Source organism: Schistocerca gregaria, chromosome 1 (assembly GCF_023897955.1).
Source record: "Schistocerca gregaria isolate iqSchGreg1 chromosome 1, iqSchGreg1.2, whole genome shotgun sequence".
Lineage (NCBI taxonomy): Eukaryota > Metazoa > Arthropoda > Insecta > Orthoptera > Acrididae > Schistocerca > Schistocerca gregaria.
In genome coordinates, this window is record NC_064920.1 from 932,533,298 (window position 1) to 932,605,386 (window position 72,089).

At 40.0% G+C, this 72,089-nt stretch overlaps 1 pseudogene; it reads left to right on the plus strand.

Moving 5' to 3' along the window:
- Nucleotides 1-13,137: 13,137 nt before the first annotated feature.
- On the plus strand, nt 13,138-13,255 carry LOC126288855 (5S ribosomal RNA; annotated as a pseudogene).
- Nucleotides 13,256-72,089: the final 58,834 nt, after the last annotated feature.

Consider the following 72,089-nt stretch of genomic DNA (forward strand, 5'->3'; position numbering starts at 1 on the left):
GTAACTCAGCAGACGGAAGCTCACAATTAACTTCCGTTATCTCACATCAGGTACTTCTCGGAGAAGTACTTTCGTGGCAGGTTCGGAACCTGAATCCGTCACATAGAAGTGTTCCAGACCAGCAATGTAAAAGCAACGCAAATACCGAAGAATCTATATGTAACTATCAAGTGCACAACCAGCTCCAAACTGAAAAACCTGCTGGCTTCCCAAGTTGGCAGCCGTCATTGCAAGTGGAATACTCTGACGTGGTTGTCACTGTTGGGAGACTCCGGTACTAGTGTCTCCCCAAATCCCCTCAATCCCCTCAGCTTTAGCGCGCTTGGGCATCGTAATAAAACCTGTGCATACTAAACTCGTATCTTCTCGCGAAGCGCCAAGGAAACTCCGGACACTGCAAGTCAAGGCACCGGCGCCGGCTTGTACTATACCAATAAGAACATAGCACATGTGACGATTTGATTCCTGATTGAAGACCCTCTGTTAATAGCAGCGGATGAATTGTATCCACAACTGGTCACAATATTGAGGGACATACGCAATGGAAAACAAATAAATACAGAAGCAATTAACGAGAAAAATGTTCTGAATCTATTAATACGTTTCCAGTGGGTTTTAGGTTCTCTGTGGTTGATAACAATGTGGCAGATGTAGTGATCATTGATCAGCTTACTCATTTAGATCTTAGTTAAATTTATGTAGTGTCACTTTTTTTCGTTCAGATGTTTCCATTGCGTTAAACTATATTCTTGATTAAGTTCACAGTAATCATTAATTCATTACATTCTGAAAATGTTTTATTGAATAATTCTGATATTTTGATTTAAAGTTTCCGTACCTTGAAGTCGTAATCTCATCATTATCTTGTTTATTACTTAAACGACAACAGCTTCTTTAATTTACGAAACCAATATTGCCGACAGAATGAGCTACGCTCCGCACTTTGCATTTGACGACAGCGGTATCAGTGTGTGACGAGCCGTGTCACGCACTCACAGGATCAGTGCTTTTCCGAGCAAAAACGAAATATTGCTGCTCTAGAGAACACTAGCGTAAACACACCTGCTATAAATCGACGAGTGGCATTCAATACATAATGCGAGACATTTTCTTCTCGGCCAGTTTCGGTTGAAAAATTGCGGAATTAGTGGTTTTACATCGTGGAATATTCACGCTACTACAGTTACTGTTTCATGGAGTTGCACTAGGTGGCGGTGGTGTTCCTATTTGCAGAATGGCGTCTGTAACAGAAACGCGTTGCAAGAACCGAGTTGTCAGTGAGTTCATTTTGGTGGAGATATTCATTGTCGCTTGAAAAGTGTCTCCGAAGATATGGCGGTGAACAAACGATAGGTGAGATGTTGAAGAGGTATCTGTCATCATAGTAACTAGATTGCTCAAAATTCTGACTAATCCAGCCTACAGCCCACATCTCGCAACTTCCGACATCCATGTGTTTCACCCAATTAAGGACGCACTCCGCGGAAAGCAGTATATGAATGATGGGAAAAATTGTTCAGCGAGCGTTACGGTCGTAGTTTCTAATCCTGCCTCGGGTATGGCTATGTGTGATGTCCTTAGGTTGGTTAGTTTTAATTAGTTCTACGTTCTAGTCGACTGATGACCGCAGAAGTTAAGTCGCATAGTGCTCAGAGCCATTTGAACCATTTTTGAAAATTATTCATCCAACAAGACGTTGGCTCTAACATGTGGGCATACAGGCCCTTACAGTAAGGTGTTTTTGACACGAGGTTTTATTGGCCAAATAGGCGGGGAATACCATGGTGTATTGGAATCCTACATAAAAACAACTTGCTAGCGCAAAAGGATATGTTACATTAATTATTGAAGACCGCTCGTAAAGTTGTCACAGGCATTTTGCATCCATCCTGAAAAAGAGAAACGTCTGACACCCGTTGCTGTTTTTATTACTGTATTTCTTGGAGAAACATTACCTTAACTCCAAGACTTCATGACATAATCTCGAGTTGTCAGATAATAAAGTCCAAGTTTTACGGCAGCACATTCTGCTGAACACAAGATCCCCGCTTTGATTAGCGGCCCTTCACATTTTTAATCTGCCAAAATATTTCAAAATAATTAACACTCCAGTGTTTACTATGAAATCAAAGAAAATGTTTACTGATGAACATTACTGGTTTTCCAAATGAATCTGAATGCCGTAATGCTGTGGACCTACAGCTCAATCTGTAATTTCAGGAACACATAAATAAACATATTCTTCTCGGAAAAAAGATTTAGTTATTTGGAAGTCAGTAGATTTCGAGAACTTATCACAAAGAACCAGAAATTCCAATAACTGCCTCGAATATTCTGGCCAGCTGATCCTCAAAGTGGCTCGGAGTCGTAAGTAAATGGAGGTAAATAGCGAAAATGTTGTTAGGTGACTGAAGCATTTTCAGCTAATGCAGGATCGTGTATGTTCCCCCATTTGATCTGAGGCTTAGGGAGACAAGACGATTCATTATACTCATGGTTTGGTTATTGTAGTTCTTGCATTACATCAACAGTCGCTTAGATATGTAAAAAATATTAACTTTATGGTTTCATGAAATGGTTGCCATCTGCAGACGTTCTCAGTCTACAAAAAGGTGTGTATAGACAAGCAAATATTATTAGGCTCTGTGAACATCATAAAGTCATTTCAATGAATATACATCAGTTGACGCTGTATTTTATCGACTAGTAAAGTCATCAGAAGAGCGAAACAGACTGCGAAGCGATTTAGAAAAGATATCTGAAAGGTGCGAAATGTGACATTTGACCCTAAATAAGGAAAATTGTGAGGTCATCCACATGAGTGCTAAAAGGAACTCGTTAAACTTCGGTAACACGATAAATCAGTCTAATCTAAAAGCCGTAAATTCAACTAAATAACTAGGTATTATAATTACGAACAACTTAAAGTGGAAGGAACACATAGAAAATGTTGTGGGGAACGCTAAACAAAGAGTACGTTTTATTGGTAGGACACTTATATAATGTAAAAGACCTACTAAAGAGACTGCCTACACTACGCTTGTCGGTCCTCTTTTAGAATGCTGCTGCGCGGTGTGGGATTCTTACCAGACAGGAGTGACGGAGTACATCGAAAAAGTTCAAAGAAAGGCAGCATGTTTTGTAATATCACGAAATATGGGAGAGAGTGTCACAGAAACGATACAGGATTTGGGCTGGAAATCATTAAAAGAAATGCGTTTTTAGTTGCGAAGGAATTTTCTCACGAAATCCCAATTATCAACTTTCTCCTCCGAATGCCGACGCCGACCTACATAGAGAGGGACGATCACCACGATAAAATAAGGGAAATCAGAGCTCGTACGAAAATATATATGTGTTCATTCTTTCCGCGCGCTATACGTGATTGGGACAATAGACGATTTTGAAAGTGATTCGATGAACCCTCTGCCAGGCACTTGAATGTGACTTCCAGGGTATCCATGTAGATGTTGATGTAGATATCGTAACATGATAAAAGATCTCCCATCATGTGACAATATGATGTACGTTCATTGAAATGTTAAATGACTCTTATTTCAAAGTGCCTAACAACATCCGTTTGACTGTACGAAAGATTTTGTGGATTAAGTATATCTGAAGATGGCAAGTATTTGCCGAAACCGGTAATGTGAATATATTTTCTATAACTAAACTACCGTTGGTGTAATAAGTTATATATACAAACATTAAAAAAGTCGCATACTTCCAACTGGCAATGTGTCAGTATTCTTTTAACTGTAGCTGTGCTCCCCTCTAACGATTCATAGTTTTGTATGAAGCAGGCTATTCATCGTAAGAATCTGGAGTCAGATCAGATAAGCCAAATTGTTATACTTTTTCGTTATTGCGTTTCCTTACGAATCACTGTGTAAACTGGTACTGCGGATCAGGACACTTTCTCTGCGATTACGGATACCACTTGAACCACAAATGCATTAACACAATGTGGCTATCAGACGCTGCTGGTAAAAATGTAAAATAATTTCTAACGCAACCTATTGTATTCCGTTTTCGAGCAGTGAAAGAAAGTAGGATTCTGTTTTTAGAACCGCCTCTCAATGGCAAACGATGTGGCCTATATGATGTCCATGATTTCTTGTCATAGAAGTTTCGAACGATACAGAAATCGGATGTGAATACTAAATAAGCAGGAAACGGAAGCATTTCACAAGTTCGGTACAAGCACGAGTGGTCGTACGCTCAGGTGTCATAAGGCACTGTTTCAAATGTAACTAACTAACTATAAAAATATTTGACATTTGCAAGGCGATAAAATGTAGTACCACATTTTACACAAAAAATAAAGCATTTATGTATGAAACTGTCCATCAAAATAAAGCTACTGTTACATGTGTTCTTACTAAACCTCCAACTGACCATGGTGTTCGAGGCTATGACTTACATCTTCGATATGTGCATTACCACTAAAATTTAGAAGGTGGACCCCTTTCTGAATCATTCTTGGTGAAAGTTAGCCTCTCCTTCTTTCTCAAATCTGCAACTAATTGGAAGGAAAGGCACCCAGCGATGAGTTGCAGTCCAATTAACATTTATTATTCTTGTAAATCTCTATTTCGGCTATAAATAATAGTGCATTTGAGTTACCATTCAAGAGGCTCGCGGCAGTACATGTCACGACATGTTCTTACGGCATGTACTGCCTTGCGTCTCTTGAATCGTAACTCAGATGTACTGACGTTGGCAAGAATAATAGAAACTAACAGGACTGCAACAGAATTCTGTGTGCCTCGCTTTCGTTACAGTCTACTGTCGCTGTACACAACAGTTCATTATGGAATCAAAATTGGTTGTAACTAAGTTTCATCAAATAATGAAATAAAAATGTGTACTCGGGAAATAACTCCCCCTTAGTTTTGATACAAAAATATAGGCTGTTGCCTGCTTGAAATTCTATAATTTCAGATGTGTAATTTCTACAGTTTCACTCCTTTCGTACAAAAGTCATTAAAATGTAGCACTTTCCGCGAAATAAAATTAGGTAATAAGATAAATGAGTCGGTGAATAAAATTGATATCTTTGGGCGGTAACACGATAGCTTAAAATCGTTTCACGGTGCAAATTCGGAATATTGATGCTCTGGCTGCTGCAGGCCAGCTTGCTACGTGTCATAACGAGCGCTGATTTACTACCAAATAAAGTGCCGTCTACCTGCACTGCGTGTCTCGAGCTACCTGGACCGCGGCGTATTAAATGTTTCTGGGCTGTTGGCAGCAACGTCGGCTGTTACTCGAGCCTCACCCACGCTAAGACACAAAGTGTTGGCAGCAAAAATTTATTTAGATTGTTAATTTGTGACTGAATAAGTGGGTTTCTGTCTGCATTGATCACAGAGATGGTAAAATTGCTTTACTGCCTGTATTTCACGTCAGGACGAATGGCGGCCCAATATACAAGCGTTCTACTCATTCCATCCCTAAACCACCAGCAGTTAACGAGATTTATTCAGTTACCGAGAGTATAACTGAGCGATGCCATTAGACGGTAAAAATGATTGTCCTTCGTTCTGTGTTTTCATATATCGAGACGATTCAATTTTCTTCAAAGAGGGGCCCAACCATTCATCGCAGTGCAACTGTCAGTGAAATATTACAATAGCAGAGTAACTGTGAATGTGTAGCTAAAGGTGTGATGGTTGGGTCTGTAACCAAACATGTAAGGTGGCGGGATTAAATGAGACGTGCTTCACTGATGCGCAAGGGGGACCATATCCTTCCTCAAACTTTGATGCGGGACTCATATAGTTGACGTTTTGAAGATAAGACTACGAAATGCATACGCAAACGATGTCCGTAGGATAACTGTACAAGGAACCGTAAATGAAAATGTAGGAGTTGTTGAAAAGGTTTGGAAAATTTTGGTTCCTGTCGCCTGAATGCGTGCACAACGCTAGAAATGATTAACACTTCGAAGTCTGCTGTGTTATTTAATGGAAAGGTTGCAGCGCTTAGACATTTAAGAAGACCTGTGACTCGTGATTTCCTGTTTAGGCGCTTATGTATTATTCATTCGCATATGACAGATGTTGTCCTTGTCACCAGACCATGGTTCTGCTTGACTAAAGTCGTCTTTTAGGTCTTCACGGGAACTATGTCACCCGTCCTCCACTTCTTGTCAGGCTCAGTGGGAAGCGTCTCTTTAGGCGTGAAGCAGGTGACGCAGTGCCGTTACGTCGCGTACTAAAAGAGATGATTTTCTGGTGATAAACTGATCGAAATCAAGAACAACGTATGTTGATTTCTCATTTCTTTGAAAGGTTAATACAACGTACTGTAGCAAAACATAACTGTTAATCGCAGCAAAATGGTTTGGCTTCTTGGACATCATCTGTGACTAGCCCCTCATGACCCCTCTTTGTCACCTCTCGTAATAACACATCTCCTTCATGCTCTTCTGTCACCTTCTGTATCTCCACTGTGTCCCTCTCCGACGTGATGAGTACTACAGCAGCTCCTGGCATTTTTCGGCAGTCCACGATGTGTCGCTTCCGACTTATTCCAGTTGTGCACACTTCCTCCTCCATTAACCAATCATAATACCAGGTATTCGGCATGTATCCCTTAACTTATTCAGGCAGTTACTAAGGTAATCATCAGTCAAATTGCTATTTTGGATCAATAGCCTGAGACCACAGCTTTTTCGCTGAAGATTGTGCTTTCTGTTATGTATGTTATTTGGGACAACGGTCGAATGAGTTATGATTCAATACATCGTTTCTTCTAGTGTAAAGCTACCTTCGAAAATACTACGTAAATGAGATATGCAGACCTTCAGTGATACAGGTCTTATACGGTGATATTTATAGTAAATACCAGTAACACACCTCGTAGCTCTACTTGTTTTGTATCTGGTTCAAGAGCAGGTAAGGGGCCACTCGCTAGGGAGCCCGCAGCGTCTAATTATGGTGACAGGCTACATCAGACATGACACTTAGTCAAGAAACGTTGTTGAGCGGTTCTAGGAGCTTCAGTCCTCAACCATGCTGCTGCTATGGTCGCAGGTTCGACTCCTGCCTTGGGCATGGATGTGTCTGATGTCCATAGGTTAGTTAGGATTAAGTAGTTCTAAGTGTAGGGGACTGATGACCTCAGATGTTAATTCTCACAGTGCTCAGAGCCATTTGAACCCTTTTTTGAACAAACTTTAAGCTGATTATCTGTTTTATATACATCCTGTAAACAGAGTGCAAAGGGAACAAATTTCTTAGCTTAGCAAAGGGTTTCGTAAGTATCGAATTTCTTAAGTTTAGAATAACTTTTTCTGCGCTAAACATAACTGCTAGCAGTGGAGCTAGTCGAAAGGGCGGCCTTAAATTCTCCTGAGTATTTACTGAACGTTCGCATTTGCAGAGTCAATGCACTATCACGTGAATTATGAAAGAAAGGCCGTAAAATCCGAAACTTCAAAATCCCTTTTCCTTCTTGTAAGGTATCATTGTACGATATGATTATCATTTTAGGGTAAATGAACTGAAAGAGTACTGGTTTTTAATTTTACAGAATCACTAGGCTAAATATCTTGACAGATTAGAGCACTGAAAATGTACAATTATATGAATGCGTCGTGCAGATGCAGAAGAAGGCCCGACCTCCTCAGAGTAGTGAGCATGGGCGAGAGGGACAGGGATTGCGGAAAGGTCGCGCTCTGTGGGAAGGTTGATCGGTTGTAAGGCTTACCAAGATAGTCCGTGCTGTTGCCTTAACAGTGGCACAGCAATTAAAGCATTTTAATAGTAAGGCGGAGATCACGTGATTGGAATCCCAGTCCGGAACCTATTTTCGCTCGTCACCGCGATTCCGCGTAATGTCCCGATGCCCCTTGACATCAGTCATCCCTTTCCCTTTCTTCCCCCTATAACTTTTGTTTAAGTGTAAAAGATACAATATTGAAACTCAGAACAGTAATGTGACGGGTTTGTTCCTCTTACTGATTGCTTTCACTTGAACCGTTTCTCGTTCACTTACAGGAAATGCTGACTAGCTGTTGATTAACTTAAATTTCCTGATAAATTTGACGACAATTTTAAAAAAAAATGTTGATAGCGCAAATTAAGAGTATTGTAAGTAGGCTGTTTAGGTTTTTATGTTGGTAACGTCACGTAGCACTCTGTATGAAAATCACTGACTGTGCTGTGTGCAGTCTGAGGCTGGTCAGCATTGTTGCAATATTTTCTATTGTAGTGTTGGGCAGTTGGATGTTAGGCATGCCGCAAGTTGAGACGCAAGCCCTTGAGGTGACGCAGCGGGGCTCACGCCAAATTCCTCACTGCAGCGTGAGTCACCGCGACAATCATCGCAAGTTGGATCACAGTTTCAATACACAGTAGGCTGAGGAACTTTGGCTCTGGCAGAGATGGCGACTACTTCTGCTATGTTAATAGATATAAGTTCAGAATCGGATTCCGATTCTGAGTTTGAGTTCGAAACGGTTTGTAACATCGCTTTGATGAAACAAAAAGCAGAAAAAGTGCGTACATGAAAAGAAGAAAAAGTCATGGGGAACTCGCGTTAACTAAGGAATTTGCTACAGAGTTTTAACAATGTGAATGTAGAATGTTAAACATAAATTACAATGCAACTTACCATTTCGCATGTCCGTTTCCTTGGCCACTTTCTCCCACTTCTCAAATTTCAGCTTCGTTTTCAAATAATCTTCATGGCTTGTACCATACAGAATTTCGCGAAGACGTACGGCTTCAATTAGCTTTTCCTCCATTTCGAGCTACCAACAGCCAGTACCACCGTGAGCCTCGCAGCAAACTGCGTACAGGAGACTGTGATCCGCAGGGTCTCCAAGCGCAGGAACTGCGTCACGTCACGCTGCGCTCTAACGTGCGCAGCACCATTCAGTTGTGCGGATCGCTAACACTCGCAGTGAGTCACCCTGCGTCACCTTACGGACCTGAGTCTCATCTTGCGGCCAGCCTAAAACAGCACGTAGCGTTGCGCTGTTGGAGGTGAGCCGCCAGCAGTGGTGGATGTGGGGAGAGAGATGGCGGAGATTTGACAGAGTATGGTCTGGACGTGTGTCCATCAGAGACAGTAAATTTGTAAGACTGGATGACGTGAACTGATATATATATATATATATATATATATATATATATATATATATATAATGACTTTTGAACACTAATAAGGTAAATACATTATTTGTTCTTTATCAAAATCTTTCATTTGCTAGCTATGCCTATCAGTTGTTAGTGACTTCAGTAGTTTGAATCTTTTATTTAGCTGGCAGTAGTGGCGATCGTTGTATAGCAGTAGTTCGAGTAACGAAGATTTTTGTGAGGTAAGTGATTCATGAAAGGTATAGGTTATTGTTAGTCAGGGCCATTCTTTTGTAGGGATTTTTGAAAGTCAGACTGTGTTGCGCTAAAAATATTGTGTGTCAGTTTAGTGTTGATCAGAATTAGTAAAGAGAGAAATGTCTGAGTACGTTCAGTTCTGCTCAGCTGTTTGGAAATCAAATAACGTAACGGGTATACCAGCACAGTAATTCTATAATTTTTCTAAGGGAATGTTTCAGTATCTCCTGTGTAGTCCCTAGAATGTACATGACGTCTGAGGCAGCGTATTAAATGAGACGTCACCCTCTCTTTGTTTCTCTACCTGCACACAAAATTGCACGGGATTAATCTGTTAATTTGGGAAGACTTTTGAAGTGTAAGTTTTCAAAGTGCAAGCGACTTTTAAAGTGGACGCTAGTAATACCCGTAGTCCGATTTCATATCACACTGAGCAAAAATGTCCTAGCCAGATTTCTTCTAGACTCTGCTTCACTTCTGCCGAGTGAAATGCAGGTCTACTGACGAGTGGGAAACTTGGCCCAGTCTTAAAGTTCCTTTCTTTCGGTGAAAGCGAATAATCGGTGTAAGATGAAGCGTTCTCGCAGCAAAAGTTTTCGAGTTAGGAGAAATAACATTTTATTAACATACTTTCTTCGTCACTTTGCCTTATTCCTCAGAGAGCCCTCCCGACATCGTGAGCCTCTGAAAGAAAACAGGGGGGTGGTGCGGCGTCCACAGGAACAAGCGGGATTTAATTTCCGAAGGCAGAGCGTGAGACCGACGCGACGGCTTCAAGTGAAGACAAAGTGGATCATGAAACTTTATAAAACTCCACTCCCGCCAACCATTCATCGTCGGGCATAATTTAATTCTGCGGCAAGCAAAGAGAAGATTATTAAACAAATCTGTCTGGTGGAGTCCCGCTGCCATCCATCACGGCAGGGAAACCCACTTTTCCGCATCGCGGCGGAAAATTGTGTTCCCGTCCCCAGCCCGGCCGACTTACTCTTTTCCCGGCGATGGCGGAAGGGTAGCACTCTTATAAGGGGCTACTCGCTAGGGAGCCCGCGGTGTCTAATTCTGGAGCCAGTCCTGAAGAGCCAAAAACAGGCTGTAATCTGCCGTGCACGATATCCAGGAGCACCATAAGTGCTTCTTCGTAGTCTCACCTACTGGTCCAGTGTCAAGATTGTCTGCTGCATTGTCCGTATGGATATAGAGTGCTTTTGGTACTGCAGTTTGATCTTTATTACAATTTTCTTCCACAAAGGTCGGACCATATTCGAAACAAGTAGGGAATTATTAGAACAATCTACAGTATTAACGAAGGTTTCATCCTGTTCAGTAAACTCCAACGTAGAGGCAAAGTACACTGGAAAAGGAAAGTAGTAATCACACCAAGGAGGCTACACAATCACATTGTGTAACACCACCTTTTGCTCTGATGACCTCACTTAAGAGAGAGAAAGAGAGTAGAAATGTCACCGAGTAAGCCATATCCTTCTGAGGGTATTAATCGATGCTTCGATCTTACAGAGCAGAGGCAGTCAAGATTTCGCCTCGCGAGCCATGCCCTGGCACGGGTGCCGTAGCACTCAGCCTCGCTGCCCATTTCCCCCACTGCTACGCAACACTGCTGGGTGCTAGGTGTGGAGAGAGTGGAAAACAACGAATGCGACACCTTTAAATGGCAACCTAATCGTACTGCATAGGACTTGGTTCTATATTTAATATTTCTCAACAACATAGATCACAAACAAAACAAATTTTCAGTGTTATTTACTTTTGGGGCACTGAATTAATAATTTATATCTAATACAAAAGGACAGAAGGCAGTTTCACGCATTCCCGTACACGAATTTACATGTAACAATAACTTATTTAGATTCATAATCGAAAAAAGTTCTTTCACACAAATAAGTCGGTCGATATATTCTCTCTATGCAACCTCATTACGGACATGTGGAAACTCTTCCTAAGGAAGGCAATGTAGGCGTTTTGGACATTTTAAACTTAGAAGTATTTGTCGTGAAACGGAAATTACCTTGCTCTAATCAGTTACATCTGCACAGGCACAAGAGCGCTTTAAACTGAAACGGCTAACGGTCTCGAAAACAGTTTGAAAACAGATCTAAAGTTGATACTGTACTGAAAACATTTAGAAAAGTATCCTTATAATTCTTCTAAGGCCACAATGAATTCTTCGAAACTCGCGTTTTCTTTAACACAGTGAACTAGGGGAACTGGATTGTGGTTGTCAGAATGTCTCCCTCGTATAACGAGATTTTCCTTTTAAATGCATCCCCGACAAATCAGAACGAAGTTCTTTCTCATCTTACAATATCTTACCTTTGGACAGTGTGCACTGAAGTCGGTACTGCATGTCTACCATGAGGCGGTATTACAGCACCACGCAGAAAGGAGTCAAAGTTTAGTTGACGGTGACAGAACAAAAGTAATACAGCTATAGATCGAAGGGATTCATTGTTCAGTACGTGTTAAACGTGCAGGAATGCAACACTTGGGGCAACTACTGGTGTGAATAGTAAAACTCCTGAAGTCGTACACGTTATTGCACTGTCAGATTCCACAGTTCACGGTGGAATTGAACGAAGAGTATTGAGGAAATACACTCCTGGAAATAGAAATAAGAACAGCGTGAATTCATTGTCCCAGGAAGGGGAAACTTTATTGACACATTCCTGTGGTCAGATACATCACATGATCACACTGACAGAACCACAGGCACATAGACACAGGCAACAGAGCATGCACAATGTCGGCACTAGTACAGTGTATATCCACCTTTCGCAGCAATGCAGGCTGCTATTCTCCCATGGAGACTATCGTAGAGATGCTGGATGTAGTCCTGTGGAACGGCTTGCCATGCCATTTCCACCTGGCGCCTCAGTTGGACCAGCGTTCTTGCTGGACGTGCAGACCGAGTGAGACGACGCTTCATCCAGTCCCAAACATGCTCAATGGTGGACAGACCCGGAGATCTTGCTGGCCAGGGTAGTTGACTTACACCTTCTAGAGCACGTTGGGTGGCACGGGATACATGCGGACGTGCGTTGTCCTGTTGGAACAGCAAGTTCCCTTGCCGGTCTAGGAATGGTAGAACGATGGGTTCGATGACGGTTTGGATGTACCGTGCACTATTCAGTGTCCCCTCGACGATCACCAGAGGTGTACGGCCAGTGTAGGAGATCGCTCCCCACACCATGATGCCGGGTGTGAGAACGAGGATGAAATGTCGCATCTTCCCTGGACACCAGAGTCCCCAGATCTCAACATTATTGAGATTTTGTGGTCTACTTTGGCGAGAGGGGTTTCTGATCACAGTCCGCTTCCATCATCGTTAACTGAAATTGTCACTATTTTGTAGGAAGATTGGTATAAGATTCCCTCATTAACTGTACAAGAGTTATATTTACCAATATGGAGAGGACTCGTAGCTGCTTTCACTGTCGACGGTCCTTCTATAACATATTAGATATGTAATTTCTTAGACTTTCCCGGCGATTTGATGACATCTCGTGGAAATCGGGTTTTCTGCCAGATATCAGCGTCTTCCAAACACGATATTTCGACGTCATTACTTGACGTCTTCATCAGGTGTTCCCTTAGGGAACGTTAGCACTGAAAAATTTTTATAGCTCGCTCTTGATTTCATGACCTATTACAGGAGAATTTTAAGTATTTTCAATACTTAAGCCGTGAGTTAGAGCTCTCTTTGGATCTGTTAAAATGCGCTGGTGTGAGGAAGCTTATTTCATATAAAATATTTTCACTGTAAGCTATTTAAGCCAACGGCCTTGCCACAGTAGTAACACCGGCTCCCGTCAGATCACCGAAGTTAAGCGCTGTCGGGCTGGGCTAGCACTTGGGTGGGTGACCGTCCGGTCTGCCAAGCGCTGTTGGCAAGCGGGGTGCACTCAGCCCTTGAAAGGAATACTAGGAGCCGCTTGATTGAGAAGTAATGGCTGCGGTCTCGTTAACTGACATACGGCCGGGAGAGCGGTGTGGTGACCATAACCCTCTCCACATCCGCACCCAGTGACGCCTGTGGGTTGAGGATGACACTGCAGTCGGTCCGTACCGTTGGTCATCCCAAGGTCTGTTCGGACGGAGTAAGCTATTTAGACGAGACGGCTCGCACTATCGAGAGCAGGGAGCGTCTCATCGTCTCCAGTGTGGACTGTAAGAACACGAGAAACATGCGGTGGCTGAGCACAGCTTCTCCGCGGCACACCACGTGATACATAAAAAGATGCAGATTGATGGTTTCCCATTACTGAAACGTTTTCTTCAGCTACTGAAATCATGCTGGCGAACAGCAATAATCTTTCAGTTAGAGACATAAACTGTATTTAAGCACCACGTGAGATAGTGCATCGCTAGCGCTACGGACTCGCGTGTGCGAGGACGGCGGCTCAGATGCCTGTCCGACCACCCGGGATTGTTTCTCATCGCCTCTCTAAATCTCTTAGGAGGATTCGCGGGATGGTCCGTCTGAAACAGAACAGCCAATTTCCTTCCCCATCCTTTCCGAATCCGAGTTTGTACGCGATCTCTAATTACATTGAGGTGGAGTTTTCACTTACAGCATTTTTGTCTGACTTCCGCTTACGTCTGAAAGTATTGTCTGCAGGCACATTTTCCTGCTATTCCTGCGCTTAGTACTAACGTTTTTTGGCATAATTTGGCTTTGTTATCGAAAATCCTGGCTGACCGTAAAATGTGTAGCGATGGCAACCTACCTGAAGAGACTTTCTTTTGATCTGTGCTTTGTCGAATGTGTACTACGTCCTTTTGTAACTGTGTTGAAGCGTATTTATCTCAGTACGTCCAGAAATATGTATTGCCGTAAGGCAAAATCATCGGTGCCTAACGTACGAACACCTTCGTACGTAAGATGAAATCAAACAAAACTACAGTAAGGTAAAGTCACAGCTCATGTCTTTCTAAACTAATTGTTTTCAGATCTAGAAGGAAAGGAAAGTGCTACATATGACTAATTCCAAACCACTCACGATTTAAGTAAACGAAACCAAACACGTCTGGTAAAATATGTTCTCATAATTTAATAGGTGTAATGACGGATTTAAAATACTTCAGTATTTGTAATGCAAGTATGGACGTTATGGTCACACCAGTGAAGATTTTATGATTATTTTATAAACTATTTAACTGAATGAATACAGTAACCAGCTACTTTTATCTAATTTTTTAAATGACTTGAAGCTTATTGTCGAGAAAAGGATTCAATATATTAAAAGTAAGTTAAAGAATGTGGTATACCATGCGGTATACGTAGAAAGAGATGCTAATGTCAAACTCAGTTTATTCCTCGGTGAATATGCATCAAAATTTGAAGTTAATTTTCCTAAAACGTTATTCACAAAATCTATTAAAAAAAGGTAAGCCATGTATAACTAATAGAATTACAAACGGATATTTATATAAAGCCCATAGTAAGACAACAGTCGACGTTACTTGCATACAACTAAAATACTTTAGTATTTTAAGGAAAGTAATTGAAATGTCCAGACGTCTCTACGTCCTGGCACAAATAAGTAATACAGAGAGTGTAACGTCCCACTGGTTAGTGAGTAGTTAAAAATGGTTTAAATATCTGTGAATATTTTGCCTTCGGTGTCCCTCGACGACTGCATACATGAGTTAAAATATGCTTGTTCAATAAATACACGATACCATAATAGATTTCACTACTATGATGTAGGCTACAACTGAAGTGAAGTAAGTAAGTAGATTCATTCATCTCTAAATCTTTATCTTATGAGCTCATGATCAATCTTTGGTGTAATAAGTCTCGTTGTTACTACTACAGCTATCCGATGGTAGCACATACTACACAGGCGATATTAAATAGTTCAGATGAGATAGTTTGATAGAAATACGTATGTGAGGTCCATTGCATTGCTCAACACTAATGTTCAACAAAGTACGAATATAAAGTCACATATCATTCTGCCTTTTGCGATATTAAATCAAACTGTTTAGCAATCCGAAATAATCCGTCACTGCACTGTTCTAATATGTTGTTTTAGACAATGTCCCACACACGAGTTGCTCTATCGTAAATACAAACGTGAGCCATACACCAAGAACTTATCTCAACTATATGCACATATCTGTCCTTAGTGTGTCAAACACTCCTCTGCCCTAACAATATTCGAGACCGAGTATTTATACTCTTCCTACAATTTACTACTGGTTATAATAATGCAAATCATAATGTGTGATATGAAATAGCTTAACATCATTATCAAACACTCTTTAATATTCACTACTTTGCTAAAAGTAGAGATTTTCTAAACACACAAAAATCACATTAATATTGAAATTGCAGAAAAAAAGCATTCTAAAAATGCTTAATTAGGCTCTAAATGTAATTCCTACCATTTACAGATGATGAGAACGAAGTATATTATTCTTTTGTGTAAATATTTTTATATATGAATTTCCTGAATATATTTGTGATTGTTTATGGTACAAAGGGTATTGTAACTACTATTGTTTAGTATTGCTATTATTCTTATAAAAGCATTTTTCCTACTATCGCAATGTAATTGAATTTAATTAATGCTGGAGATGTAAGAGATTGCTCTAGTAATACATAATGCCAGAGTGGTAACCATAAGCCTGGAATGTTACAACAGTATGATTAAAACTGTATGAGATACTGACAAACGGAAGACTGACAAGCGATCAGTGTGAAAGATAACAAAACCTCCAAATTAAATGGCATTTGTGTGACTAATAATTCACAGGCTGTGAGCTCATCTAACAGCAAAAGTAGGCCGGTCGGAGTGGCCAAGCCATTCTAGGCTATACAGTCTGGAGCCGCGCAACTGCTACTGTCGCAGGTTCGAATCTTGCCTCGGGCATGGACGTGGGTGATGTCCTATAGGTTAGTTAGGTTTAAGTAGTTCTAGGTTCTAGGGGACTGATGACCTGAGATGTTACGTTACATAGTGCTCAGAGCCATTTGAACCATTTTTGAACCAAAAACTAGATTAAATGGTTTAGTTAATGAAGCGAGACAATAAATTAAAAATCTCATCCCACAAAACTTTAGTCAACTGTAAGTAGCGTCAATAGCCTTCACTGAAATTAACGGAATTATGAGAAAAGTTAAAAGAAACGAAAGCGCACATGCTGCTGAAGGAATTTCAAATAATTCTGAAAAGTTGCTGTAAGTTAGTAGGTAATGTCTTTAACGATATTTGTAATGCGTCAGAGACACAGGTAATTTTTACTGGCAGATTCAAACATGCAAACGTTAACACCTTATGAGAAAAGTAGCCAGAAAGACATAAATAATTATCTTTCATTTACCTTACTAATACCTTTTTCCAAAATATTGGAAAAGTAGTGAAACATATATTCTGGTAGTCTCACATTTAAGTAAAAGCAAATTTCTTAGTATATCACAGTTCGGATTCCAGAAAGATTAATCGAAGAGAATGTTGCTTATACATTCACTCCCTAAATTTTACAAACTTTAAATAACGAAATGTAGCCTGTTGGTAGTGTTTATGATCTATCCATGACGTTTGATTATGTAAAAGATGTTACACTATTAGACAAATTCAAGTTTTATGGAATCGATTCCTTCACACTCAACTGATTTGAATCATACTTAACAGGAAGAAAAAGTTGTGCTGAATAATTGGAAAAAAATGTTAGAAGCGTATAAGATTTTAGAGACTCGGGAGAAACGACAGATGGACTGCGATGGGATTCAGTTTTTGGTACAAGCTTATTTCTTAGATGTGCGAATTCAACAAGCAGAAACAGTACTTCGTGCAGCTGATACTAGTGTTACAATAAATCCCATGAGAGAGAAAGTAACAGAAGAGACAGTTAATAATGGTAGTCAAAGGATTGTTAGAGGGGTGCCGGGGGTGAAATTGACTGCTGGGTCAGAATGGTGTTGGTGGTCTAATTTCGCCTGGAGGGGCCGGAAGTACGCTCAGACTGACAAGTGTTTACCAGACCAGTTTCTGTTACATTAATATGAAGCTGGTACCTTTACATATACTGGTGATATTTATCAACGCGTGTAAGCAGCTAAGGGTTGCATTATAGTTTCAGTAAGGTTGCAACTACTATCGCGCGCCGGTTACGCAGTTTACCAGTAATCTGTTCTACTAAAACTTACAGGACTTTTCCCACTAAGATAAGTCTGCAATGTTTTCCTTTGCAATCAACATTTAGACCACAAAATCAGCATGTTCTTAGCTACCTTTAACTGCAATGAATTTAGAAAAAAAATTGTTTACGATGGTTACAGAATATTTTCTCAATAATTAGTCGTTTAGGGGTGAATGGTATTCCCGTACAGTCCGTTCGGCCGCGATCGCTATTCATTCTTCATTTAGTGAATTCTGCAGCATGCTTTTCTTTCTCGTTTGCTCATGGTATCTCACTCTGTATGGGGAACGAAGAGATAAACATGGAAAAAGCTGTAGAATCGGTAATTAATAAAACGATGAGATATGAAAAATATAGAAATAGTTTGTCGTGGCTTTGACACTTTTAAAACGGTAAGTAAAAAAGAAAAGACGACTAGCCATTTTCAAAAATTTACGAAACGTGCGGAAAATATCACTGTATTCCCAATAATGAGAAAGAGTTAGAGCTTATTTAATATCTAAAGGACATGGAAAAACGACTTTTTGGTAGAACTATGAAATAATTGCGTAGCAAATCGCAGAACGAAACCTATGCGCGCATCCGCTCAACAACAAAACCAAAGTGGCTAGAGAACATTGGGTCCATGGATTTCTGGTTCGCAATCCTTCCTTAAGTTTCAGGAAACTAGAAGCCACATCCAGGGCGCTTGTTAGGGTTTCCAGTGACGTAGGAGTACCACAGATTCCTGACGCAATGTCTAAAGTTATCAACTCAAAAAGAATAATTGGAGAAAATATCTGCAACGCTCACCTGACCGATGTATCAGTCGTACGGAAACAGTACTCAAAAATTATTACCAATAAAGTAATGCATCAAATCGGAATGCTCATACGTATCTACAGAACGTGGAAATACAATGACAGTTGAAAATTGCTGTTCAGCGAACGGAAGATCCATGCCTCCGATATTCACATGTCCTACGAAAAGGAAACAGCAAGGATTCGAATCTGGTTTGTCACCAGGAAGATGGGCTGAAGTCTATGATTCTGGACGGATGACAACCAAAATATTCTTACTCAGGTTGCATAAAGTTGTCAACTTTTCTAACACAGAGATCGAAAATATTGATCTGCTACTGCTTTATGGGAATTGCTGTCATACGAGAACTTGTGTTATGAAGACGAAGTGAGAAGGTGGTTCAGATTGAAAGTTACCAGTTTGTAGCATATCTCATCCTTGCTCGGGTAAGGTTTTTGTGTATGCTGTGAACATGAGAACTGCAAATGAAAAGATTAGAGAAAACTGTTACTTCACCAATGAATTTCAACGTCTTTATTTTGGAAAACAATCATACATTCAGTTCTGTACAAGTGGATTAATACCGACAATTGATGTAGTACATGAAACAGTGCAGAGTATTCCATATCGTTGTGAACATATTGATGAAAAGTTGAACTAGAAGAGACATTTTACTTAGCTTGTCAAACAATGAAGTTGAGTTAATTCTGATTTTAGTTATAATTGCTAGTATTGGAAAGAAACAAATTAACTTTCTGGCTTTTTTTGTATATGTCCACTCAGTAATGTCTCACATAAAAATTTTCCTGGGTAGCTCGTCACTTAGGAAGAAAGTATTGATGCACAAATGAGAACAGTAAAAATAATATGTCTTCACCAGTAATCATCATATAATAACCCCTTCTAGGATTTAGGCATTTCAACTGCACTCTCATATATTTGCTAATGAAACTTGTTATTAAAAAGTCCATCACAATTTCAGAACAAACACACTAGAGGGAAAAAAATACCCTTGTTCCCATCATTAAAGCTGTCAATGCCCCAGAAAGAAGATCAATACGCAGCAAAAAATCGTCAGTTGTTTGTTTAAAATCACAAAATTTCTGTTTTGTTTTAAATTTACCGGAACATTGTTTCTCCTAGACATGTCATTCTATTCCAAATGAGGCGTAGCACCTTGCTTAGAGCCTATTGGCAGTGGACAAAGCGGTGAACAGGCATGTAGTATGAGTCACGCGCGGGACCGATGGAGTCAGATGCTCGAGTGTTTATAGTTCCTGTGCTGTTGGATAGAGGTCACTATCTGATGGACCCTGTTTGAGCTGCGGACAAAATACAGTCATTTTAGTTTTCAGTTCTGTTTGCTTAAGTCTTTAATGGTTTATTAATTAAAGTTATAAGCGTGTTTAGTTATGAGGGTGGATGAAGGTATCAGTGTGAAATAATGTTTTATGTACATTTCTTGCACTATACATAGAAGCAGCTAGTTTCGTTTGGAATGATTGAGAATGACGTGTGTGTTAGTCATTTCTGCCGGTAAATTTGATGTAAACTATTTCACCAGTTTACTGGTACTGGGAAAAATGAAAGTATAATTTCGTAAAAAAGAGACAAAATTTTATATTTGTTGGTTTTCAAATTTTAATTATGTTAATTTCCTGTTCTGATTCAGTGACAAGTTTTGATTGGTTTTGTATATATGAGCGTGGCTGAGCGGGTTTGATACTGCTTTCTGATTGACTGAGATGTTTCTGTGCCAAACAGAAATTAACGTATTCGTGGGTATTTTGGGAATTATAAACTTGTTTTGTGTAGGGAGATGAGTAGAGCTCGCGCTGCGGTCTCACAGCGATCATAACTATTGGCAGATGCTCAGACGAAATTTATTAACATTATGATTTTTCGGTAGGATAATATTTTGGAAATACCGTAAAGTGTGGAACAGAGTTCAGTTTAACGCATGGTGTGAAATTAAGAACTTTTGGTGACATTTTAAGTAACTAAATTCGTCTTTGACTTGTTGTATACTCGCGAAAGTGGGTTTTGTTGCGTGAAATTCATTACAACAGTATCTGTGTAAGTTAGTCTAAGAGAAACAATGCACTCGTAAACTTTCTGTGAATTATTAGCATAAACTGGCTACGGTTATGAACGATGTGAGCGTGTGGACTTTTCAGACGTTCTACAGCTTAGAGCCTTATCAAGGCTTGACAGTAACTAGCGTATGGAATCTTACCGTAACAGAGGGAAATTTTGAACACATAAATACTTTCATTTAACTATTTTTAACCTTCCACTGACAAAACAACTTTAGTGCGACTTATTTAGATGTGTACAGTTGATTTTCTATAACTTTTCCATCTGGCCACTGCGTTTTAGTGACTTTGTTTTTTCTATAACTTTTTCCATCTAGGAACTGCATTTTAGTAACTTCAAGGGAGCGTGTGTGTGAGACGATATTCACCCAGAAGGACAGAACCGCGCCACTGCACATGGATCTATTTCTATTTCAAAACGAGTAGCCTGGAAATAAAACAAAATAAGAAAAGATAACTAGTTTCCAAATGTTGTTGCATGATTGAGACTGAAAAGTAATATTCATTAATGTTAATACCTAGACGGTAGATATCCCGTAAACTGACTCATCCAACATGTAGTATGGAACATGTAACTACGTAATCAATTAACTGTGCCAAGAGACGATTCGGATTTCTAATTGTTTTCGATTGGCAAGTCATTTATATCTTCATAAATACATCGTTTTGTCGACTGTATTTTGAATTTTGCAGCGACCTTTTATTTTGTCTAGATCTACATGTACATGGTTACTCTGAAATTCACACTTAAGTGCATGGCAGAAGGTTCAACGAACCATTTTCATACTACTTCTCTTACCATTCCACTCTCGAATGGCGCGTGGGAAAAAGGAACACCTAAATCCTTCCGTTAGAGCTCTGATCTCTCTTATTTTATGATGATGATCATTTCTCCCTACGTAGATGGGTGCCAAAAATATTTTCGCATTTGGAAGATAAAATTGGTGATTGAAATTTCGTAAATAGATCCCGCCGCAAAGAAAATCGCCTTTGTTTTAGTGAATGCCACCCCAACTCGCGTATTATATCAGTGACACTCTCACTCCTATTGCGCGATAACACAAAACGAACTGCCCTTCTTTGCACTTTTTCGATGTCCAGGGTCAATCACATCTGGTAAGGACCCCATACCGGGCAGCAATATTTCAGTACAGGACGGAGAAGTGTAATGTAGGCTGTCGCTTTAGTGGGTTTGTCGCATCTTCTTTCTGCCAACAAAGCGCAGTCTTTGTTTCACTTTCCCCACAATGTTATGTATGTGGTCTTTTCAATTTAAGTTGCTCATGAATGTAATTCCTAGGTATCTAGTCGAATTGACAACCCTTTGATTTGTGCGATTTATCGTATATCCAAAATTTATCAGATTTCTTTTAGTACCCATCAAGGATGACCTTGTACTTTTCTTTGTTTAGTGCCAATTGCCAATTTTTGCACCATACAGAAATTGTCAATTTTGTAATCGGAATTGATCGTCTGATGATTTCACTAGACGGTAAATTACAGCGTCATCTGCAAACAACCTAAGGGGGCTGCTCAGGTTATCACCTAGAGAATTAATGTAAATGAATAACAGCAGAGGGCCTATGACACTACCTTGCGAAACGCCAGATATCACTTCTGTTCTACTCGATGATTTACCGTCTATCACTACAAACTCTGACCTCTCTGAGAGGAAATCACGAATCCCGTCACACAATTGAGACGATACTCCATATGCACACAATTTTATTAATAGTCGCTTGTAGTGACGGTATCAAAAACCTTCTGGAAATCTAAGAATATGGTTTCGATCTGAGATCCATTGTCGATAGCACTCATTACTTCATGGGAATAAAGAGCTTGCTGTGTTGCACAAGAACGATATTTTCAGAATCAGTGTTGGCTATATATCAATAAGTCATTTTGTTCAAAGTGATTCATAATGTTCGAGTACAGTATATGCTCTAAAATCCTACTGCAAATTGATGTCATTAATATGGGTGTGTAATTCAATGGGTTACTCCTGTTTCCTTTCTTGAATATTGGTGTGACCTGGGCTACTTTCCATTCTTTAGGATCAGACCTTTAGTCAAGTCAGCGGTTATATATGATTGCTAAGAATGGCCCTATTGAATGTGCATACTCTGAAAGGAACCTGATTGGTATAGCCTTTCTTAAGTGATTTGAGTTGTTTCGCAACACCTGGGGTATCTACTTTTATGTCACTCATGCTAACACCTGTTCTGGTTTCGAATTCTGGAATATTTACTTCGTCTTCTTTCTTGAAGGAACTACGGAGAACTGTATTTAGTAACTCCGTTTTAGTGGCACCATCATCGTTAACATTTCCATCGTTATCTCGCAGTGACGGTATTGACTGTCATTGCCACTGATGTACTTCACATATAACCAGAATCTCTTTGAGACAATATTTAATTGTGGAAACTATTAAAAGAATCTCGCATTGACGTCCGCACTAGTTTTCGAGCTTCCGTGAAGCTTAGCCAATCTTGGGGATTTTGCGTTCTTCTGTATTTGCCATGCTTTTTTCGTTGCTTCTGCAACAGTGTTCTGACGTGTTTTGTGTACGTTAGTGGATCAGTCCTGTCTCTTAATAACTTAAGAGGGATGAATCTGTCTATTTCTGTCGATACTGTATCTTTGAAATTGAGCCATATCTGGTCTACACTTACATAATTAGCTTCGAAGGAATGGAGACTCTCTCTTAGGAAAGCATCAAGCGAATTTTAATCTACTGTTTTAAATAGATATATTTTGCGTTTAGTTTTAATGGTTTTGGTTGATACGGTTTAGAGCCTCGCTACAATGAAATTGTGTTCATTAATCCCTGTATCAGTCATGATACTCTCCATTAGATCAGGATTATTTGTGGCTAAGCGGCAAGTGTGTGTTTCCGCAACCAATTACAATTCGTGTGGGCTTATGAACAAATTGTTCAAGGTAATTCTCAGAGAAAGCATTTAGAACAATTTTGGAAGGTGTTATTTTGTAGCTGTCTGCTTTGCATTTATATGCGAAGTACATATACTTCCAGCTTCACTGATGCAGCGTGCAGTTCGTTATGTGAGAGAAAGCACTTGATAAGCATTGTATTAATGAAGACATAAATGTACTACGAGGATTGGAGATGAGTCTGAACCCCGAAGAGCGTCTTGGCACAAATAAATCTATACAAAATTTAGCTGGTTGATGTATTTCTTCAAATAATGTAATCATTAGTCACAAATCTGAACCACCACTGTCACTAGGAAATTAAAACTTTTGTTATATCTGACATATATACAGCAGCACACACACCCGTCAGAGGACTGGAAAATAGTTTTAAAAATGGTTTTAGAGTGTTTTCTGTGAGCTTCAGCTACCAAGTCTCATCAGAAGTTGCTGGTCTAGTGAACATTTCATATGTCGAACATGAGACGAGTTCCATTTCTGTATATGTTTTATTCTTGCCTGACTATTTATATTCAGTAAACGATAAAGTTCTCCCTTCCATAAAGGAGTATGATTACCTATTTACATTATCATCTTTAACTGTCTAACAAGTTCGTCACTATATATATCATGGCGAAACTATTTAGCATGGTACGTACGTCACGTTGCCAATATTGCCTTCTATTAAGCTGTTCGTCATGCACTGAATACATATAGTTTTCCTTTTGAATACAGCCAGTCAGTAAATATGTCAGAGAATCTTAGCTGCGAGTCCTTGATATATTACGGCACACATTCGTCCTGGAGGTAACGAATTTTTGACTAATAAGACTACTTTCAGTGGTTGCTGCAGCTTGGTAATTGTAGGGAAAACCAGCAGCAACACAGACAGACCAGCGTCTAACGGGAGCGCTATTATCCACTTATGAATTGCGCAGTACGCAGTGCGATTGTCAGTAATTTAGCGGTCTCAGTTGCTTCTGCCAACTGTCACAACGACAAGTGTAACTTGGCATGCGATGAGAGTTTAGTTTCGTTGTGCCAGCTTATTCGAATCCAGTATCCATATCGGCAGCAGTTATTAGCCTGTAAAATTGTTGAAACGTTATGTATTCACTGAAATTAGGGCCTTATTCGATTACACTTGCTTGATACTGAGCCAAACCAAAGAAAGTGTTGGTTTTACGAAGGACACAGGAGTTTTCTCATCAATTGAAAATATTATTGACAGCAGAACATGAGAAATGTATACTATGAAACTAAACACTTGTATCGCATTACACCCAAATTTGCCCTAAAGAGCAACTAAAGATTTTTACCTGGAACAGTGACCTTTAACACACTGAAATCTCTCATGTATTTCACAGATTTAATATAAGTTATAATGTTCAGACTGAGACACGGAATCTCTGCTGAACTCACACTAACTGAATACAGGCTATTGGAATTTAAGATTTGGAACAGACTGTGAAAACGTGTCATTCAATGACAAAATTCTACGTCTTTGGAAGCCCCTTCACCATATGGCACAGCTTTTCAAGTTTTTAGGTGCACTCAAATGTTTTTATTCCTGGCAGACGAGCCTCTTCAACGTCACACTAATCGTTATCAACGCAGAAAAGGATACGTTGTTACTTATGGCTCAATACAGTTGTCTCATAATGGATAGCACGGAACTTTTCTTCGAGGTTATGGATTTATGTTGGAACATAATCTTGTGGAAACAAACCTCTGGAACAACTGAGATAATTTTTTTAACGATAAAGCACTGAAGCTCGACGCAAAGAATCAATGGCGTCCAACAGTTTCATGCTCGAAACATCGTGAGTCACTCCTCTGAGATAACTCATAAAATATTTTTTGTCGTTTAACTGTGAAAAATACGTATTAATATTGACAATTTGGATTAGCACATACTTGTGTTTACCGTGGTTGACGTTAAAATTGTAGGACGTGAGGTGCGCCAGTTATGCAAAACGCCGTTTATGTGGATATTTACTTCAAACAATAGTTCGTTTCCTTTTATTGATATCATTACACTTGGTGTGCATGATTTTTCATAATCACTTGTGCATTATTTGTTACAGGTAGCTTGTCATCTACAACCAAACGACGTTGATGAGAAAGTTTGCTGGGAGGTAGCCTATCATCTAAACGTAATGTAGTTTGTCACGATGTTTCGCGCCTTTATTCGTTTTTACTTACGTTTTCATGTAGCATTCTCAGCATCATGGTGAGGTGTCGTGAAGCACACTCAAATATAACATGCATTTTCACAAATAAGGTCGTAAAAGCACTTTGCACTTCACCAAACCACATTGTAATTGTGGTTGTTGTGTGTCCTACTCCAGTCAACTTTTATTTGTTCGCGAGAGAGATCGGCGCCAAATTTTAATTTTGTTTACATTTCACCTTGTGTGTGTGTTTTCTGCATGGTTCTTAGCTCTTTGTGTTGTCTTACATTTTTGTTAGTTCTGTGTGTAAATGGTGAGTCTTTGCATAGTGTAGTGTATCAATTTTTCGTGTGTGTGTGTGTGTGTGTGTGTGTGTGTGTGTGTGTGTGTGTGTGTGTGTGTGCGTGTGTGCGTGTGTCTGTGTCTATGTGTGTGGGTAGACTTTATCGATTTGTCTTGTCTTTTTTGTAGAGTTCTTTTAATGTGTTAAATAATGTGCTCTTGCTGAGTGTAGTGTATTTATTTATGACTAGTTTTCCATTTGCTATTGCCTTCTGTATGAGGAAGCTTTCCTCAATAGTCAGTTTCCGGTATAGGCTGTGGCATCTACAGAAGCCAACACCAGAAGGAAAACAGATCATAAATGAATACACTACACTCTGCAAAAGAACACTATTTAACACATTAAAGGAACTTTAGAAAAAAGACAACACAAACAGATAATGTCTATCCAAATGCATAGACACATACACACACACACACATGAACGCACGCACAAAGATAGTATGTAAATAAAAATCAAATTTGGTGCCGAGCTCTCTGGTGAACAACTGAACATTAACTGGACTAGGACACAAGAACTACAATTACACTGTGGATTGGTGAAGTGCGAAGTTCTTTACGACCGTATTTGTGAAATACTTGCTACACTCACATGTACACCACGACACCTCACAATGATGTTTTTCATTACTGAATTATATGTTACTGCAAAAGATACATATCACCTTTTTCCTTAAACGGAAATGCTTTGTAATTTTCGATATTTGCAATGCCCTTCAGAGGACGATTTCTCATGTATTTGTTGCCTTCTGTGATGGCCAGTAGTTAAGGTAGAGGCATTGTCGTTTGTACGAAGGGCGTATATGCCACATCGACAATTATGCGCACACGAAGAAAGAGTAGTAAGAAATGCAGCTATAGAGGAAAACGTAATGACAGGAACACCAATATTGTTCGCCGATGGCGGTGAGAATTCGGCTAATTTTGCCTAGTGAATTACACAAAAGATTTGAGCAGAATTTTGTTTTTTTATGGTTGACACTAAGTCGATGTTATAAAACATAAACCGAATTCTCCTGCTATGTCTGACACAACATGACGATGCCAAGAAAGCAGGAAACACCTTCCTGCCGTTCTGCAGTTATTATTTATTTATTTATTTAGAGACAAATATCGGTTATCAGGCCATCATCATATGGCGACTGCAAGCCGCAACCACGGATAAAACTCTACGTGATTTACATGATGATTTATATACTGTAAGAATACCTACGGAGTAAGCATTCAGGTGATCAGAACAGAACGTTAGTAGCCAACGAACGTAACCACCGAAGACACTTGACTGTACGTCGCAATATTTTCCCACAAGCACCCTAAAGACACTGTATGTCATCGTGTTGCTACCAGAGGCCGTTCCAAAGTATCGTTCATTATGTACATGTAGTTTGTGATGATGATGAACTCCCATACTCCTTCAGAGAGCGTAGGGCAACGATGCGGGAGACCCACAGCTCCGTACTAGGCAAGGTCCTAGAGGAGGTGATTTTGCCATTGCCTTCCTCATGTAGTTCATAGGCATCTTAATAATTTGCATTTACAGGGATTGTACTGCACTTAATCGTATTGACGAGTCTTGTTTTAACGAATTCTGGTACAGGGACATGGCTAAATGTCTTACTACGATGCCAAAGTGAAAGTGTCCTGGAATTGCCACTATAATATGAAGTAAATTATCGATTTATCACACATTGAAATATTTATAGGGCAATATGCTACCATTTTTTTTTTCTATACGATGCCTTATGTTAACCATCATTCAACCTCAACGGAAAAATACTAATCATACACACTCATTCTCCACGTCGGTGCTAGTACACTTGTCTCTACGGCGAAACGATTATATTAATTAGCTCTATGATATTAACTCTTTATTGCACTGTGATTCAACGTTTTTCAAACATTAAGGGCATTTTGATAGCACGTACGATAACTTCAGTTTTACCTCTGCATTACTTATCTAAGAAAAACTATTTTTCTTCCTTTCATAGAATTCGAGTTGCATCGACACCATTAACAAATATTCACCATTTCTGTTACTGATAAATAAATGTGTAAAACAGAACGAAAACTTATAATGTTAAAGTTGCGTTCGTGGCACAAAGCGCTAACAGCGTTACGCAGCAAACCCACTTTGGTGCTCGTAAATTACTCAGAACACTTTGCCAATTCGATAGATGTTCCTCCTTTATGGCGACTTAAAAAGATAACAGTTGCACTGTGCACAGTCTTTGCAACAAGAAGCATCAGCTTGAAAAAAGAGTGGACTCTATCTAACTGTGAACTTGTTAATACACTACGCCAAAGGATTGAATTTATGGGGGTAATAAAATAGAATACTTTATTAGACGAGGTTAAGCAACATATGTTCGCTTTGATAAATAACACATGTTCTACTGGGTTAAGCCTTTACTTATCAGTTTGTTACACTGTTTCTCGTCCATCTCCTCATCCCCCGATAACCAAGGGTAGTGTCATTAAGAGATCCTGCGTTATGATTACTAAATGTTTCCGTAGTGAACGTCATTTTAGCTTCAACATCCCCATTTACTTAAGAGCTTCAATAAAACTCACTTTGACACAAAACAAGTGACAATACGTTGTTCCATTACTTTCCTTGACTGTATGCCCTGTGGCTTCCATAGTTTAAACCAGACACGGGCAACATATGCTGACCTACGGGCCTGACTGACATACTTACGCTCCATCTCATCACATGACGCTAGAGCATAGCTATTTTCGCGTAAAGTTGAAACTATAGCTTCCGTGATGTTAATGTTTAAGGGGTAAAGCACCCTTTCCCGACACGCGATGGCAACAAATTATGCCTCAAAACACTCGTTTTTGAGAGTACACTCATTTTATGTTCAACACATCTTGAAATGCTTACATTTACTGCCTGGCAAGACCATTATTTCTTTACTTGCAACGTGTTCCAATAGCTGTCCTCAAGACTTCTGTTGCAAAATTCTGCAGCGTCTCAACCTATTTCCCACAGCTATTCTTAGCGGACCGCCTCGAAATCAATTGCGGGCAGGATCCGACCCCCCTGGCCCCAGTGGCTCCCCCTTGGTTTAATCACGGTAATACACAAAATTCTTGCAAGTGCGCATGAGCAACGTTAACTTCACCTACACCCGTGCAGCCCTCTTCTCGCTCTGAGCAAGCTTTCACTCTACGCACCAACATTAGTTAAAAATATATTACATTCTTGACAACGGTCATTTGCTTCGCTTGCTTGCTCTTGTTATGAAATATTTTATCGGTGCAACGTAAGCCAACGTACAGCAACAATTAAATGAAGAAAAAACATGCTGTCGTGAACATGCTATGCTCAGACGTAGAGTGTACCATTTTCTGAAATATGTTACACATTACAGTAAATAATAGTGCTACTGCAGTTCTCTATCTTTACGGTGACGGTTCATACACACAAACAGCGTAAGTAGATATGTGTGGAGACTGTTAGCTAATACACAAAATTTTATGTTATTTAAACGTGTTATGATACTGGCGAGAAACGAGTGTTAATTGCTGTGCTAGTCTTAACACGTCCGTAAGTATTTATGATGTTTTATTAGCGTACTTTTATGTCATTGAAAAAATTTCCAGATGTAGCGTTAACGAGTACGAAGGAAAAAAAATTTCTCGAGGAAAGAAAATATTTGACGAAAATCCGGGGACAAGGGAGATAATTACAAGCAAAGAAACTTATATACCGCTGCTCTAAATATAGTCTCAATGCTGTGAAATTCATACGTCGCTTCTGTGGATGAACCAGAGTCGGAATTTAACTATCGCTTCGTTGGCGAAAAGCTGTACTTAAATGTCATTAGAAGCTAAGGGCAGTTAGTTATACGAGAAACTGAGCAAAGACTAGTGGATTTAGTCTTGTTATATTTGACGAATCCAAAGTCTGACTGTATCCTATTACAATGAATGAATCAGATACAATATGTGTAATCAGTGTATTACAAATGAGAAAACGTAGTACTGGGGCCGGAGAAACGTGCTCCACTGAAATTTGGGAGACCGCTGATTTCGCTGCATACGTAAGCCCTGATGGAATCTTACCAGGCTGAAAGGGCAATAAGTTATTATCATCAGAGACTCCAATTGTTAAACGATGACAGAAATACTGTGTGAACGCGTGCATATTTTATGAGTCCAGGTAGGAGTAAACCATCTGTTATCCCTGTTTCGACAGAGAGTTGCCGTTTTGTCAGTTAAATAATGATCATATAGAGAAATATTTGACTGATGTTAATTGCCGTGAATCATTCAATCTACAGACTTTAATTTTAATAATATTTGCTATCCCTGACGAACAACAAGCTTTAATTCAATATTTCCAAAAACTGTATTCTCAACAATAAACAAAAATTGTTATTAATTTAGTGTGAGTTTACATTTTTCATTCACATGTGACATACAAGACGCGACTCGTTGGCAGGTGCCTTCTGAACTATACGAATAACGTGGATTTCACCAAACCAATATTTTACCTTTTGACGAGATATGTCAATTTCGCTGGTAAATTGGATACGTTTCTTTCTTGCATCCGATAAAATAACATAACAACAACTCTGTACTTCATAGCGTATTTTTGATTTGTTAATTTACCTTTATGTATAGACATGAGGCTGGTTTGTGCTTCACCAAAAATAGTCATTTAAAAGGATGTGATTTCGAATTTTCTCTGAGGGCATTACCACGATCTTAAAATTTCCACTTCTTTCCACATTGGTTCCTCTTGACGATTCTCCTAAACTCCTGTCTACACTTCATTATTACCGAATTTTGATGCGACTGTTCATCTGTTCCAGTATAAGCCTTCCCCTCGGTCCTCCCCCTCCTTGGCCGCTCCTCCACCACGAGATCATTAGCACTTTTCTTCACTTACAGGTCAAGTGTCGAGTGAATATTCACACAGTGATTTCCATTTCCTTCTGCATTCTCATACCGTTGGTCGCTGATAATTTTTGTGCATACTACGAGCAATTTCCCAAGCAAAGAACTATGGGTTCACCGAATCTCTGCCTGTTCCTCTGCCCCTCTGAAAAATCCGCTTACCAAATGAGGATGACACTTTGTGCTGCAATTCTTCGGCCACCAATTTACTTGTAAATGTGATTACTAATGAAAGACGATATCCATAATTTTTGTGCGTAGATGTTTAGATATCGATTTTCAGGAATTTTTCATGTTTTCCCACCTTACGTTAATCTTTTTCTACGTTTCTGTTTAATTCCTGCCTGTTTATGGTGGCTGAAAGATATGAATTGGTGTAATGGCAGAAAGGAGGTAGATTTTTCTACATAGGCAGCCCACAATACGTCCCGTCAATTGTTCATCGATTTAATTAGATCTCTAAACCAAAATGTTATTAATTTTACATTCCAAATGGGGCTGCAACAAAGGGTGCCGCAACGGTTTTTTGCGCTTAACGACCATTACTCTGTAACGTAGCGCCAGTTATTAGCTACAAATACATTTCCAGTTCCTTTGTTAGCACCATCCTGCCCAGTTTATTCTTATGGCACCCGTTACCTACCACAGCATGTTATTATTACGGGCAACAACAGATATGTGAAAGGATTCGTGACATACCTACTTCTCGAAATCTTCATACCACACGATGACATCGAGATGAAATCTGTATTCCTTAGGAAAGTGTACATTCTTGTTTTGTGAACGTCTTTGTTCTGTCTGCACCAGTGTGAATTTTGCACAAAATTTAGTGGATGACAAGTCTAATGAAGGAGCATTGGGAAAAAAGTCGCATACAAAGCTGCCAAGAGCTACTGACAAAGTGATTCTTTGTTAACGATCTGTTTCGTTAATCTGATCATCTACAGGTCTAATATTATTTACAGCCATCGGCATCTCAATATTCCTATCGTGGCATCAAATGAAACAAAAGTCATTCTTCCTCACAGTCGTCTATGGTAAAATACATTATATGGAAGACAGCAAAATTTACTAACACTACCAATAAATCTACATTGCCATAATCGGGTTCCCTGTTTTCGTGGGAGCGAGCTCTCTACGTAGACCTATTGTATATACATATTTTAAAATTCGAACAGTTGCATATATTTTTACAAAACATTAGGACGCTAAGATTATAAAAATCCGTAGTTAATAAATAATTATTTTATGAGCAGCTCCTGGTTCTTCTGCAATGCGACGTGCTGTTGAGCACCACTTACGCATAAAATATGTTTCTACACATGGCGTATAATTTGAAAATGGTTTCCTTGCCCATATCGATAAAAAAAATTCTTCTCCCTCCCATGCCAAAGTAGTGCAACAGAGTTTGATATTTCATGTAATTCTCCGAATAAATGGTCTGGTGGTCTTCTGGCGACCTAAGACGTGTGATATCTCTCATAATAAAGGCCTATTCAAAATGAATATAGCAGATAAGAAAACCTACAACCGAGTAATATGTAGTGATACACTGATTTGAAGACTAATCAAAAATTAAAGCGTTCTGGATGATGTCACCACCAAACAATGTATTATCTAACAATCATCACTGAGTTACTTCCACAATACATGGTCATTCCTGAGTAAGGCACTGCCTGATACAGGCTGATACACAGGATGATACAGAAACCCAATACTACATTTGCCATCAAGATGGAGCATCCCACCTTTCGGTACACAGGTTCACACATTTTCAAACCAACAAGTTCTGAGAGAGTGGGTCAGTCATAATGGACTTTTGAAAGGCACATTTTCATCGTGAGTTTTCATTAGCAGAAAACGTAATTATAAGTAATGAAATAAATAATTTAAGCCATAGTTGTAGTGCACGGCTGTATAAGAATTGTATGCAGCCGCTGGAAACATTTGAAGATTTTTGATCGTCATATCATTAGCAGAATAAGAGGCACCTTTTGTTGTCTAGGTATTGTCCAGATCAGACGTATTTTGACATACCGTCATTAATACAACATTATTTTATTAATACATTCACGAGTTGCAATCAAACGGCACTCGAAATGCATAATGTAAGTGTCGTATTCAAAATTGTGCTTTTATTTCAGAATATACAGTTATTACTAACCTATGTACTTTTCATTTTGTATCTTTAGTCATCGTAAGATTGGTGAGTGACTTGGCATGGCAAAAGTCCAATTTTAAACACAGAGAGAATAAAAACGGTTAAAGAATACATGAACGAACCTTTAACAAAAAAAAGCCATGTTCAAGCGCTGATATTCAATATTCATTACTATAATTCATTGTATTGTCTCGGGCCAGGTACGAATGAGCCAAAAAGAAAAAAATTTAAAACTTGATGAGTCAGCATTCTATTATTGGTCATTTAGATCCCTGGACCTGTCACCTGCTGATTTTTTTCGTTGTTGTCTTGTCAAAGATTTTATGTATGTGCCAGCCTGTGGTGTGCGTACTGTAAAACCTTCGGTACACACCATCAAATTATTTGACTTGTCTCTTTAGCGAAGTAGCCGAGTGTCAGCAATTAGTCTCGTGGTCTTATCGTAGCATGTTTATCTTCTGCCGTTAGGTCAGACGATAGAAATGCCACTTGCACGCTTAGAGTAGCAGATTGACGGTGACCAACTTTAAACAGAACTTCAATAATTTTCACACACATTTATTGAAATAATAACAATCATAAACCATACTTAACTTGATTCTGGATGCTATTTACAATTGAAAACCTGAAGTTCCTTTGGTCTTGGTACGTTAACCTTATTCTCACATATCTCTGATACTTGAACAAAGTGTCTATACATTTATCTTCATGGCTACGTACAAGAGTATGATAATCTTATTAGGCGCAGACTGAAACTTGACTACAGACTAATGCAGACTAATGCAGACTAGTACAAACATGTGCAGATAAATGCGGACTGACTAATTGGAGGTCTGTACACTCATTATAATACTTCACGCGTTCAGGTATCACAGTGCGAGTGTGATCCGCGAGGAGAAAGGGTTCTACGTTAGCAGCTATCTCATTGGCTGCGTTACATGTTAATACGCGGATCGGCAGAAGCAGAATTTAGTCGATCTCCTAGACAGCCCCATCTCGTAGTGCGGAGACGGACGAGCGCTGCGCCTGAACTGTGGTGCTTAGCGGGGCGCGCACTAGTGGGAAAGTTGTGTACGCGCTGACTACGCGGAACTATGTACACAACACAACCCAAATGAGTGTTTCAATTGCGCAAGTATAAGTGACTACACATACACTCCAAACTGTATGGCGTAAGTTTCTCTTCTCTTACATGTAGTACTTCTGACAATGAGAAGGCTTATTCAGGGTGTTAGGGGTGTGAAGGCAGATGTTATGACCACTGGTACCATGATATGTACACGCGTCAGTGTCTTTGTTGTTTTTTCTGTGCATCTAACAGTCTTCTCGCAGACACGACACATAATTTACCACCTGACGTTGTTTTGCATGGTCTTAACTGCGCCGTTAAGTGGACTACGTTGGTCGGTCTAGGCTAACCATTTTGTATCCACCCGTTTACACTTCAGCACCTAACCTGTTGCGAAGGGGAAATTAAGTATTAATGGGTTTCTCGTGACACACATATTTGGAGGTACTAACCAATCTAAAAACATACTTTTCCTAATACGAGTATGTTTTAGTCTGCAAATGAAGTGAATGCTAATGCATTGTTTTTCAGTACGCTGTGCTCAGCCACCAGTAAAAGTATCTGCCCGTACGTCCGCAACATCCCTTACAACATCTAAAAAATACGTAAAATTATTTTTATCTTTCTTTCAAATTCTCTGTAATTCTTATCGAAGTTTCGCTGTGCATCAAATAACTAAATCCGCAAAATCAATATCTGTACTCCGTATGACATATTTTAGTGTGTGACAGAGGGCAGATTTCTGACGATCCTCTATTCCTGACCTCTCTGTTCCTTTCGTGGATGTCTCCATATTATCTGATATTTCTCAGAATTTCTCGCTGTGATCACTTCGTGCTTTGTATGTCAAAGATTTTTCTCTCTAATATACAACAAGCAGAATCATTCCAAACATACACAAAGAACCAGGAGAAATGGTAAACCAGGTTCTTAAAGAGGTCATTGACTTGTTTGCTAAAAGTAGTCTCAATTTTAAAAGGACACAAGATATTCGGTTCTACACATTTAGGGGTACTACACGAATTATAACTGTAACACATGGTGAGAAAATAATTAAGATGGTAGAGATCTCTAATTCCTAAGTGTCGATATTCACGAATATTTAAACGCACATCTTGGAACTCGTGAAACAAATTAATCCAGCCATACTTGAACTTAGAATCATTGTAAATCTTAATAAGAGATAAATCTGTAAGTTGACATAATTTGTGTACTTTCATCAGTTGTGTCACATGGAATATTTTTCTTGAGCACTCACCTGCAAGAAATTCTTCATTGCTAAAAAACGTGCTGTAACAGTAAATAATATTTGATGGTTTCCACCAATAATCTTGTAACTACCTGTTTAAGGAGTAGAGCATTCTAACTATTATTTTCCCTCAAGAAGTTTGTTGAAAATAATCCATTGAAGCGGAACAGGAAAAATGATATGCGCATTTACAATTTGAGAAGAAAAAATTATATTCATTAGTCGGTATTAAGGTGTCTTTAGTACAAAATGGGGTGGGACAAATTGCAGCTTGAGTTACCCTACCCAGTGATATAAAATGTCTAGCAGGCCACAAAGTGAAGTTTGAAATAAAAGTGAAAAAAGTTCTCCATGTCAACTCCTCTTATTCTGTAGAAGAATTATTATAGTAATGTGTAAAACTGGTGGGCTGGAATTGCTGATTCATTCTGCACTTTAAAAATTAAAAACAAATTATAATGTTCAGTATGTAACTGTATTTACAAATTAATTTTCGTTGTGACTGTAAAATGACTCGTTCCATATCATTAAGATTAATTGCGCAGATGATCCGTGTAACATGAAACTAGCCAACTAACTACGTCAGAAGAAACATCTTATCGCCCTGTTGCTCCCAGATGTACCGTCTTCGACTTTCATTCGTAAATCTCTTGGAGATGCACAATGAATCTCTTGTAGCATCTTCCACTGGAGTGGGTTGAGTTAAATAATACTATGAACAATCGTCATTTTGATTGATTTATTAGGAAACCAGATTTGACGTTCGAATCACGTCATTTTCAGGCCTCTCGCGTGAATGAAAAGAAGCACCACTCTTACATCTAAATGTAACCCAGTTTTGCGTTCAGCATCGTAGGAGAGCAGCTGGTCGGTGAAATCAAATAATACTGTACCGACAGCCGATATTTTGAATGTTTTATTAGGGAACTTCCCATCGCCACATCAATCGTTTGTAAATATTTTGGCAGTTCACTACCGGAGTCTGGCATTGCTACCTTCTCATAAACAACTACAACAGCTACGAATAGCCTCAGACACCTTCTGACGTTATTCACTAAATCATTCAATATATACTAGGCATATCAAGTATAAGTGGAGATATTTTATATGTATTACCTTAACATTTACTTATATCATTGTGTTAGTTGTTTTCTGTCTGCATTGAAGTCATCCCATAAACACGTCTCAAACTTCAAGACATGATTTCTTCTGCCTCGTCGTAACTACACCACTAGGTGGACTAGACCAGTCAGTATTGAGTAACTGTTTTGCGTCCATGCGTCCACCATTCAACACCTGACCAGTTGCTCAAGGGAAAATAAAAATTAATGACTTGCTCTTGCCACATGTACTTGGAGATACCAACCAACCTGAAACACACTACTCCTAATAGCTACAGTTATTAGTATGCAAATGAAATGAACAGTGATTTAATGTTTTCCGGCACACCGTCCTCAGTCATCATAGCATTATCTGCACTTATGCCTGGGAGAATATTTGTAAACACTATTTGCTTATGTTTCATGTAGACATTTTTGTAATTCTTTGCTTTAAAATTTTCACATATTGGTACTATATTTTCTGTATATGTACAGTAAAATGTGCTATACTGGAGATATTAAGTATTGCAAAGTATTATAGTAAAAGTTTGGTCATGTAAAATTTAGTCAGATTGAAGCCAAGTTATTAAAATGTGTTAAATGACTATACATACCTAGCTAAAGAATAAAAGCTTTTGAAAGTAAATTCCAATAAGAAAGAGGTTTTGTTGAAGCGAAATGTTCAGTATAGAAAGTGTGTGCTTTAGTATCCAAGCATTTTAGTTGGGTTGGGCTGTTTGGGGGAAGAGACTAAATAACCACATCATCAATCTCATCGGACTAGGGAAGGAAGTCGACCTTGCCTTTTCAAAGGCACCATCCCAGCATTTGCCTGGAGCGCTTCAGTGAAACAACATTGTTACGTGGAGTAATATTTATTTGAAGAAGCTACTTAAACAGCAGCAAGAAAGTTGGCAAAATTCATAATTCTGCTTTTCCTAAACTTCCATGTTTAATTGCCTGGATAGGCTGGCGAGCGTTAGTACATATTTTAAACCACTAAATAAACTTGGAACTAAGTTGTCCGTATAATGCAATCCATACTGCATTTCGTTCTAACTGCTGGCTAAGGTTCTAGGAAATGAATTGAATAGTCTGATTTACGTATCAGTTAGACTCACATTCTGTCAAATCATGAAAAAAAGCGTAACTCTACTGATTAGCTTTTCCTATTAACTGGCCTGTCCTCCCATAGTGTACATTATTTGTAAATTGAAATAAAATGAGTAAGAGGAGCATATATGGCAACACAGGTACAGCGTTTAATGTTATTTGGGTAAAAGTATAGTAAATTACAATAGTAGTGCTAGGGTTATACGTAGCACCTGGTGACAGGACCTTTTACAACAGTTAAGAGTCCTTGAGTAGTTGAGTGTAGTTACCCATCATCTTACAGACAGGAAGAAGTATAAAGGTCTGACGGGCACAAATTTGTTAAAGCAGTTAGGAGAAATTTACATCAGTATAAATTATTATACATGTGGCTTAAACAATTATTTTAAATGGTTGAAGATAAGTATAAGCGGTATACAGAAGTAAAGCAGGAGGATAAGGGTGTTGACACATTTGTAAACTATGATCAAGAGCAGGACAGAAAGGAATCGATTGTTTTATGGAAAATCAGATAGAAAATATTGATTTGGGATATTTGAGACTTCTAAGGTGTTAAGCCCATCTCAGATGAAGAGAGAAGTAGATTCAGAGGAAGAAGACAAAATGGTGGACAATAATCCACAAAATGAACAACAGCAGACAGATTTGCTTTCATTACTATACAGCATGCATACACAGCTGATAGCACAAAACAAGGACACTTTAATTTTAAGCGAACAAATACAGTCACAAAGTGAAAAACTAGAAAGTCAAAATTAAATTAGTCAGAAACAGACTAAGTTTACTAAAAGTCCAGCTCAAAAAAGGAAACACTGTCTAAAAACACTAAAAGTATAAACGAAAAGCTTAAGAAACAAGGTGAACAAATGGAAAAGAATAACCAAAAATTAGAAAAATTCAATAATATAATAGGTTTTCTTCTGACTGAATATCCTATTAACATGAAGAAATGTGTGAAAGATTTAGGTGAAACTGTTTGTAGTGTACAGGCAGAATTTCTGGACATTGATGACAGGTTTTCTAAACATTCATGGTGATTGCTGTTTGTTCTATATCGTGTCTCCCTATCACTTTCACACAACGACGCTCTGAGCATGTATTTTAGGGAATTGACTAGTTTGAACCTGTGACCTGTTGCTGGTAAGGAGATGCCATACCACACATGACATGTAGAATTCAGAAGAGTTCAGTGAGACTAGCGATGATGTAACCCAGTACTAAATGATCTCAGTGTCAGCTCCACTGCACTCCCTGTAAAAGAATCTTAATAGTAACTAAATTTAGTGGAAGGTGTTCAAGGCTTTCCTACTTTTAGTTAGCTTGTAAAATAACGTCGGAAAAACAGTTAAGTTTACCATTGGAAATTTTTTCTACTCACAAAACATTGTTTATAAATTGCACTATCGATAAAAGGAAATGTTTCAATACAGGATGGTAAAAACCAACTGCGTTCAACAAATATGTGAACGAATATTCCCTGAGTGGGTTTCCAAGTTCTACAATGGATAGAAGGATGACCTGTGCCATATCATATCTATAATCTAGGTTTAAATTAAGTTTCACAAAAGAGAAAACTATCAAAATGGTCTACAGTGACCCTCAATTATCTTTAATTACTTATCTAACTTGTCGTAAATTACTGTGGCTGTTGTGGCTTCTCAGTAACTATATAAAAGAAAAATCATTGGGTTTCAGATCTTTACTTCAAGTGGCAAATGTGAACAGCATGAGTTTTAATTAATGATCGACACTAGTACTACGCAAAAAGGGGGTGTAACAGATGAGACTTCTGCAGTTCTGAGTGAAGCCTTATGCGCTCAAAAATGCGGCAAAGCGTGTGTTCATTAGCTTGTCGGTGCTTAGGCAGCGTCAGGGCAGCGGCAGGCAGCACAGCTCAGCTCACCTCGCCATCTCGGAAGCAACTCTCTCCTTACTACAATTTACCGAAGCTGTGTTTTCATCTGACCATTCAGGGTCTCAATGTTAACCTTAAATTTCCCCTACAAAAATTCTGTCTATCCAATGAGAAACGTTATACTTTTCGTGGTGGGGCAATGTTTTTAAAGTTTGCAACGTAACAGAGACGCTAAAAAGTGTCACGCTAAAACCTGTAGCTGGCGTGGTCCTTTTAGCGTTATCGTAAGATCTATACTGTGCTTCAGGAGGGCTCTATCTTTTAACATGGGCTGGGGAGTGGTCATAATGTAACAGACTCGCGAAAAGGCTAACACTAAAACTTGCGTGTGGTAGTGGCCCTTTTTGTGTTATCGTAAGATCTATACTGTTTTTCTGGAGGGCTCTAGCTTTTAACATGGGTTGGGGGTGGTCCTTGATGTAACAGAGACGCGAAAAAGTCACACGCTAAAACGTGCAGGTGGTAGTCTTAGCGGTAGGCTGCCGACGTGGGTGTCCAGTCCGCCTCTTATGGTAGGGCCTTCTATCTTAACACGGTTCTGCTCTCGGCTTCTGCTCTCGTTCTCCCTTCTGAACTGCGTAGGTCTCGTGGTGGGAAGGTACGACATACATTTAGGCATTCTTGTGTTAGTCTGTGGTATTCCATTTGCTCACCCGTTACTTATATTACTTTGGTTAATTTATTGTCATGATTTATTCCGAGCTATGTGACATACTACTAGATTTGCTTATTATGTCAGAGTTTTCATGGAAGATGTTCGATTTGCCTGACACCTTACATCACCACCCTTCGAACTTAGTTTTTGCACTGAATTTAGGCAATGATTGAATCGTTGTCTAAGTCAGACAAAAATCATTCCGGTGTCTAAATCTTGTTGCCTACTGTTTAGCCACGTTATTCTGTTATATGCTAGTTTTTATTACTAATTTATATTTTTATATTCTTCAACATTATAACTAAAAAGACAAGAGAAGTATATTTTTATGCTATTATTAATTTTTATTTATTTTCTTACCTTATTGAAGTGTGTAGTTTGCTTTTTTAAGAAGTTTTTTATCGAAAGTAAGGAGTCTTTCACGTCGATTTTCTTAGAAATACTGTTTTTATAAAAATTAGTAATTAAGTAAAATCTATTCCTAACACATTTTCTAATATCATGTACAAGTAAAATGTTTTTGTTCGTAGACACTCATTTCAACATTGTTACACTAACAAATAAGAATTATTTCCAAGAATTGCTTTGACAAAGAAATACACATACACAAGTATTGAGATATTATCCTAACAAATGGTACAAATGTTAAAGAAAATTGCTTTGACAAAGAAATATACATACACATGTATTGAGGTATTGTCCTAATAAATTGTACAAATGTGAAAGAAAGGGAAAACATCCAACAAGATAATTTTTTATTCTTTGTTTTTATAAGGAGAAAATAAGTAAAATATAGTTATTCTTTTTTTATCAGGAGAAAATAAGTGGCTTAGTGTTTCTCTATATATTGTCCAGTTCAGAACTAATGACTTATTTTTATCGATAGTCTATTTTTTACTTAATTCCATAGTCAATGACTGTTATTTTTGTAATCTATTAGCTGTCTGGTGTGTTTAACTTATTTAGTTTTTCACATATTCCTTTTGCACAATTCCTACATCACATAATTTGATTTCACACATTCACACAATCCTATGAATGTTTAAGCATGAGGTTGGCGAATATTTTTGCACAAAGGTGATGGACTTGAGCGAGATGAATGTGGGCAAGTATTTGATGTACAGCCTCGTTTGTCGTTCCTTGTTGGCTTTGCAAGTGTGTGTTGCTGTTGTGGATGTCCCATAATGGAATGGAGCTGTGAGTGCAGAATCTTGTGATTTACTGGCTTTGTATGCATGAAAGTTATCGTTATGTGTCGCTGAAAGCGGTCGTTTTTCGTTGTATTACTTCACAGAAGACTAGTTTACAATAGGATAGGGATTTCGGAAGGTATGTCGTCTATTCTTCACCCATCTTGGCTCTTCTCTGGGCAGGATATGGAAATATTTGTTGATGACTAGTTGCTTTGAAGTTCTCCTCCTAGTAACAGTTTGATAAATTATTTGGGCATGTAATTTTTACTTTACGGAACTTTACTTCAGTTTCGTGCATCAGCGTGCTGTTTAATAGCATATTTTTTGCCAGTGGTGGCTTGCCCAAGCGGTCTTCTCGTCGGGCCGTTTTTTGCACGCTTGCTGAATGGGGTGGGGGGGGGGGGGGCGCCCCGGGGTTTGTGAGTGGTGACAATCCGGTGTCCCTGCACGGGTCTCTTCATGCATCCCGGGTCTCTTCTGGCTTCCCGTGGCGCCTCTGCATGGCTGTCACTGTGTTGCTCTCCCTGTTCCATCCCAGCAAGGTTCCACCTTGCAGGCAAATTTATTGCCCACTTTCTATACAATGGCCTTCTGTTGGTTTCGCTGTCCTGTCCCTTCTCTCGAACGCTCCTGCTATGTAGGAATCGTGTCTTGCTAATTACGTCCTTTTCTTTCTTGATACATCTCGCATTGCAACCTGTGGGTCGTTGCAGCTGGTCTTTGTTGGAGTTCTTACAATGGTTCTTACAAAAAGTTTTACTTATAATCATCTAACATATGTCTAGTATCTACTTGTTTTACACCCTCTTAAATAGCCATACAAATTTCGGCGCCCTTTCCATGTTACAATTCTAAGATATTTGGAGTCTTAAAGTCTACTCAAGAATCCTCAAATTCGTTTTTTATTTTTGTGTAGTGTCGTGGTGTATAGCATTTTAGTATATCATGCTGTTAGACTATCTACGCTTTATCCCTTTACCTTAAGCTATTGTACTATTGGTGTTATTATTGAAACTACTTTCTTTTTCCCACCTTCCTCTCTCTTCATTCTTCTTTCTCCTGACCATCTTATCTGCAACATAACCTTGAAATAATGTGCTGATTATTTACGAGTAATAAAATTAATCTTCAAACTTGTACCGAAAGTGTTTAATACTGCCAGCCTTAGGTAAAAATACCTCTGCTTTAACTCGTAAAATACCCTCTAATTCTCTTTTACTGTGTTCCGAAATACCTTGAACTTCAGGCAATTTTTCATCGATTTCTTTATGGACTTGTAACATGAGTTGAGGCGATTCCTTCTTTTGTGCATACCATTCTAATTCTTCATTCTCTTTATCTCGCATCATTCTTAATTGCTTGTTTATTACTGGTGTTTCTTCTAATTTTAGCTTTCGCTCAAAGAGAAGTGTGACATTCCCGAATGTTACGCTACCTTTCCCCATATCTATTTTCGCTCGTCTCTCATTTAAAAAATCTGCACCTATAATCAAATCTACAGTTAGTTTAGGTATAATCACGAAGTTGGCTTCGATCTTTTGACCTTGGCACGAAAGAGTTAACCTTGTTTGTCTCGTAACTTCGGCAGCATTGTTTCTAGTAGGACCTCTTACTTTAATCTTACGTGTTTTCAGAACTGGCAATTCCTCATTGGCATTACACTGCATGAATAAATTTTCTGAGATCGCAGTCAGTTCACTTCCGCTATCAATTACAATATTGAGTGGGAGATGCTTTACCATGGCCTTCACAATTGGTTTAATTTGAAAGGGTTGGTTCTGTTCTTCTTCTGGCATCAACGAATCCTCCACTGAATCATACATGAGTCTTTTTAGGAATTTCCCTTGTGAATTCGAACTTTCTGTAGGATAAGCTTCGACTGCTACTTCTGTCTCTTTTATTTCCACTTCTCTATTTCTTCCTTCATTTACGCTTTCTTCCACATCCTCTACTTTTTCCTCATCCTCGGCTATCTTCTCCTTCTTCGTCGCTACTTCCACATAATCGCATCTAAATGCTTTAATTATCGCTTCATAACTTCCTTCATTACATACGTTGGGTTGTGTGCCCACTTGTAACTTATTTTCAACTTCTGTCGACTGCGCATTATCCTCACTGAATTCGCTTTCCCTGATTTCCATCTCAAATAGCTCTGCAATACTCATTACTTCGTCCTTTCCTCCTACATTCGTTATGCATACCTCTGGTAATTCATCTTCCTCGTCAGTATTCTCCCAATTAATTTCGTCTCAACACAATATTTTTACTTTCTCGTCTTCGTTTTCATCTGGTCCCTGCGGATTTGTTTCTTCCTTCTTCTCGTGATAAGATTTTTACTTCTCTGTTCAAGGTGCCGCAATTGTCCTGGGTCCGTGCGTCATTCTCTTTGGCATGGGCGCTTAGCTGTCAAATCAACGTTTATCGGGTTTTGGTGGTCTTACATCAACCTTTTCTATCTGTATTCGCTTTTCTTGTTCATCTTGTTGATAGTGGTTTCTTTGTTGATGATTTATCGGTCTAGTGGTTCTCCAGCACCCGTTCCAGTTGTCGTTATTCACTCTGTAATAGTTGTCGCCGTTCCTGGGTGAGTTATAGTTATTGCCATATTCTATTCTAAATCCATAACCGGTTCTTTGTTGAAATCTATTGTCGTTTCTTGGTGAGAAGTTATCACATGGTTCGTAATTATTGTTTCTTCGTACTGTGTCTTGTGGATTACACTGCTTTTTGCTTTCGTCTTTTCTTGCGCGATTATCTGAAAATATGAACTCTAGTTCCCTTAGAATACCTTTAAATGCTTCGACGTCATTGCCTCCGCGACCTACTAATGATTGCTGGCATTTCAATGGTAGCTTCATCGCGCATAATTTAATCAACTCTCCGTCACTGTATGGTACATCTAAGAATTGATTATTGTTTGCCATTACTTCGAAAAATTTCAAGGGACTCTTCTTTCCTGAATTTTCAAAATATGGGTTCTGTAATAATTCGTACTTCACTCTGTTCTGTGCTTCGCTGGACCAATATCGTGAGAGAAACTTCTCTCTGAAATCTTCGTACGATCGGCATGTCGCTGCAACATTCTGCATGGTTTCAGCGACTGTTCCTGACACGTGTGCACATATAAAGTCTACTTTGTGGGCTAGCATTCAGTGTTCTGGTAATCCTACTCGGAATTGATCAACAAAAGTTCGTGGATGTAGTATGTTTTCTTCTCGAAAGTGTTGAAATTTTCTGACTGTGAGGAAATGATCGTTGTCGTACTTCGTCATAGTTCCATATGAAATTCGCGATTCTTCGCCACTTTTGTTTCTGATCACTTCTCCCGTCGTTCTTCCCTGTTGTGGTAGATCCATTGGATATTGTCCACTGAAACTTTCGCCTACCCTTGCGTAGTATCGTTGGAGTGGTACGCAATAATTTTCTTCCATCGCTTGTGAACGTGTAGCTGACTGCATTGCACTGCACTCTTCGCGACCTGTTTTTCCGTTGTCACGTATGTTACTTTCCGCCTCTGATTTGAATCGCAAATGCGTAATATCTTCGTTAATTGCTTGTTTTTCCGGTGCTGTCACAGATACGGATGTGGCTGAAGACTCTGTGCTTGTTCGATCCTGTTCACTGCGCTCTTCAATGATTTGCAACAACTCTGTTCGCAATTTCTGAAATTGTCGCTTCGTGTGCGCTTCTATTTTGACTATGCGGTTATCATATCTTTTCAGCGCTGCTTTTATGATACGTTTGTGTAACCCACTGTTTTCAACAATTTCACAAGCTTTACCTGGTGCTTGGCTAGTAATTACGTTTATCTGTTTCTTTAGTTTCTTGACTTCTCCCTGGGTGTTGTTACGTAATGTTTTGATTTCGTCCTGAATGTCATTACGCAATGTTTGTACGTCCGCTTGTACCTTGTCAGTGTCTGTTCTCAATTGATTGTGACCTGTTATTAAGTTTCCTATCACTTCTCGAGATTCTTTTGCCTCGTCTTCAATATGACTTAGGTGTAACTGAATTTTTTTGTTTTGTTCTTTAATCTCACGCATTTGTCTCGTGGTTTCTGCAATTTGTTTCGTCGTTTCTGCATTTTGAATTTTAAGTTGGTTCGCAATTACTTTATTTTGCCTTGTCATGGTTTCCATAATTAATTGTAATAATTCTGCCAAACTGGCGGGTCCTATTGCGTTTTCTTCCGACGTCCTACGCTCTGTGTTTTCGCCCAATTGTTGGTTTGCAACCGATTGCATAGAACTCTGCTGTGACATGTTTCTGCTCGAATTCCTTGTACTCTGTGGTGAGGGAGCTCTGATTACTTGTACTATGGGTTCTACGTATTCAAGACGCAAGTTAAAATCCTCATCGACTGTCTTCCTGCTCCTCTGTCGTATGCTAACCTAGGTTTTCTGTGCCTTGACGCACATTATCCTCGTTATGGTGCGTTATATGTCCTATATCTCGCGATACTGCATCGTCTGTCCTCTTTCTCTGTCCATATTCATGCTGGGTCTCAACCTCAATTCGGCCAAGGTCTCTATCTGACATTGCTAAACTTTCCAAATCCCTAATTTTCTGTTTTAAACGCAATTCACGCGCCCTACTTCTCGTCTACATGCGCTCATACGATCTCACGCGTTTAATAAACTTTTTGTTCACACGACTTGACAAACCATTCACTTACTTGTAGAGTCAGAACCAACTTGTCAACGACGTATCCGCCACCTGCGCACTTGCATTGGAGAGAAAACTTAATTCTAACAATATTAAAATTCATAACATAATTATGCTATTGCCTATGTTACAATGTTTCACTATTTGTTGAATACTTTTACTATCTATCGCTGCAGCTACTGTTTCCGACTATGTATAACATTAAGAAAAAAATTTTTTACTACGAGTATTTTTCAACAAGATATTTTTCTGACCTAGTTACACATGTGGTCGACCATCAATCGTGCTATTTTACCATCCTGGCAGGGTCGCCATTTTCTAAACATTCATGGTGGTGTCTGTTTGTTCTATATCGTGTCTCCCTACCACTTTTGCACAAGGACGTTCTGAGCATGTCTTTTAGGGAATTGACTAATTTGAACCTGGGACCTGTTGCTGGTAAGGAGACGCCAGACCACACATGACATGTAGAATTCAGAAGAGTTCAGTGAGACTAGCGATGATATAACCAAATACTAAATAATCTCAGTGTCAGCTCCACCGCACTCCCTGTAAAAGAATCTAAATACTAACTAAATTTAGTGGAAGGGGTTCAAGGCTTTCCTACTTTTAGTTAGCTGGTAAAATAACATCGGAAAAGCAGTTAAGTTTACCATTGGAAATTTTATTCTACTCACAAAACATTGTTTATGAATTGCACTATTGATAAAAGGAAATGTTTCAATACAGGATGGTAAAAACCAACTGCGTTCAACAAATATGTGAACGAATATTCCCTGAGTGGGTTTCCAAGTTCTACAATGGATAGAAGGATGACCTATTCCATATCACATCTATAATCTAGGTTTAAATTAAGTTTCACAAAAGAGAAAACTATCAAAATGGTCTACATTGACCCTCAATTATCTTTAATTACTTATCTAACTTGTCGTAAATTACAGTGGCTGTTGTGGCTTCTAAATAACTATATGAAAGAAAAATCATCGGGTTTCAGATCTTGACTTCAAGTGGCAAATGTGAACACCATGAGTTTTAATTAACTATCGACATTAGTACATCGCAAAAGGGGGTGTAACAGATGACACTTCTGCAGGTCTGAGTGAAGCCTTATGCGCTGAAAAATGCGGCAAAGCGTGCGTTCATTAGCTTGTCGGTGCTTAGGCAGCGTCAGGGTAGCGGCGGGCAGCACAGCTCAGCTCACCTCGCCATCTCGGAAGCAACACTCTTTACTACAATTTACCGAAGTTAGTTTAAAAAAACTATCTGGCTGTGTTTTCATCTGACCAATCAGGGTCTCAATGTTAACTTTATGCTCCGCCTACAAAAATTATGTCTATCCAATGAGAAACGTTATACTTTTCGTGGTGGGCCAATGTTTTTAAAGTTTGCAACGTAACAGAGACGCTAAAAAGTTTCACGCTAAAATCTGCAGTTGGTGTGGTCCTTTTCGCGTTATCGTAAGATCTATACTGTTCTTCTGGAGGGCTCTGTCTATTAACTTGGGCTGGGGGGTTGTCCTAATGTAAAAGACATGCAAAAAGACTCACGCTAAAACTTGCTGGTGCTAGTGGCCGTTTTGTGTTATCGTAAGATCTATACTGTTTTTCTGGAGGGCTCTAGCTTTTAACATGGGCTGGAGGGTGGTCCTTGACGTAGCAGAGACGCGAAAAAGGCTCACGCTAAAACGTGCGGGTGGTAGTCTTAGCGATAGGCTGCCGATGTGGGTGTCCAGTCCGCCTTTTATGGTAGGGCCTTCTCGCTTAACACGGTTCTGCTCTCGGCTTCTGTTCTCGTTTCTCCCCTCTGAACTGCGTCGGTCTCACGGTGGGAAGGTATGACATGCATTTAGGCATTCTTGTGTTAGTCTTTGGTATTCCGTTTGCTCACCTGTTACTTGTATTACTTTGGTTAATTTAATGTCACGATTTATTCCGAGCTATGTGACATACTACTAGATTTGCTTATTATGTTAGGGTTTTCATGGAAGGTGTTCGATTTGCCTGACACCTTACATGGTTTGAAACCAAAGTAGAGAAAATATTGGAACAAGTCGAACCTATGGTAGATTCAAAGATTGAGGAATGATTTCCCATGTTAAGAAATCATTAACGAAAGCTAACGGAGAACAGATTTCTCAACTGAGAATGACTGTTCAAGGCCTTTTCTAGCAAAGTAGAGCACTGCAAAGAGAAGTGTTGCTACAACACTTCCAGTATATACGAAACAGTTAGTGACCTAGAAGGAAAGATTACGTGAAATGGCCCTTATGTGGTAGACAGAACTCCAATTTACAAGGTACCCAAAGAAAAATTCTACCCTTACCGAAAACACCGTGGATTATCGAGTACGGATTTTATTAAGAACTACGAAAGGCCATTTCCTGAATACATCACAGATCCGGAAAAAGTAAATATCGTAATTAGTGATCTAACAGGAGATGCTAAGCGATGGGGAATTAAGCACTGTAGCAATGACCTTCAGTGAATTTAGACAAACGTTCTTGGACGAGTACTGCTCCGAACATATACAAAATAGCCTCTGGCGTGAGTTTATAATGGTGAGAAGATCGTAGGTAAAGGCCGAATGAACATGAAAGAATTTTGTGAGTCATGGTATAGGAGATTTTCTCACTTAAGGAATCGAAGGATTGATTCCGAGATCATATAGGAACTCTGGAAAAAATTACCAGGAGATTCCAAAAGATATGTAGGCAGTGACAATCGTACTTTTTCTGCATTTTTAGAAGAAGTAATTGACGAAGAACACTAGCGAGAAAAGAACTTCCATCAGAGTAATAACCTCTACGATGAAAGAAACGATCTGAATAACAGTATTGATGAGCAGAATGATAGCCAGTATGAGGTTAATACCGTTCTAAGAGGAAGAAGCACAGGAATATTTTACTGTAACCATCACGAAAGAGGACATAGGCGGCGAAATAGCCCCCATGGGAAAGGGATAAACTAAATAACGCAAACGTTGAGGATCGGACGGATGCGGGAACAAGATACAGGAGGCCCAGAATCAAGAAATATTCTTGATATAGGCAGAGAAGCTTCGATGCGCTGCAATAGGGTGCAGATGAGAGGTCGGGCGCTGGTCCTAACGCAGCCGATGATACTGCAGGTGAATCACAGTCAGCTAGCAACGAACGTATTTCGTGCGCTGACAAGCGTCTGCAGCGGACTGCTGTAGCGAGAACCAATTCAACAGCAGTACAGATGGAGAGCGACATCACAGAGCAATCAGCTGAGGCTGTGAGTAAGCCAATAGATGGGGCAGTGCCCGGTGTAACCAGTTCAGAGGCTACGGACAGACAACGTGCAGCAACCGAGATGGAGGAGAGAATGTATGGAATTGATAACTGGCATAGACGGATGAGTAGTCTGTATGACGGTATAAAGCAGTGTAACGCAGAGGAACATGGCGTTACGACGTGCGGAAAGGAGGTAAAGGAGAATGTTTTATTGTCTGCAGCGGCGCAGAGTACGTGAACTGCCAATAAAAATGAATCAAAAAGCACCGCGCTAATGTTACGGGAAATGAAGAGGTTGTAAGTAGACACAAAGTAGGAGATGCACATTTACAATTTTCAGAAGAGTCATTTCGTGACAATGAATCTACGGATAACGTTTCTGTCATTCATAAGCCTGATTTGTAGGACAAAGAATTTGAGCGATTGATAGAAATCCACAGGGATTATAATGTGAATCTTCAAGTTTTCGCGGCGCAAAGACTGCTCCATTAAGTTTCGGGAATGCAGCCGCATGAATTCTGCTTCTTCCTCTAATATTTCGGCTGTATACCTGCGAGCCATCTTCAGAGAGAGCCGTACGACTGACGCTTCAGCGCTCGCTCCATCCTTTTAAACTCGCGGACCGCGCCACTGCGCATGAGGCCACAGATAAACAAGGCGCTAGTGATGTTAATCGGCGGCAAAGACGTACAACATATGCATGAGTTACGTCTGTGGCTGCGCATTCGATCCATGCTGGGAGGTCGATGTATTACTGGGAGCTGAACTGTAGCGACGTCTTTGTAAGTTCAATATTGAAAGTGCCGGATTCCATGATTCATCTAATGTGAAACCGCTGTCTCTATTAATTACATTCTTCGTCAAGCGGATTTCAATGGCCTCTTTTACTACGGAGTCCCAGAAAGATGAAACAGAAGTCAGAATTTCGACATTTTCATATACCATAGAGTGACCAGAATCAATACAATGCTCTGCCACAGCCGATTTATTGGGTTGTAAGAGCCGAGTGTACCTGCGATGTTCCGTACACCTCTCTTGGACTGTACGATTCGTTTGTCCGATGTATGAAAGGCCACATTCACACGGTATCTTGTAAACTCCAGGCTTGCGGAGTAGTAAGTCATGTTTAACGGAACCCGGGAGTGCAGCCGTCTTCGCCGGTGGACGAAAAATCACTTTTACTTTATGTTTAGTGAGGATTCTTCCTATTTTGGATGAAATTGCTTCCCACATAGGGCAGGAAAGCCATGGATTTAAATGTTTCCTCGTCATCTTCTGCATTCCTTACGGACACTTAATGGAGCAAGGATTATAATGTTTATGAAACGAAAGTTGATGATAACAGGGAAGCTAACGAAGACAGTTCTGATGAAGAGAAACTACCAACAGAGGAAAAAAAAATCTGCCTGCTACAAACGATAAACAAGAAGAATCCTTTACTATAGAATGAATCCATCAATGCATTAATTACGAGACTAGTGATGTTATAGAGTTCTCAAAGAAATTGAGAAGGGCGTTAATGTTATAAGTCAACAGTGATAGCGAAGATGCTGACTTAAATGGAAAGGAAGATTACCGAAAATCTCTGTCTGGTAGAAATGAGAATACCAGAGAATGAGCATATTTCGTATGAAATATGAGGAAACTTAACCGTAAACAGGATAATGAAGTTATTCAAGAGGAAATAAAATTAGTAAATGACGAGGCCTGTGAAGAATCAATAATGCCAATACAGGATCTGGAAGACATAACGGATCCTAAAAAAGGAACTACCAGACGAAGTGATTGGGAAACGGCAATAACTAAAGATCGTGAAGGATTTTGCTATCCGAAAGGAGAGAGAACCACCCAACATAGAACGTAAAGAAATGAATGCCAGTAAAGAATGAATTCCATTTCATGGGAAGATGTAATGATAGGCAAAGACTTATTGTGGGAGAAACACGAGGACAAGGAAATGAAAGTGATAGAAACTAATGAGGACGGGGACTATTAAAACATTATACTTAGCAGAGGTAGGTGGTAGTAAAAGAATAGCAATTATATGTAAAAACATTAGGAGATTCCAAAACGAAGGTGAATTGTTGAAATCAGTGAAGGTCAAATTTAGCAGTAATAGCTGTCCACACATACCAAAATTTTACAAAATATTTAAAGGGCTACTGTTTATTATAGAAGGAAAAATCGTGAAGAATGGCAAGTCTGTTGGCCATCACAGTTTGAAATAGAATTAACTGATTACTTTCATTTAGCATATGGACCCTGGGGGGGGGGGGGTACAAAGTGCCGTGAGGAAACTGCGATGGTTGTCCAAATTGGGAGGTTTTAAAAAGGTTACAGAACGTTTAAAGTCAAACGATGTTTATCAAAGGGCTAAAGTGGCCACCAGTACCAATAGACGTGCTATGCAGAGTCTCAAACTACTAGGTAACTTAGAGCTACTGTTTGTGGACCTATATGAGCCCCTACCTAAAAGTTCTGCAAATTTCACCTACATTCTAGTTATTTCAGAAGTATCTTCAAAATATCTGTCAATGCCCCGCAGTTTATTGCAGAGTTTTGGTTAGAAGAAATGAAGCAAAAAGGAATACAAGTAACACATATTTCAGTCTATCCTCGATCTAGTAATCCCGTAGGACGCTATACGCGAGAGTGAGGAAGACAATGCAGGACATACTGTCACATAAACCATAGAACTTGCGACAAATATATCCCAAAAATTTTAAATAAACATGAACTAACTTCGACATGAAATCACTGATTTCACACCTGAAGAAATTATGTTCGGCCATAAAACTAAAAGTTTGATTGAAGAAGTGTTAGAATACTCACACAGTAAAGAAACAGATTTTTTTAAAGGAAAAGGAAATGGTGAGAGAACTAAGAAGAAAAGCAGAATCAAGAGCCAAAAGGCACGATGAAAAAGTAAAATTTTCAAAATTTGTGTTTAATGGAATGGTACTTGTTAAAGCTATCGAAAAATCTATTGAGGTAAATCAGGAAATTTCTAAATTTAAATACGTTTGCTATGGTCCTTTTGAAATTCAAAGAATACCACACCCTAATGAATACTTTCGGATTTATCCGGAGTCAAAAAACCACTAGGAACTAGAAACATCGTTGACCTAAGGAAGTATATAGCAAGAAATATGTACAAATTTGTAACTATGATTAGTATCCAATGTCTGTATTACGTATAAATTTTATTCAACCGTATTAAAATCTTCCAAGCTTGAGATTCTGAGATATTTTTGTACAAATGGAATGAAAAATTGAAACAAACGTGTCACTTAGATGACTGTTAAGCCAAATAATGTAGCCTAAGGGGCATAAAAAACTCATGGGTTTTGATGAAAATGGACTGCCTAAAAAAATGTCTAAATAAAAGGAAGAATGCACAAAGTATTCTTAATGGACTGCTTCTGATCTCATAAAGAGCCAGCCAAAAGAAAAGAGTATGCTGTTGGTTCATAGGGCCAAGAAAAACTGCCGTAATACCCATGCTAGGGGCAGCAAATTGTTCTACTAAATTGGAGTAATTATGTGTTATTAATATTAAAATGTTTATGTGTAAAGTTTGTTTTATTATTTAACTTGTAACAGACTTACATGTTTATTGTTTTTTCAGGAGGACAATGTCTTAATGTAAGTGAACCGATGAAATCTATTATTATTGGGTATTTCAATCATGCTTACCTGTAGGGACACACAACTGAAACAGGGGCATATATAACACTATTTATTTATGGTTCATCTATATTTTTTTATAATTTTATGCATTAAAATTTTCAAATATTGATACTATATTTTCTTTATTTGTAATGTAAAATGTGTATACTGTGGGTTGAAGTTTTTTTTTATTGTATGTGAGTAATTTTAGTAAAATTCTATGTAAATTGTTTACTACGTTAAATAATTTTCTGATGACATTTTTTTATTATAAGAAATTGTCACATGAGGAAAAATCTAAAGCCTGTGTGCTTCTGTTTGGAACGGAAGTGGCTCTGGGGAATGGGAAAGGTGACAAGGGCAAACTGGCGCGCTGCCTAGAGCAGACGCGGGGAAGTAAGTCACACAGTCTGTAGACAGCAGTGATTGAGGCAACACCTTTGTGGAGCAGGAGAAGCTTTGTCTGCAAATTTGTACAAAATAGCCTCCGATGAAGACTGAAAACGGCTTACGGCATAGCGGCGAGTTCTTGGGCTACTGAATGTAAAATTTAACAACGCCAAGATGAGAGCTTGAGCTCTTACAGCAAGATACTGGCATGCCGTACTGTGGGAGTGATGCCGCTATAATTGTTCGTCACTCTCAAGCCTACAGCCACCAGATAGGACTTTTTTTGTATTCTGTTATTGTGCAGCGTGAACCATTAAATTAAACTGTGAATAATCCTTCTTGAACTTTATAGAAATTGATTCGCCCTCTTACTTCATCCTAATCGTACACCTATAAAGGGTTGCTTCCTGGTATAATCCGAGTATCCTGTTCTACAGATTTACGAAGTGCCAATTTAATATAAAGAGGCACCATTTAAACTGTTTTTGTGTAAATAATGGGAAAGTTATGGTAACTATTGCAAAGTAATACAATAAAAGTTTGCTTATGTAAAATTCAATCAGAATGAAACCAAGTTACTGGAACCTGTTCAATGGCTATACAGAGTTTGTTCAAAGAATAATATCTTTTGAAAATAAATTCCAATAAGAAAGAGGTTTTCCTGAAGTGAAATGTTCAGTATAAAAGTGTGTGCTTTAGTATCTTAGTATTTTAATAATTAAGTTAGCTGATTATGGAAAGTGGTTTTCTAAAGGTCCCCCGCCTGGGAAAAATATTTTTTAGCTTCTACGGGGCTTTTTCCCTTCTGAAAATGTAATATGTAACGGCGTGGTCCAAAATTGTATAAGTGGAGTAATATTTATTGGAAGAAGCAACTTAAACAGTAGCAAGAAAGTACGCAAAATTCGTACTTTTGCCTTTCTAAAACTTCGGTTTTTTATTGCCTGGATAGTCTGGCGACCGTTAGTAAATGTAAATGACCTTCGAACTGAGTTTTCCTGGCTTCTCTTTAATACTGTTCATGATGCGTTTCTTTCCAACTTCTGGGTAGGATATTAGGATTTACTTATCCGTTAGACACAACACACTGTCAAATTCCGTAAAAAGGGCAAGTCTATTGATTAAATTTTCTTATTAACAGGACTATCCTCCCATAGTGTACATTAACTGGAAACTAAAAATATTTAGTTAGAGGGTTATATCTGGCAACATAGAGATAGGGTTCTCTTTTATTTAGGTACAAGCATACTAAATTACAATAGTAGTGGTAGGGTTATAATGTACTCAGCAATAATTGTCGAAATTAGCTCTCCTGTTAAGAGCAACGTGTTGAGTTCTACCTGCATCGAAGCCATGAATCCAGTCGTAAATCTGGTTTGACAGTCGCTAACTCATATTTTTCCGTTTGTCAACGGTGCGAAACTGTAAAAAATACCTTCTTGAAGTCCAGGAACACGGCAACAACCTGGCGGCCTATGTCCATGGCTATGGATCTCATGGACGAACAGATCCAGTTGAGTTTCGTTACATCATTGTGTACGAAATAAATGTTGATTTTTCTATAGGTATTCGCTCTCCTGAATCGTCGTAATTCGTGAGTATAAAACAAGTTTCGCAATTCTGCAAGACAGTGAAGTCAGAGATATACATCGATAATTATATGCGTCTATCTTGACGCCATTCTTGGAACGGAATGGCGAGAGCCCGTCACGAAATATGCTCCTCCGCTGCAGCGACGGACAGTAATTGATTTTTTTCATCTTTAGAAATTATAAGGAGCGATCATGTTATACTTGGCAAGAAACTTTCAATAGCCAAGGTCACAGAAGTTCCTCTTCATATTTGACAACCAGTTTCAATAGATATGGCTGTTAACTTCCGGTATGTAACATAATGCATATACGGAATATATCTCCTACCGTGCTATATGATGCAATATTAGAGAAAAAATTTTATTTGACATTAGAAAAAGTAGAAATGGAAGCTCTTACAATTTTTTTTAGAAAAATTTGTGTTCATTGTGAGTCTTTAAGGTGGATAAAATATTGCACAATATAGAAAGGTTGTTGGAAATAAAACATTTACAATTTAAAAGCGTATTGTGCATCATAAACGTCGTCAAATATGGATTCTCTGTGTACGAAACATGCCACGCAAACGTACCCAGATGTGGAGATGTCTACTTTAGGGTATACAGTGAATTTTGAAAATTGACAATCATCTGTGAGGTCTACATATACGGACTTGGCCCTGTGTACAATGTGCTTTTATTTTATTTCTGGCAAAGTCTCGAAGTAACTGCAATATTTCATCCACCATAATGACAAAATGGCATGAGGTTGTAATTCGAAATAATCGCAATTTGGAACGAAAATTTTTGAAGTTTGTAGATGTACAGCTTTCACTGAAATTTTTTGTAATGTCAGACGAAAATATTTTCTCAAATGTAACGTCATGACAGATATACTCGTATTTACTAACCGGGTGATCAAAAAGTCAGTATAAATTTGAAAATTTAATAAACCACGGAATAATGTAGATAGGGAGATAAAAATTTACACACGTGCTTGGAATGGCATGTGGTTTTATTAGAACAGAAAAAAAAGTTCACAAAATGTCCGACGACGGCGCTGGACAGCAAAACCTCAGTAACTGCGCATGGCAATCGTGTGTAAAAGGAGCTGTAATGAGAGAGAGAAACAGATGCGCCAGGGGCGTCGCAGCATGTTGACGTTACCTGAAAAGGCACTTTTAGTGAAGCTGTATTATCAGAACGGGGAATGTGCTAGTTCAGCGTTACGATCCTATCGCCATAGGAAGGGAATTCGAATGGGTAAAGGTCCGTTGAGAAATGCAGCTGTGGCGAGAATGATTTCAAAGTTGGAAGCCACGGGTTGTTTAGACGATAGACCCCGTAGTGGCCGACCGAGCACAAGGCGTAATGCTGCTGAGACAGTTCAGGAATAAATGGAGACTGTAGCGGGTTCGTCTATGCACGGGGAAGTGAGCGCTCGTGCAGCCGCGCATAACACCGGCATTCCATACACTACTGTTTGGTTGGCACTTAGGCGTACCCTCCGATGCTATCCGTACAAAATGCATCGGCATCATAAACTGTTACCTGGCGATTTAGTGAAGCGGAGGGAATTTGGGGTGTGGGAGTTTCAAAAGATGGCGGAAGATGAAGATTGGTTGAGTAACTTGTTGTCGACCAACGAAGCTCATGTCATGCTCCGAGGGTCTGTTAAATACCACTACTGCAGAATTTGGGCTACCGAAAGTCGTAGAACTGTCGTGCAAACTGCACTGCACGATGAGAAAGTCACGGTATGGGTTGGATATACCAAATCTACCGTTATAGGGCCTTTCTTCCTTCGAAGGAATGCGTAATTCTGGTTTTGTAACTGCTACCGTGACGGATGAGAGTTACGCCGATATGTTACAGAATCGCGTCATCCCCAGCCTGGCTGATAAATACCTGCTGGAACATAAGATGTTTATGCAGGAAGGCGCTCCACCCCATATTGCTAGACGCGTGATGGATCTCTTGCACGCGTCGTTTGGTGATGGTGTGCTCAGCCGCCACTTTCGTCATGCTTGGCCTCCCAGTTCCCCAGACCTCAGTCCGTGAGAATATTGGCTTTGGGATTACCTGAAGTCGCAAGTGTATCGCGATCGACCGACATCTCTAGGGATGCTGAAAGACGACATCCGACGCCAATGCTTCACTGTAACTCCGGACATGCTGTAGAGTGCTGTTCACAACGTTATTCGTCGACTACAGCTATTGTTGAGGAATGATGGTGGACATATTGAGCATTCCTTGTAAAGAACATTTGTCTTACTTTGTTATGCTAATTATTGCTATTCTAATCAGATAAGCGCTACCTGTCGGATATTTTTTGAACCTTTGCATTTTTTTGGTTCTAATAAAATCCAATGTCATTCCAAGCATGTGTGTCAATTTCTATCTCTCTACATTATTCCGTGATTTATTCAGTTTCCAAATTTATACTGACTTTTTGATCGCCCGGTACAGGACGGTTGACTAAATTATTATTACACTCAGGTCATAATTACTGATGAGACACTTTTGCTGATTTTATATTTCGCGGATTTACGCTACCACCACATGTTTTTAATATACTTTATAATTATCATAGAATCATTTAATAGATACACAGGTAATACAAATGAACATCACTCTCCCAAGATGCAGATGGTAGCTATATACGTGATTGATGGGCGGCCACAATTGGTTAGTAAAATTATTCGGAGACTGAATTGAATGGGACGAATGGTTCCTGCTCATTCAGCAGGAACATCCTATCTCCGTTGAAACCGCACTTCTCTAGGCGTCATTGCAGTTGAGCTGATTAGACGACGATTACAACCAAGTGCTTCACAGCTATATTTGTCGAAACCGAGCAAAAAAAAAAAAAAAGGTGGGAGGGGTCATACAATCTCGCCTGCTGGAAGTTTTTCACCAAGTAAGAATAGTAGGTGGTTGTAAATGCTATATTCATTTTGAGCTGCCGTGCATTTGGCTATGATATTAGAGAGAACAAGACTGGCAATGTGTGAAATTTCAACTGGGACAATGCCACGCGTGCGGCGTCCGTATGCAAGAGCCTAGCTGCAGACAAAGGGCGGCGGAGCTCACAAGGACAGCAAATGCGCGAGGCCAGACAGAGACGCTGACAGTGACGCACGCCGGCGGCGCGTACCGGTGCGTACCACGCACGGCTGCACGCAGAGGGGCGGCGGCGGCGGCGGCGGCGCATTCCGTGGTGACCACCCCAAAGCGGGCACGCAGCGCCCACTGCGTGCCAGCGCCACGCGCCCCCAACACCGACAGCCGGCGGCCGGCGGCAGGGGAAGCTCGGGCGACGCACAGTGGTCCCACGCCGCGCCGTGCCGCGCTGTAGCGGCAAATAAATTTATATAGCCGTCTCCCCTCGGCGAAAAGGCAGAGCTGGCGGAGCTGCACCTGAAATATGCGAGCGGGGGCGCGGCTCACGGAAGGTACGGCGGCATTCTCCTCGAGATATGTGCAATCTTCCGTCGGCTGGCAGGGTGGCAGGGCAGGGAACGCCATCGCGTTATTGTTCAGTGAACACCACAGGAATTGCCTCGCAGTAAGGGCTTTATTGCTTTGATTACCGTTTCGTAGCACGAATAAATGGGCCCAAATGCTCTACTTCTCAGCTATTATAGATTTTCCGTAGATGAGGATACTCTGTTTGTGAATTGTAGCGGAAGTTAATTATCACCATTAATAATGAACAAATTGTTCCAAACATTAGAGCTCCTCCTTAGCAACCACTAGCTGACAAACACAGCGTTGCCGAAGTATTCATTTTGCTAATTTTTATTAGAAAATGGAACAAAAAATCAAGTTTGCTTTTAGTGTAATATCGTCAAAATGCCATTTCTTTGTATTTGTGAAAACACCTTCAAAATATTTATTCCTGACACTGTCAGAAGGGAGGCGATCCGTAGCATTATTGACTGCGCAAAACCTCCAAACTGCCTAGCTCACTAGTAAAGTATTTTTTTAGATGACCAGTTTCGGCAAGGCTAAGTTATCATCTTCGAATCCTCAACTTTACAGTTCATACAAATCGCAGATGGCGGAGATTATATGAAGGGTAAATTTGACGACCCAGATATGCTAACATAGTCTTACCGTAACCGATCATCTAAACAAATATCTTACTTGGGACTTTGACTGGAGTTTTTCCGGAGATCACCTCTGAAATTATGGAACAATCGCACAAAAAAATATGTGTAATGTACAAATAAGTGTTTAAGCACAGTTGCATCGCTTGTCTGCAATGAGATTCTGTAGACGTAACTATGACAACTCTCATTGACAGCTATGTAGACGGCTATAGTTTTTGCCTGCAGCACTTTGCACCTCGCCCTTGACAGCTGTCAAAAGCACTGCCAAATGTCAGAAATGTCCTTACGCAGACTCAACTGTAAGAGTGGTTTACCGATAAAGAATAAATCTTCATGAAAGATGCGGCTTTTTTCCACGCATCTCAGTGTTCATGACGTCATATCCCTTGAACCGCGAGTTGTGATGAATTTCAGCAGGTACATTCAGCGGGATTGAGAAAACTATCTGCGAAATATGTTGCGGCTAGAGATAGTAGCAGAGAAGCAATAAAATGCATGATGTAGTAGTTTTTCACACAGCTCACTGTTTATGACGTCGTATGTCCTGACCGATGTGTCATACTACAACATAATTTTGTAGGTACATTCAGCGACGCATGTGGATACTGTCTGCCAAATCTGTTACGAATATCACTAGTAGCAATAAAGTTATCAATTTTAACGTCATGTACAATACGGCAGTTTTTCACGCATCTTAGTTGTTATGACGTCTTATTTTCTGAACTACGTTTGGTACCACGAGATAATCTTGTAGATGCTGCAAAACGTATTGCCAATAGGATTAGTAACACAGAAGTAATTCATTTAAACGTCATCCATTATGGGATAGCTTTTTACTCAGTGCTTACGACGTCATATCTCTCGAAATAGAACAGGTATGTGGTTCTCACACGAATGGCGATTGATGTCTTACAGTTTGGGGTATGTGTACCAAGTTTGGTTCAAGTCGGTCCTAATCTCGTATCTCTCATGGCCAAAATGACATTCAGCGATCCCACAATGGCACTTTTAAGAGCCAAACATTACCAAAAGCTATAAGACCGTGTGTAAGAGGTTTACAGCTAAATTTATAAGGAATATCAAGATGTAAATGCGACTATTTGAGCAAAATAGTGATAGAAAACGAAGTTGATATTATCTACCTACAGAAACACATCTCGCCGGGGAAATCAAGATAAACGCCCGAGCCTTAACAACCAGACATAAAATAGTAAGTATTATACCCTCCGACATCTGTTGTGTACGTTCGTCAAGACATACAAGAATATACGATGACTGAAAGCTACTAAGAAGAGATTACTGAAATCATAATAACCAGCCCAGCAGGAACTACAATCACAGCGTTATACAAACCACCTAATGACACTGGCAATCCCGGGTTCGATTCCCGGCGGGGTCAGTGATTTTCTCTGCCTCGTGATGACTGGGTTTTGTGTGATGTCCTTAGGTTACTTAGGTTTAAATAGTTCTGAGTTCTAGGGGACTGATGACCATAGGTGTAAAGTCCCATAGTGCTCAGAGCCATTTGAATCATTTTTTTGACACTGGCAAAATCCCCCCTTACCAGACGTACCTCACGCTCGAATTTATAGGACTTTAACAGCAACCATGTAAGGTGCGATTACGGAATAAATGATCCGAGACGAGAAGCTCTCACAACTTGGATCGAAAATCACCACCAACACCTCTCATACGATGCAAAGGACTTGAAAACCTTTCACTCTGCCCGATGACAGTCTGACACAAACCCATATCTCTGTATTTCAAGAACCAATCAACAACACACCCCAGTAACCCCCACAAACAACGTGTCATACGGTTTTCCTCACAGCCAACACTGGGCACTGCTCGTGGCCATCGGAATTCAGACTCCTCTAATCAGATCTATCCCAAAAACAAGGTGGAACTTCAACAAAGCAAGATGGACGTCTTATGCGAAGGAAGTTGATGGACATCTCCGCTGGATCCCAGCGACACTAGGATATTACACTCGCTTTTTTGGTGTCATTACAGGAGTAGCAAAACGAACCTACCACGTGGTTTCAGGAAGGAATATATGCCCTGCTGGAACAAGGAGACGGAAGAGCTCTGCAAGAAATACGAAGCCCATGGTGGCCCACAGGCTGGCAGAAAGATACTCCAGTCTCTTAACAGCCAAAGGAAACAAAAATAAGTGACAACTACCAAAGGGCCAGGCCTCATCCACTCAAACCGCAAAGCATGGTCCATGCTCAGACGATTAGGGGCAGCAACACCAAAAATCAGTCAGAAACCACAGATCACCCCATTGCAGGTAGCACAACACATAAAGTCGCGAGCAGACAATGTACCCTTGGACAGCAGCAGCACACGAATGTTACATGAAGAGCTCAATACTATAGATGGCACCCTCTACGGAAGGTCACCCTTCAACTCTCCTTTTAGTGACAGCAAAGTTAAGAAAGCCACAAGATGCCTAAAGCAAAGGAAAGCAGCAGGTCTAGATGGAGTGTTCCAAGAATTTATCATTCTCCTTGACAAAAAAGGAAGGACGTGGCTACAGAGATTCTTTACAAACTGCTTGTGCAAAGGTCAGGTACCAGTAGATTTTGAGATAGCAAAAACCCTTGCAATCTTCAAACCAGGAAAACCGGAAGGCGATCCCTCAAGCTATCGTCCAATTGCCCTCCTCAGTGTCTGCTTCAAACTACTGGAACAGCTAATCTACAATAGGATCTACCAAATGGTTGAGAGCAAAGTGCCTTCCTACCAAGCAGGCTTCAGGTGCAACCGCAGCTGCCATGAGCAGGTATTGGCACTCACTTCGAAGCTCATTTCCAGAAGGGGCTGTAACCATCAGTAGTATTTGTAGATCTAACTTCTGCTTACGGCACAGTTTGGCTTGATGAACTAATGTTAAAGCTAAAGCGAACTGTTCCATGCTTAAGACTAACAACACTGCTGTCCAACATGCTGAAAAACCGATATTTCCGAGACTGTCTTCATAACGAAACGATAAAAAATGGTGCAAATAGCTCTGAGCACGATGGGACTCAACTTCAGAGGTCATCAGTCCCCTAGAACGTAGAACTACTTAAATATAGCTAACCTAAGGACATCACACACATGCATGCCCGAGGCAGGATTCGAACCTGCGACCGTAGCGGTCTCGCTGTTCCAGACGGTAGCGCCACTCCGGCCGGTGAAAACGAGCAAGTCATATAAACTTAAGAACGGCATATGACAAGGCTCTCTCCTGGTCTCACTATTGTTCAACCTATGCATAAGTGACATGCCAGAAACTATATCTAGGAAGTTCTGCTTCGCTGACGACACCGCCATTGCGTATCAAAACAAGCACCTAGAGGAGAGAGAAAATGTGCTCACCTAAGACCTTAGAGTACTCGATGACTATAGCAAAAATAGGAGATTGTGCCCTAACCCTACAGAAACTGAAGTCACAGGTTTTCACTTCATCAACCGATTAGCAAAACAGCCACTAAATTTCACCTTCTGTAACAGTTAAAAACAACCCTCCCCCTAAGTATCTTGGAATCACATTGGACCGATCACTTACGTACAGGACTTACCTCACATCACTAGCAGACCAGGAACAACATTATTCGGAAACTATCTGGAATTTCGTGGGGTGCACAAGCTGACACACCCCGTACAGCGGCCTTATCTCTCTTATGTCCTGTGGCTCAATACTGCGCACCTGTCTGGTACAGGAGTGTGCTCGCGAGTAAGGTTGACGTTCAGCTGAATGACACCATGAGAATTGTAACGAGCACCCTGAGATGAAACCCACTACCTTGCCTGTCTGTTCTCAGTAGCATCGCCGCACCACATTTGAGACGACAAGAAGAAGCGGCCCGCGAACGGGAAAAGATTAACAACGAGAAGTTTTCCCAAAGGCTACCCGTTCAGGAAATACAGCTCAATTCACCCTGCACTCATCTCAAATCAAGCAAACCATTCTGGACAGGTCGTGAACCAAAACCGTTCAAGATTGAAGATGTGTGGAAGGAGAAATGGAAAAACGACACCAGCGTATTTCGCCGTGGCCTCGAAGACCCTACATGCACAACAGGCTTACAACTACCTAAAAGAACCTGGGGTGTGCTCAACAGAATCCGATGTGGACACGGAAGCACTAAGTCTTTCACATACAAATTGGAACTCTCAGACTCCCCGATGTGCGACTGTGGAGCAGCAGAACAGTCTGTTGAACACAATGTAGAGGAATATTCCAATAGATGTTTTAATGGAGGCTGGAGCGACATAATAAACGCCTCACCAATAGCACTGGATTGGATAAGTTCTCTGGATATCACTTTGTGATGTAATTAGTGACCATAACTCTTGTACATTCCTTTTGTTATGTATAAATATTTGTTTTGTATAGTGTAAGCATAGCTGTAAATTGCATGCGCATTACCGTACGATAAATAATAATACAATATTTTAGGAGGAAATTTGGTACACACACACACACTCACATACTCACTCTTTTTTGTAATATGTATGGATTCATACAGCTATACAATCAAAACGTACTGGTAAATAAGATTCTTCCGTTTGTCGTTAAAATTCGACTTTTATGGAACGTCACTCACATCCATATCCATATTCTTGATGACACTCTGCATTTATTTTATTTTTTTAACGGGAGATTTTGACTCAGTCCTATTCTCCACGAAGACAGGCAAGAATGACTGCCTGAAATCCCCAGAGCATGCTGTTAATATAATTCTATATTCCGATTTTTTGCAGGATCGACAAATAGAGGGCCAAACAATCTCCACAAATGCAGTCTCCGAATTACATGCTTCAGATAACTAATTTATTCTAATTCTGTCACTAGACATTTTTCAGCTAACCAGACGAGCCTGTCATTAATCACACTAGCCTTTGTCTAATACATGCAGTGACCTATCTCAGACTGACCTCTGATGGTACTCGCATACTTTATCAAAAAGTACGCGGGATGCATGAGAGGTCAGTCTGAGATAGGTCACTGCGTGTAATCCACGTTAATGTATGTTAGGAAAGAAGTCTTCTTCAAAGAATAAGTCGTTGCCCAATATCATATCAGTAAATCAAAGCCATTTCTTCACCCAAAACCGAGTCAGTACTTTCGACTTACACTATGTACTCAAAAGTATCCGGACACCTGGCTGAAAATCACTTCCAAGTTCATGGCGCCCTCCATCGGTAATGCTGAAATTCAGTAAGGTGTTGGCACACCATTAGCATTGATGACAGCTTCCCCTCTCGCAGGCATTCGTTTAGTCAGGTACTGGAAGGTTTCTTTGGGGAATAGCAGCCCATTCTTCACAGAGTGCTGCACTGAGCAGAGGTATCGACGTCAGTGGGTGAGGCCTGGCACGAAGTCGAAGTTGCGATACATCTCAAAGGTGTTCTAGAGTATTCAGGGCAGTACTCTGCTCAGGCCAGCCCATTATAGGGATGTTATAGTCGTGTAACCACTCCGCCAAAGGCCGTGCATTATGAACAGGTGGTCGATCGTGTCGAAAGACGCAATCGCCACCCCTGAATTGCTCTTTAACAGTGGGAAGCAAGAAGGTGCTAAGGGGAGTTGGAACGCCCTATCCCGACAACCTTAAATTTAGTGACTTGGCTTCCTGTATTTCAGGAACCACTGTAGCTTTAGGCATGAAACTTTTACATGTTCTGATTCTACTGAAATGCAATAATTGCATTTCAGCCACTGCTTGTGGAAATACAATTTTTTAGTTACACAGTTAATATTTTGTGTACTTTTTTGTATGGTACGCTAAATTATTTTAATTATACATAACATTATAATCTTCTTTTAGTTCAATAGACTGAGAAAATGTATATTATTACTCCCTGAAAATTTGAATACTCCACTCGAAATGGTTTCTGAGATGCAGGAAAAAATGCAACAGAAAATTTAAATTATCAGAAACGGCTTCTAAAGTCTCAAAAGCTTCTAACTCACTTAATATATGCTTAATGAAGCAGGAGCACCCTCTTCATTTTTTCCAAGTGTTTTCTTCTTTTCCCTTTTCTGGACTGCTTAGTGGCCAACCGTGCTGCATACTCTGCTTTATCAATGCGAACCATGTCCACCCGTTCAAATTGTCTAATGTAGTTTGCCAAAGGATTAATTCCCATATGCTGTAGCACTTTTATCCTACCAGTGTTACCATCATTAAAAGTAACAACAGTGTCACTGACTACCCGCTTTAGTGTCTTCATTCCAACAAGAACATTTTTTTGGTAAGCGAGTCCATATAAGATTACTGAACAACTCATTGAGATTTTGAGTCTGACCATGCAGGCACTTCTTCAGTAACTCAGGACTTGACAGGTCTTTGTAAATAGGTTTTATGATATCCATTGCTGCTACTGTGATAGAATATTTATGACTGTTTGAATGGTTTGAGTTCTGGGCATTGCGGTTATTGCATCTTGAATCAGGTCCAGGAGGGCAAAGGTGGTGTACTAGTTTTTCATCGGTTGACAGTCTGAGTAAGAAGGTAGGCCATATTGCCTGCTTCATTTTCAACAAATCCTCAGTATTATTTCTAATGGACATCCAATAATACTGCTGTAGTTCATCAATCACTTTTTCTGTCAGCATGCCTCTTATGGTTTTACCATCAGAAAGATTCTTGTCTTTCAGACTTTGTTTCAACTTCCTTAACCTAGAGCCCATCCTCTTATGGACATGACAATTACATTCCAGGCTTCTATATATTAACATCTCCATTCGGTGTAGGTTATATTTAAAAAATAAAATAAAATACTTCCCAGGTGAGTTTATAAGTGATATATATATTTTTTTATTCGGAAATTTGTAAACTTTATAATGAGGTGAAAATTCTAAAATGTGCAATAAATCCGTTCTAACTCACCTTAAAATATCACTTTAGGCCTGTGCTGTGATAGTGCCAAGCAAAACAACAAGGGGTGCTAGCCCCCTCCATGACAACACCACACCATATCTCCACCGCCAACCAATAGTTCTAACTGAGTAATATCATGCACAGAAATGATTCCATCAAATTTCGCTGGAGCACTCCCGAAATTACTCACTCCCGAAAGAACTTCAGTGTCTATGCATAAATCTTAATCTTGTCTTCATATCACACTTTTCACTAATAAATTAATGACGAAATAATTTTTTCAACCAGAAAATATCCCCCGAGCGCCAGTGTCCAGGATATCAAGAAGCAGTTGGGTAGTTGCCTCAGCAGAGGATAAAACGACTTTGTTACAGCTATTCCAACCGAAACATTGCATGCGTCCCGGACAGATGGCGTGCAATGCCATACTGCTAAATCGGCTCGTATTGCCACGTTCTTTGTAAATTTTACTCGATCTTATAATAAACGAAATTAAATCACGTTTACTTTCACCCATTTCGTTTCCTCTCCCTCTTCTGTGTGCTTCACTTCATTTTTGTGAGAATGTATATCTGCCACGTATGACTGCAAACAACGAAATGTAGCTTGTGTTCTTCACTCTGTTTTCACGACTAAGAACTTCAGCTATGCGTACAAAATCGATGAGTAAATACTTGCGGCTTGCAAGTAACGTGATCCCTAATGCTTTTATTCACATCAATTTACCTCATGATTACCGATTTTATATCTCGTAAGTACAGAAAACGTCGTAGGCCAGGACAGCTAAAAACGTGTTTTATTGAGTGACCAGTTTTCGACAGACCTACGCTGTCATCATGGGATCTTATGCCTCAAAATATTACAACATACACTGACTTGACAAAGCCATGGGATAGCGATATGCAACCATATAGATGGCATAGTATCGTGGACACAAGGTATGAAAGGGCTATGCTTTGGCAAGAATGTCAGTTCTACTCAGGTGACCAATATCGAAAGGTTTCTGGCGTGATTAAGGCCACATGACGGTAATTAATAGGCTTTGAACGCGGAGTGGTAGTTGGAGCTAAACGCATTCAATTTCGGAAATCGCTAGGAAATCCAAGATTCCGAAATCCAAAGTGACAAGATTGTGCTAAAAGTCCTAAATTTTAGGCATTACTCTCACAATGCACAACGCAGTGACCGACAGACCTCAAGTAGCGACCGACAGCAACGGCGTTTGTGTGGAGTTGTTGTTGTTGTTGCGGTCTTCAGTTTTGAGAATGGTTTGATGCAGCTCTCCACGCTACTCCATCCTGTGCAGGCTTCTTCATCTGCAACCTACATCCTTCTGTACCTGTTTAGTGTATTCATCTCTTGGTCTCCTTCTACGATTTTTACTCTCCACGCTGCCCTACAATACTAAACTGGTGATCCCTTGATGCCTCAGAACATGTCCTACCAACCGATCCCTTCTTCTAGTCAAGTTGTGCCACAAACTTATCTTTTCCCAATTCCTATTCAATACATCATCATTAGGTATATGATCTACCCATCTAATCCTCAGAATTCTTCTGTAGCATCACATTTCGGACGCTTCTATTTTCTTCTTGTCCAAACTATTTATCGTCCATGTTTCACTTCCATACATGGCTACACTCAATACAAATACTTTCAGAAACGACTTCCTGACACTTAAATCTATACTGGATGTTAACAAATTTCTCTTCTTCAGAAACGCTTTCCCTGCCTTTGACAGTCTACATTTTATATCTTCTCTACTTCGACCATCAACAGTTATTTTGTTCCCCAAATAGCAAAACTCATTTACTGCTTTAAGTGTCTTATTTCCTTATCCAATCCCTCAGCATCACCCGACTTAATTCGACTGCATTCCATTATCCTCGTTTTGCTTTTGTTGATGTTCATCTTATATCCTCCTTTCAAGACACTGTCCATTCAGTTTAACTGTCTTCAGAATTTGAAAGAGGGTATTCTAGTCAACATTGTCAAATGCTTTCTCTAAGTCTAGAAATGCTAGAAACGTAGGTTTGCTTTTCCTTAATCTAGCTTCTAAGATACGTCGTAGGGTCAGTATTGCCTCCCGTGTTCCAATATTTCTACGGAATCCAAACTGATTTTCCCCGACGTCGGCTTCTACCAGTTTTTCCATTCGTCCGTATAGAATTCGCTTTAGTATTTTGAATCTGTGACTCATTAAACTGATTGTTCGGTAATTTTCACATCTGTCAGCACCGGCTTTCTTTGGGATTGGAATTATTATATTCTTCTTGCAGTCTGAGGGTATTTCGCCTGTGTCATACATCTTGCTCACCAGACGGCAGAGTTTTGTGACGACTGACTCTCCCAAGGCCGTCAGTAGTTCTAATGGAATATTTTCTACTCCCGGGGCCTTGTATCTTTCAGTGCTCTGTCAAACTTTTCACGCAGTATCGTGTCTCCCATTTCATCTTCATCTACGTCCTCTTTCATTTACATAATATTGTCGTCAAGTACATCGCCCTGTGAGACATGACGATAGCTAGATAAAAGTGTGGGCTCTGTCTATATAAAGTGGACTGGGTCCTCTGGACCAGATGAACCGGTCATTGGCTGGAAACGTTAATGATCGCTTCATCTACTTCATGTTCCCAAACAACGATGGAATCTTTACGGATTACAGTGCGCCATGTAACAGGGCTATAGTTGTTAACGATTGGTTTGGGGAAAATTGTGGACAATTCGAGAAAAAGATTTGACCACTCTGATCACCCGACATGAATACCATCGAGCATTTATAGGATACAATGGAGAGGTCAGCTCGTAGAGAAAATCCAGCACCGGGAACATTTTCTTAGTAGTCGACGGGTATAGAGGCATAACGGCTGAATATTTCTGCAGAGGACTTCCAACGACCTGTTGAGTCCATGTCACGTAGAGCTGTAGCACTACAGCATGCAAAAGAGGTCTGACAGGATATTATGAAGTACCCCACGGCTTTTGACACCTCACTGGATTTTTCAGTCCATCAGTGTTGCAAGGCGCTTTACTTTGCAAATACAAAGTACACTCCCACTATGATTTTATATCTTAGAGCCGGTACAGTATTAGAGTTATTAAAAAAATATATATCCTTATCTTCGTAGATGGCCATTTAACATTGTACTGAAATGATTTGCTTTCTCAGCAATTTTGCTTACTCTTTCGTCATTCCGACACAAAATTTCAAATTGAACCCGTGTCTCTTTCACTTTTTTTGATGTGGCGACACCAGCTGAGCCCTGATAGGGTCTCCATTTTCGATCCTAGAAGATGGGACGAAAACGAACGAAGTCTTTGCGGAAGCCGACAGCCCGGTCGGCGCCGTAAGCATCAGAAGCGGGGCCCGACGCCAAGTCTCGTTAAGTCTGACTTATCGCCTTTGCTCGCCTGCAGGCGGCAGTGTTGACTCGAGCAAACACCGGAGCGAGGCAACAGAGAAAAAGGCTTTTTTCCCAGATTTACATCCAGATTTTGTCTCCCTGTGCCGGGAGCGAGGGTGGATGATAACGAACGGTGACCTCTCGCCCCGACGGGAAGAAGCAGCGCGGTGCGTACTTTGTACCTTCGAAATGGAAGTTATAAAAAGATTTAAAATTACAGTGCTAACGAACGAAACGTTGACTTAGAATTAGTTAACTTTTTTTAATCGGATATAAAAGAACCAGTCCACGTTTCATTCTTTTCTTATAAAATCACAAATGTCTCAGATAATGTTTTCGCTTCATTCACCCTTTCTCAGTCTTCAAATGTTTTGATACTTGCTTCTCACATATTCCCTCAGATGTCTGTATTGTTTATCACCTTCATCCTTCTTGTAGCATTCATTGCCGGGAAAATAACTTGTTGAACCTTTTAGAGGCTTACAATTCGTTTAATATTTATTGTTACAATAATATGCAGTATACCAAATGATTATGTTTACCAATCAATAGCGCGAGCTGTTCTAAGGTACCAGCCGTCGGCCCATGTTGAAATAATCATATTAGTACGTGATTTAGCCTCAACGGGCGGAAATGCAGACGCTGACTCTGGTATTCAATCGATTGTATACATGGCGTATACTACCCTGGACGCATTCTGCAATTCCCGCTCGACCTGCTCAGGTAGTTCTGCAAGAGTTGTTGGTCGACGAGGCGCACGAGTCACTTCTTCTCCCAATATATTCCACACGGAATCGACTGGAGAGAAATTAGGAGATCGTGCTAGCCAGGTAGTTCCTGCACGTCTTTCACAACACGTTGAGTTTCACGGAGAGTGCGTGGGCGAGCATTTTTCTAGTGAAACAATGCATCACCATAATGTTGAAAGTATGGCAAAAGTACGGGTCGAACAACTCTCTGCACGTACCGATCTTTGGTTATCGACTCCACCAAAAACGCGAAGGATGAACGAAGTTGTAACTTAGCGCACTCCAGACCATAAGACCTGGTGTGGGGCCAGGACTAGATCGTATGTGCAAACGATCATCACTTGCATATAGACAGAAACTACGTTCATCGCTCAAGACCAGAGCACCCCATTCCGTCTCACAAGTGATCCTCTGACTTCACCAGTCGAACCATGGACGTCGATGCTGAGGCGTGAGTGGGAGACGGGCTAGAAGTGTACATGCTGTTGTCCCCCTGCTAACAACCAGTTCCCAACAGTTAGTTGAAACACAATTTTAAATCCGCAGGACAGAAAAGGTATTGTGGAAAGGGGCCAAAACTGAGCGGCTGTCAGTTACACTCGAACACATATAACTTTATTTAATTGACCAAACATAACAGCGCAAATTTCCGAGCTTAACTGTCAACTGAATATGTCACACAATCGTATGGCTTAGGGGCACAACATTTTTAATTTTTAAAACGGCTGAAGGCCCATGATTTAAAATACAACTACAACAAATTTTCAAAGGCAGAAGGGCCAAAGCTTTATCCTCATATAATTTCAAAAACGGAGGCTGAATGCCCAGACAATCTAAGACTTTACAGTACGGAATTTTACTTTCAAAACGGCCGAAGGCCCATGATTCAAAACACAATTATGATATATTTTTACAAGGCTGAAAGCGCAATGTCTTATCCTTAAATAATATTTCAAATGAGGCTGATGGCCCAAACAATGGAAGACTTGACAAGTAAGGAACTTTCAATTTTAAAGCGGCTGAAGGCCCATTATTTAAAACCCAACTAAAAGTATAAAAATTCAAACCATCGGCTATGAGACATTAAATATATAATCAAACAGCAATAAGAAAAGGCAGTACAGCCAGCGGAACTCAGAAGTTTCCGGGGGTCGGTCTGCACTTTAAATATTAAAGTTGGCTTAGGGGAGATAGGTTGTCGGCCCAACTATATCCGATCCGGTGGCAACCCAACGAAGAGACGGTCAACGGACCCACCGACATGACGACTTGCTTTCCACCCGATCAGTACACAAGGAACTCCAAAGACAAAACGTAAAAGGCATAGCCGCCCACTACCAAGTCTGCATAAGCTGTCGAAACTACACACGCGTTTTGGACAGCGACAGCACGGTGAGGAAAGGGCACTGCCTGAATTTTACGTCAGCGGCCAGGGCGGGTAACCAGAAAGCTAACGGCCACAAAGCAGAAAATTCCGCTGGTGCACTTGCATTTCAAATAAAGAAAATACAGTTAAACTCCACCGGATGGTGGCCAAACTTTCACCAACTCGAACACTCACTGTTGCTCAGGGGAATATCCCCAACAGCCAACCATGAAAACCAACGGCACCATGTGAACAGACTGGCTTCGGTAACTAAATCTACACTCAACTTTGATGTGGTGGGTCGGTGAGCCACGAACCTCGTAGCAATTGGAACAGTTCCCACACACTCCGAAACTGCGTAGAGACCGCCAGCGGGCCAGGCCCACTGCGCCGAGCGGAGATTTCCTGGCTGATCCACACCAACCGAACGACTGCTGCACACCGGCTACCCGGCAAATATATGCACCAGACCAAAATAGAACAAGGTGCGAATATCTATAAACACCGCTGCTGCCACACGTAGAAACAAGAAGAACCTCGGCATGACCGCAATAACAGCGGTAAACTAAACACAGAATAACAGTCAAGGCTTAAACCAATGCATAAGCCGGGGCCAGCACGGATCATTAGTGTTGAAATGTCTGGGCTAACTAGCTCTTTTATTTGTGTTGTGATAGCTGTACGATCTGCCACTGCTGCCCTTACAGCACGATTATCCTGGCGGGCGTCTGTGCTGCGTGGACTTCCAGAACCTCAACTACGGTAGTGAGAACGTTCACGTGACCACCGATACCGCATCGCCGCATCGTTGCACAACTCACCCACTAA